The sequence below is a fragment of the Barbus barbus genome (genome assembly GCF_936440315.1).
Source record: "Barbus barbus genome assembly, chromosome: 3".
Classification (NCBI taxonomy): domain Eukaryota; kingdom Metazoa; phylum Chordata; class Actinopteri; order Cypriniformes; family Cyprinidae; genus Barbus; species Barbus barbus.
The window spans coordinates 21976849-22033330 of NC_136731.1; the positions used below are offsets into that span (position 1 = coordinate 21976849).

The window sequence follows — 56482 nt, forward strand, 5'->3', positions numbered from 1 at the left end:
TCGTGGTATTGAGGGTGGAGAGAGAGTTGGTTATTCACTCCCCCACCTACAATCCCTGCCGGACATGAGACTCGAACCCACAACCTTCGGGTTACAAGTCCAACTCTCTATCCACTAGGCCACGACTGCTACAAGTCCAACTCTCTATCCACTAGTCCAACTCTCTATCCACTAGGCCACGACTTATAAACAGATATGCTATAGCATAATATTTGCTAGCAGACAATTCAGATAATTAAGGAAAGATACCATAATCACAGATGTATAAATATTAACAAAAGTACTTAAAGTAGACTGTATAAACATCATTTTTCGAAATAATAAATCTTTAAAATATTGAAAATGTTTGTAAAACAGAACAATGACCAATTATAACCACATGTGAACATATTTCACACAAAAATGTAAATTCTGTTACTAACCCTCATGTCGCTCCAAACCCATAAGACCCTTTAGTGCAGAACACAAATGAAGATATTTTTAACAGATGCCTTGTACGCAAAAAACAGCAACAACAAAAATATTATGTTTTTATTCACAAATTATGTATATCCAATGCATTTTCACAAAAGCAGCATGAGATGAACAGTTCTCACGCCAACACAACACTGATGCATCTTGGTTAACTTAAAATGTTACAGTTGTTAATAAAAGTATTTTAAAAGTATAAAAAATGTTATATTATTTATGTTTTTGACGTGCGTTTATCATAACAGGAAATGGGCGTCGAATACGTGCGTTTGGAGTCGGACAAAACGCACGTTCTGAACGTGTAAACAGGTAAACCAAACAGGCAGAGCAAATTAACGTCTTTTGAAGTATCCACACAGGCGAAAACAACGTGCTCTTTCTGTAGTGTTCTCAAAATGGCACGTCAAAAGCATGTGCTTACTTCATTGCCCGATTCAGTCATGTGTCCGCTATATCCTCCTGAGACCCCCCCCCCCCCCCCCCCCCCCCCCAAAAAAAAGCTTTGTGAATTTAGCATTTTTTCATGTCACTACATTATTTAGAGCATTAGAAAAAAATGAAAAATTTACATTTTTGAAAAAATATATTTTATTCATATTTTGTTTCTATGTCCTCTGGACACTAGGACTTTTCCTAAAAATAAAATGGAATGAATAGTCATCAAAAAGGCAAAAACAATGGGATTTTTTTTAAAATCACCAATACATTTTTAGGTTTCAGGATTTTTTTTCTTCTAAACTTTGTTTAAGGATGATTCTCAACTATGTTCTAAAATATATAACAAAATTATTTGATATACCATTTTGTTTTATGCAATATGTCTGTACAAATTTCCATAAACTGGTTTTCCCTTTAAACACAGAGTATCTTTACACTGTATCTAATTTGCATATGAATGTGTTGCTGTTGGGACAGCATGTTGAAAAAAGAATTGTCATAATGGGAGTAATAATTGGCCAGATGTTCATAACAATATATAATATTTCATAAGAAAATTGATAAATATATTATATTTATTTTTCTATTCAATTGTTATGTCTCCCAAATGGTCTCAGGAGGATATAGCGGACACATGACAGAATGGGGCAATGAAGTAAGCACATGCTTTTGACGTGCCATTTTGAGAACACTACAGAAAGAGCACGTTGTTTTCGCCTGTGTAGATACTTCAAAAGACTTTAATTTGCTCTGCCTGTTTGGTTTACCTGTTTACACGTTCAGAACGTGCGTTTGTCCGACTCCAAACGCACACACGCCCATTTCCTGTTATGATAAACGCACAATCAAAAACGCGCGTTTTTGGTGACTCCAAAGCCCGCGTTTTATAGGAAATCACACGTCGATGACGCGCGTTTTGATACACAAAACCGCGCGTCGCGTTCGCCATAATCCCAAAGCGCGCGATAAGAATGCGCGTTTTCATAGCAAACTCGCGTCCAGTACGCGTGGTTTGCTGTCAAATCGCACGCTTTTGACGTGTCAGTGTGCAATCAGACGCCCGAGCAGGCGTTTATGAGCACTTTGGCTTTCCATATATGAGCACTTTGGCTTTCCATACCTTCGCGCCAGGCGCGAGTCAAACGAGCGTGTAGAAGTTACAGTGCTAGTCGCGCGCGCTCTTCAAATACACGCACAAAGGTGCCGGCGCGCGCTGTAGTCTGTATCATTTCATATCAAATAGCGAAAGAAACTGCGTGCATGCAATGTCCTAGTTATGCCGTCAGTTAAGGCATGCAGTTACCAAAAAGGCGATTAAAGCTGCCTTAAAACTGAGTGCATGCATGCAAAATGTTAATGCGTCACACTTAAGAACATGTCTGAAGGGCACAAGTAGCTAAATATGTAATTTATTATAATGGTTTCATGTGGAGATTGTTTTAAGTTCACTTAAATTAGAAGTTAAGTCTTATAAATTTTAAAATTGATAGCTCTCAATTATACTGTAATGCTGAATGGCTACAGTCAATGGTTAAATATTAAGGGGAAAAAACAATTTCATAGAGACATCAGTAGTATTGATATCGTATTGATATCAGTGATGCTGGCCTTCAATCATAAAAAAGATGCCATTAAAAAATATTAAAAATATACTGTCTTTATGTTGTTTGTACATAGTACATTTGAAGATTGAATGTGAAATGATTGCAATATAAAGGTATATTTAAAAACTTTAATGTTAGATGGGATTAATCGTGATTTATTTTAGAAAAATGTGCGATTAATTAGTTATTTTTTTTTATCGATTGACAGCACTATATATATTTAAACTTATTTGAATGTCTTATCATTATGAAATGTGCTGGGGTCACCAGGACATACAGGCTAATAAAATTAGTGCTTTTTGGGAAGAACATCTCACTGGACCTGCCAGAGTTTGCAAGGTTGAGAGCACTGTACCAGAATAAACTGATCAGACCAGCTAGTCAAACACACTGCTGACACATTACAAAAGTGAGCTACCGCTTTCTCGCTTGGTAATGATTTTGATTACGGCAGGCTGCATTGACTAGCTGACACATTGTTTCTGTGTTTAATAATGGATCATAACATTCCCCTTTTAATGTCGACTGCTATTCTAGACTAGTTCTACTACAGTAAAATGTGTTGCCAGACAGCCTTTTGAGTAATTTTTAACACTACATTCATTTATGTGTAAAAATTATATACATGATATTTTCTCTTTCTTTTGTGTAGGAGTACTTACCATATCTACAAATGGCAGCAAAAGTGAGCAGGATACCAGGAATGTCCAGTAATAAAGCCGCTGTCATCAGCACCTCCACTGTGGCGGGATCCATGACCATAATGCCTTCCATATACAACCAATTCCCAACGCTGCCATATGGAGTGAGCAAGGTACGCCACTGTAATGCTAAGGCACTGGATAAACCCTAACTCAATTCAATGCCTGTTAAAACAGTATTGATGGCACGATGAGCTGATGTATAACTCAAACGTAATGTTTACCTATCAGGCAGGTTTTAACATGCTGATTGTGTTAGCTGCTGAAGAGTTTAAGGCAGATGAGATCCTCTGCATGGCCCTTCACCCAGGATGGGTGAAAACTGAACTGGGTGGAGATAAGGTGAATGTTGATTTTTTTAAGTCACGCTCTGTTGCACCATGTGTTTTCAATTTCCACCATTTTCAAAGCATAGTTCTTTCCTTGTCAAACATTCCTTCTTTAGACCATGGCTTTCATTGCTTCTTTATGAAGTTTTAGTCATATCGTTGTGACTATGTCAGTTGGTCATGATATTAAACATTTTTTTTTATTCAAAACAGATTGCATGTAATCATGAAATGAGTAAGTTACTGGCCAAAATGGGCAGAAATTGTTACAACCTGAGTATATTTTGATCTTACCTCAGGCTTCATGCATTAAAAATAAATGTATATACATGCACACACACACACATATATATATATATATATATATATATATGTGTGTGTGTGTGTGTGTGTGTGTGTCTGTGTGTGTGTGTGACCCTGGACCACAAAACTTATGTCACTGGGGTATATTTGTAGCAATAGCCAAAAATACATTTGGTCAATTTTTCTTTTATGCCAAAAATCATTAGGATATTAAGTAAAGATCATTTTCAATGACAATATTTAGTGAATTTCCTACCGTAAATGTATCAAAACGTAATTTTTGATCAGTAATATGCATAGCTAAGAACTTCATTTGGACAACTTTAAAGCCGATTTTCTCAATATATATATCTTTTTTTTTACACCCTCAGATTCCAGATTTTCAAATAGATGTATCCAAATATTGTCCTGTCCTAACAAACCATACATCAATGGAAAGCTTATTTATTCAGCTTTCAGATGAAGTAGAAATCTTATGACTGACAGTATTTTCAAGCTTGCAGTCATCCCTGTTGCTTGTGCACATTTTCCTACCCAAATTCTTCCTTCCAGTCAACTTTGCATATAATATGCTTTGATACAGCACTCTGTAAACAGCCACACCGTTCAGTAATGACCCTCTGTGACTTACCCTCTTTGGAGGGCGTCAATGTTCGTCTTCTGGATCATTGCCAAGTCAGCAGTCTTCTCCATTATTGTGGTTTCAAAGAACAAGAGATACCTGGTATTTATACTGTAGGGATGGTCATTAATTGAAACTCAAATGTAAATATTCTAATAGTTTGAGGTACTGATTTTTGACTTTCATGAGCTGTAAGCTCGAATCATCAAAATTTAAACAAAAAAACTTTTGAAATGTTTTATTTTACATGTAATGAATCTAAAATATATGAAAGTTTCCCTTTTTGAAATAACAAGAAAAAATAAACTTTTTCACAATATTCTAATTTATTGAGATGCACCTGTAATCTTTACTTGGCACCAACCAATCATGGCTTTAGAATAGGCCTATAAATTAGTCAAAGGTCAATTTATAGGTTTTGAACAATGGCTGCAAAAAATGCAAACAGAGTAAGGGGTGTTGGAGGGAGAGCCAGAGGACAAGGCAGAGTTCGAGGAGATCAAAACGGAGCAAGGGGAGGAAGAGGATGAGTTGGATGGGGAAGGTGACGAAGAACAGGAACAAGAAGAGTGGTCTCTGATGAGATTAGGGCTACTGTAATTGATCATGTGATCAACCACGGTTTAATGATGAGAGAGGCTGGACAAACAGTCCAGCCTAATTAGAGTCGGGTATAGTTCAAACCTTTAGAAATGAGAACAGGTACAATCTACTATAATGTAGACGTGTTCTAATGTACCCATAATAGCTATTTCAGCATAGCATAAGGTATACTATAAAACATATATTTTAGCATTTATTTACTGCAGTGCATTGCATGATTGGTCACAGTCTGGTGGGTTATTATACTGCACAACAGTACATCTGACTGTAAGAAGACATTCTGACTATATTGTATAAAATAGTATATTACACTGCAATTTGTTACAGTTTCACCTTTTTCAAAATTATGATTGGTTTCTGTCCATCTACAGATGGTTGATGTATTTCTTTTCTTTCGTACTGTGTGTAATACTGTATTCACAACCACAAATGCTTAAAGTAATATATATATATATACAAATAAATAAAATAAATAAATAGTTTGGTTTCAATCTTGCTTTTGTGATTACCGTGAACTTTGCAACATCTCTCTGCCAATTATTTTTAATCTTGTACAGAAATAGGAGCTCATGAAAGAAGAGCTTTAGGTTTTGAATTACTGTGTGTATATGACATATCCAAAAATATATTAAGGCTAAAGTGTTTGCAACGTAAGACAGATGTTTGCTTTTGAGATGTGTTTGTGATCTTTTGAATGAAGTGTGTCATTTTGCAAGAGATGTGAGGCAGTTTGCATTTTGTGTGTGTAATTCTTGGATTTGTGTGTTAAGTTTTGAAAAAAAAGAGGTAAAGTTTAGAAAATGTGTGTAAGCAGTTGAAAAAAAAACTGTAAATAAAACCCATCTATTGTGCAGTATGTATAACAAGTAACAGGCACATCGTAGAGATAAGCAGAAGCTAGGCAGAACAAAAATACAAATAGGTGAAAGGTGCACTCTAAAAAATCCTGGGTTATTTTTTCTACCCAAATGCTGGGTTAAGCCATTTGGGTATTTTTGGGGGGTTATTTTCTCAGTCCTGGGTAGTTTTGGGGTAGTTCTTTGTAACCCAACCGCTGGGTTATTTTCTGGGTCATTTTTACTGAGAGTTGAATCAATACACCCCCTCCCCCACCCAGACGCATCAACCCAGCTTCTTGGGTCAAATCAACTCAGTAGGCTCAGCGCAGCGCGGGCTGACTGAATTCGAGGTGGATGCCACACACACACACTGTAATATTTGGAGAAATAAGGTTCGTATCAATATATTTATACATATAACATGTATTTTTTAACCTATTTATACACATAACATAATACTGAGGGCTATAAAAAGACAAATGTGCGATAACAGTCAAGTTTACATGGCATTAAATGCGCCGCCAGCTTCGTTCGTTTTGCTTTGCTGGTTTATAATGCCCGCTGGTCTGATAGTAAATACATTTTCAAATTTATGCAACGAGATGTAATGTAAACTTGCATTCCTTGCCTTTTCAGATTATTAAAATGAGATTTCTGTCCATTACAGCTAAATATTTGGTAATACATTTCTGAAAACCACCTTTTGTACACGTCCAGTCAAACTTGCCCATCCTCCATCGTACTGCAGTGCTGCTGAGTCAAAACAACCCAATTTTTGGGTCATCTGTCGCGGGCTTTTTGGATCGTCAGCAGGAGGACTTCTAGACGGCACTTTTTCAAACACTGTCTTCAGCGTTTTTTCTGGTGAAATTAAGGTTTGTATTTGTCTTCGTATTATTTAATCGTTTCCGACTGGTAAAATGTGCCGTTCTGTATCTAAAATATCACTTATATGATGGATCATAATCACCTAAAGCCGAGGTACTAGCTTAGCCCATCGGCATTTTTTTTGTGGCCCGCGTCATGGTTGTACAATCGTTTGTTCTGATTATTCACTATTTTTGTCTTTTCTTGTTCATTGTCCAAGCTCGGAGACAAAAAAGGGCCTAGCATCAGCCTTGGTGCAAGCATTCCCCTGTCTGCACTATAAAACTGCCAATGGTTATGTAAGTAGTAAGATTTGTTGCTATGTAAATAGTACATGTTACTGTGTACGTGTCATAGAGGGCATACAGAATTGTTTAAATTGCTGAATTTTTTAAATATATAAGTGACAATGTGTAGAGGAATGTATAGAATTATTCACAATACCCACAATCCCGCACTGAAATTCAGGCCCTGTGTTCATGTGTATTGTATGTTCATACATTATTTATGTCTTTCCAGGACACATGGTATGCCCAATGCCGAAATAATAGACCAGCCACTGGGTTCATTGAAGAGAGACTGAGGAACATACGAAAGTGACTGAGGCGCTTGAGAAGACCACAAGGAGAGAAAGAAGATGCACCATGCAGGACAGTCGTGCCAGGTAATGGGTAGACTCGATTCTTAAAGGAGTAGTTCATGCAAAAAAATCCCTGCAATCTCAAAGTCCAATGATTTTAAGATGTCAAGACAAAGGGACTTTTTGTTGTTTATAATGCAGAAAAAAGAAGCATCCTCTCGTTTTCAAATGCATTTTTTTCAGCAAATTTCTTAACATGTAAATATTTGTGTGTGTATATATATATATATATATATATATATATATATATATATATATATACGCGATACAACAACCGAGACAAAACCCTGACAAAATTTGGCAGACATTTAATGAACAGAAGTGAAAAAGAGGGTGCAGTCAGTATGTGGTGTGCCCAGCTTAAGTGGTACAGTTCATCTCTTTTTCAAGGAATAAAGCAGATTTGCCATTTCTTTCTGAGATATTACTCAACAATTCCACTATTTAATGTAAAACTATGCACGCTGCGTTTATATTCTGCGTTCATCTGCTTGCCTGTACAATGTATGCATCATCACTAAGGTGTTTACTGAATTTTGCCTTTTAATATCAGCGTTTTACTACTTAATGCAAACCACGTAAAAATAACTGGCGCACAATGGAGCATAGCGTTCCTATAAGGGTGTGATGTCACGTGAAAACTATCAATTGGAGTGAAGAGATCGATATAATATGATTGTGCATTGCACAATGTTAGAGCTGTTATGTAAATATGTCGCAAGCAGCATTTATCCAAACAATGACACAGACACCACAAATATGCAAATAAGAACATTAACTCATGGTTTACAAATGTACAGTGTAAAACGTCAGTTTATGAATAACCAGGATTAATTGTTGACCCTGAATAAATTATGAGTAATGGGAAATGTTAAGCATTATAATTCAGGAATCATTTTGCATGGAGTTTAGAAACATCCAGGATTAACTGGTTAAAGTGTTGAAAAGCTCTTTAACTTATCCTTTTATATGTTGGATTTTTCTGTAAGCCTCTATTTGATTAACAGCATTATTTCTTTGTCCAGCAGAATCAACCATATCTGAAGAGAGAGCTGAGGAAATTAAACAATGGCTGAGAAACAACACACAGCCCATCAGCCAGCTGGAACGGTACATGCGAGAAACTGCGTTGTACAGGGCGCAGTGGATAAGGGCAAACAACTCAAAAAATATGTTTGAGGTCCTCAATGAGTTTCCTCGGCTAACTACCCCAGGAATGGTATGTTAACATACTGTCTTTAGCATATGGTAACATGAGTTATATTTTTTCTTTTTTAAGAAAAGTTTTTGTTGTTGTTGTTATTTTTGCTTGTAGATTGCACAAGACTTTCACATACTACACCAGGATGCAGCTTCAAAACTGTTTGAAAAATGGCTCCCTTGGTATACTGACAGGATCTTGCATTTTGCAGAGCGAGAAGCAAAGCTTCCATGTTCAGTTGAAGAGATGACAGAAGGTTAAAGTTTCTCCACCATTTTGATATTACGGGCCAGATTTACTAAAAGCTTGCACCAGATTACTGTCAGAATTTACTAAAGATATGCAGTGAAGAATTAGTGAAAAAAAATTCGGGCCATTATTTTTGCGGCCAAGGCTAACATTATTGCATATGCATTTGTGGTAGTTTATAGGTCTTAACCCATTTTTGTGCTTGGTAATAATTGCTGCTGGGAGGAGCAACATTTTCTCCAATCATCTTCAATTATTTGAAATACCTTTATCTGAACATATCGCTTGTCAAACCACATTGTTTTTAATTTCTGCTGCTCTTGGTTATATTGGTCATTATGTGTCTATGTTCTTTAATTTGCACATAGTTAGTAGATCAACAGCAGAACTTTACACTTCAGTCTATGCTTTTATAGGATTTTGGTCTCATGCTAATTTTCTCTGTTTAGTAAATCTGGCCCTATATTATATATTAGTTATTATTAAATGACAGCTCGCTACTGTTTTTAGTAGTGTTGATATATGGAAAATTGTTTTCCTACAGATGCAAAGGGAAATCTTGCACTAAAGCTGCTACCTGTTTTGCTTCCACCTCCACTCTACAAAATTGGCAGAAAAACTGTCCGGCCCAGCGTTGATGAAAGGAAAAAAGCTTTCATCGACATTCAGCCTGTAAGTACGACTACACTACCATTTAAAAGTTTGGGATTATATTATTTTAAAAAACTTGCTATGTGTACTGCGTTAAGATAACTGAGACTTGTTATAGCACTTGCGCATTGCTCTTTTGTTAATTTTGATTGCTTCCATTGTCCTCATTTGTAAGTCGCTTTGGATAAAAACATCTGCTAAATGACTAAATGTAATGTAATGTAAATGGATAACCCTGCCCATGAACAGCTTATAATAAGAAATCTGGTAACACTTTACAATAAGGTCTCATTTGTTAATATTAATGTGTTAACTAACATAAACTAACAATGAGCAATACATTTGTTAAAGTATTTATTTAATTTTTGTTACTGTTAGTTTGAAAAAAAGCAACAGTCATTCATATTTTCACAGTGCATTAACCAATGTTAACAAATACAATGTGATTTCAACAGTAAATGTAGAAATTAAGATTATTAAATTCTGTAGAAGTATTGTTCATGCTTAGTTCATTTTAACTAATAAAACGTTATTGTAAAGTGTTACCGAAACTCTTTTGACTTGCTTTGTATGCCTGTCAGTGGCTCTGTCAAAGTGGGCCATAATAACTTTCAGGTATTTTGCCTCATCCAAAGCTCTGGCCCTTGATTGAATAAACATTTTGGATTAACTACCCAACCCACCACCCATACCCACACCCCGATACCCCCATTCTTTTTCACCTTAATTCATTTGCATTATCTGTCCTTTAGGTTGGAACAAATATGGTGGAGTACCTCCAGCAGGCTGAAGCATCAAGACCTTACCCTTATGTCCTGTCACTTGAAAATGGACTCATTGACTCTCAGGCATTTGTCATCCTTGCAGGAAAAGCTTTGGAGCAAAGCACTCTCATTGGGGCAGTAGATGCATGCTTCAAATCATTTTATGTTTTCGATGTAACCTGTCCAAAACAGTGTTTCTATTGTTGGGAGTTTATTCAAAATATTTTTCAGTTGGAGGGAAGTGAATCCCCAACAGTGAAATTTTTACACTCGGCACTACATTCTTGCAAGTAGACGATAAGAAGTTCTTTGAACAAGTAGTGGTTCAAGTATATGAGGTAGCAATTTATTTTTCATTTTATTTGCAGTTAAGTTTTTATATATATTTATTTATTTTTTTGCTTGAGGAAGAGTAGTACAGCACATACTGATGATTATCAATATTTTTGTGAAAACGTTTTACTGGAAAAATTCTGTATTTCATTGTTTTATTTTTGTGTTCATACTGTAGGCTAAAAACAACAGGTTCGTAGACTAAAAACAATACTGCTTTGTAACAAACAGTTGTTGAGGTATTTCATAGTTTTTAACTTCATGTGCATATGGATTCATGTGCAAACTGTTTTACTAAACCTTGAGGTTTTTTGTAGATCATGAATTTTTAAAAATGTTAAAACATTTACAGTTTTTCAACTACAGAGGCAAACCATAAAAATGAAATAAATTGTTTTTGAATGCTGTTTATAAATGGAATTTTATTGTTTTACTTTTGTATGATATCTTGAATTTTTGGTTGAGTAAAGTGTATTTACAAAGTGTAATGTGGTGAAAAATATTAATGAAAAAATAAAGCTTATACAATGTTGACCTGTTTGTTTATCATGTGGTATATTTAATTTTAAAATATGATTTTAAAAGGAATACAAATAAATTACCTTTCAAAATATAACCCATTTATGAAATCAAATTAACCCATCATTTTAGTAAAAAATAACCAAGTTTTGGGTAGAAAAACAACCCATTTGCTGGGTTAAAATTAATAACCCAACTTCTTGGGTTAGTTTAACCCCATATGGGTTCTGTCCTATATTTACCCAGCAGTTGGGTTAGAAACAACCCAATTTGGGTTGTTTTTAACCCAGTGTTTTTTAGAGTGTGAGAATAGGCCACAGAGTGATAATCAACCATCACAGAATATAGCACTCATTATACATATATATATATATATATATATATATATATGACTGCAGAATGCCACAAATAATTACGGCGGATCCAGGAGGGAGAACATCATGGTGTACTTCCAAGGGAGGGAAGGTGGGCAAAGGCCATAGCAAGGCAGTCCATGGCAGAGCCAATGGAATCGAAAGACCAAGGCGGAGGTGGCACTAGTCCCCCACTAGCAGATGTACATGGGTTATACACTCAGAGCCGATCCTCCCTATACGCAGAATACGCAAGCTGAGTTTCGTTTTTGATTTTGGCCAGCGGTTACGAAAACATGAATGATCATTGCTTTTAATGCAGTGCGCTGTCACGCTCTCAACGTGAAATCAGCCAAATTATGTAACGTGAATGTTGTACAGTCTCTTGCTCTTATTTTTTTTTAAAAATGCCCAAAAATCCCAGCATGCATTGCAGCATGAATAAATTACGCAGCTGAAAGTTCTTACTATTTTCTTTATTTGGTTTTATTTTGGTTGTGACTTTTCAGTACTGTTTTGTGATGTTCAGAGTTTTTTATTTGTTATAAAAAAAAAATCATATTTGATTGTCACCAGTTTGGAGATTCATACGCTGATTGTTGATGTCTGTGTGTGTTTAGTTCTGCCGTAGCTCAATACATTTATTTGTGCAAATTGTGTTTAGAACCGTTTTACAACATTTGACTGCTGTAGTATCGGCGGTGCAATTTAAGCGTATTAACATATCACAAATTTAATAACAGATTAAACATTGGATAAGATCAGTGAAATAGACTAGATCATGATGGTTTTGACATCATAAACATCAGTCTTATCTGATCATAGATTATTTTGGCTTTTCTTGCTTTAAAAACTGTACTTAATAAACACAGTTAATTAAAACAACCAAATAAAAACTAACTTTAAAAAGTCAAGGTTCAAGAGCCCAAATAAAGCGACCACTCATCGCCAATATGGTGACTTCAAATGAAAGCACAACACCTACAAGAGCTTTTGTACACATATGACAGAAATAAAGTCAAAGTGATTTGTAATAAGAAGCTGGTGATGCTGTTTGTGGAGTTGTTTAATCACTCTCTTCTGAGATCTTGAGAGATTTAATGTGTTGATTTAATCTTTGGCTTTGGCTGTAAGTTTAGTTTCTCTGCTCTTGTTTCTCTTTCCTTCGGTGACTCTACTTGTTAACAGCAGGTGTTCATCACTAAAGCTCAATCCTCATTTAATTAGTCACTTCATTCTCTCATTAACTTCAGCGTTACTTCAACACTCTGTAGTGTGGACATATAAGTGCTCTTTAAAACTGAGGATTTTGCTGTGGGATTAAAGGGGTTAAATGTGTGAGATTAAAAAAAAAATACACAAACGTAATTTTAACAGAAATACACCATAAATAAAAAAAAAAAAACAGTAGATTACTGGCAACCACAGCTGCCGGTATTTCACCGTAAAATCAAGAAAATAAACAGCAAAATACTGTAAAAGCTAACAGTCAACTTCCTGTTGTGTTTTGTGGGTCACCATTGCGCTGGAGAGTAGAGTCTGTGTTTAAGTCAAGGACGAACAGAGAAACACTGATGTTATGCTGCATGTTGCTTTATTTAAAGGCAATAACTGTATAGTTACTGATGCAGTTACTGTATAGTTACTGATGCAGTGAAAATCACTTCGCAAATTTTAATCACACGTGTGCTGCTGTTATCTGCCAGAGATTTTAGTTGAACTGATGCTTTTAATGACTTTGCATAAATCGGTAGGGTTTTCTTCATGTGCTTAAGCAAAATAGTTCTCAATACCCTTATGCTCACTTTACTTAAACATTACAAATATTAGTTTATAAACAAATGGCAGTTGGACAATTTAAGTGCAGTCGGTTTCTGCAAATAAAATGAGTTAACTGAAAAGTTTGTATATTAATATTGTATCAGTTAATGAAATATGGGTTTTCACTGTAAATTTAAACAGTTCTGTAAATCCTAAAATGTTGCTACCGTATTTTTCACGGTAAAATTCTGGCAACCACAGATGTTGGTATTTTACCGTAAATTTAACAGATTTATTTTTACAGTGTAGGCCATGACAATTTTTTTTTAGATTTTTTAGGCTTTTAAGGCGGGAGCTCTCTTGCTATGCTGTATAAAGCCTAATCCTTTTCTAATCAAAGTTTTGATTTTTATGCTGTTAATAGGAAATGCCACATGATGCAAAAATGCGATTCACTCACAAAACTGCAAGGATTGACAACCAGCTGAACACCTCTGGTGTGACTTTAAATGCAGACCTTGAGCCAAAAACTCGTCACCAAACACCAATGACTTGTACATAAGGGTACTGTCATTTTAGATACGTCCAAAACTGTTGCAACAGAGATGGAAATACAATTTTTAAATACATGAATTATATTTCCATCTTTGTTGCCACAGTTTTGTTAGTGGCTCTTTCTGTTCTAAAGAAGGGGGTGTCCCAACACTTTTGTCCTTATAGTGTCTATACAAGTCATTGGTGTTTTACATCTGACCCCTTCCTCCTGAGGATCCTGTTCAGACTGAAGTAGCTCTTTGCCTGCAGAAATCTCAGAGGGTTAACCAATGGTTCTCCTCTTGCATCATAGCACAACGATATTATATGTTTCTGCTTAATTTTGCAGAGAACATAATTACCTTTAAAGCCATAGCCGAACTGTTGTGCGTCTCCGAGCAACACAGTGGTGTTTAGTTTCTGAATGAATCTGTGTTTTGAACGAATCGTGTGAATCGATGATTCAAAGACCTTTCATAAAAAGAGCCATTTACTTCATTCCTGAATGAATCAGCCGTTCAATGAATGACTCATAAAGACATTTACGCCACCTGCTGGCAGATTGTTTATGATTTAGTATCATTTAATTAATTTTTTTTATAATAATAACAAAACATTAAAGGGATAGTTCACCCCCAAAAAATTAATTGTGTCATCATTTACTTAAACGTGAATTACTTACTTTCTTTTGTGGAACAAAATAGGTAGATTGTTGGTAACCCATAGTTTATGTTAGGCCGTTGTACCCTAAATGTGTATATGCAATAAATTTTATGTTGAATCAAATAGAATATTTCTAAAGCTACAATTTGTCTACTTACTTTCTCATTTGACACATAAATAGCTGTTAAATAATCTCTTGTGGGAATTTTCACAGTCAAATTAATTTTGCGATTAATTAGATTAATTAATCATGTAATTAATTAATATTTTAATTGACTGACAGCCCTAATATATATATATATATATATATATATATATATAATATTATTAAATTTAAATTATAAACAACACCACATTGTTGATTTAATACTCACCTTAAGTTTTAAACATGAAACACATATGCCACCCTCACAGGTGAAGAGATTCCATTAATCTCACTGCACGCTTCTTGCAAAAAGATACTCCTGTAAGACAGATACAACAAAAGAACATGAAATCTTATAGTCAAACCACTCTACTGATAGCTAATAGACGGTATGGTTAATTTGATAACTATTTTAATTATAAAGGTTTCAAAAGGGGGTTTTCGGAGCAATACCACAGAAGAACCCAAAGAAACATTCAGTGAACAGTTTAACAGTTAAAATAACGTAATAAAAGGTTCTTTGGACAAAGCTAAAAAACATTTTGTGGAATGGAAAGGTTCAGAGGATTTGAAAGGTTTTTCATGAAACCACAGATGCAAATAAAGAACATTAATTTTAAAGAGTGAGTCTTAACAGGTAATTACTGGACAGCGGATGCAAAAGAATATTCCATGACAGACTATTTTAAAATGTACTTACCTACATATGGTTCTGTTTAAGTAAGTAAGAAAATAAATAAATAAAAAAATATATATTTTAAATGGAAAATGGACAAGTTGGACTGTTTGGTTTTGTCCCCGTGTTGGACACACTTGTCAGGTTCTTGCAAAGTGACAAATGGGTAGGCTGTGTTGGAGTCCAATGTTACTAGAGCTAAGTAGTGGAGAAAACAGGAAACAACAAATTAATATAACAAATGCATATTTACGTGCCAGTGTTAAAATAGTATGTCATTTTTTCAGTGTTAAGTGTTTTTTGGGGCTTTTATTTGGTCTATTTTTAAACATCCTGACACAGTAACAACATTGGCTTAACCAATAATGTTTTAGGAAGGGAATATGTGGTTGTTTGACCAATTGGAGAAGGTGGAAAGGTTTTGGAAAACTGTTTGAAAACGTTCAATTTTTGCAATTCCATTTGGCTACAAATGGGAATGTTCCTTTTGAACAACCTATAAATAAATATCTTGCTCAAAGTCACAGTGGCAACAATGGAGCTACTAATTAGCTCATCAATTTCTGCATCATACCTTCTAGATTTTGCTTTAGGACTATTGTTTTTGAGACCAGATCTTTAACCTCCACTTTCACTCCTGATAGCATTTATAATTTGGAATAATGCAGCTTTTGGAAAGCATCCAAGCAGTTTTATTACTAAAAGCAATCAGCACTGATAAGTTCACGCTGAGTCATTTTGAAATGTCATCCTGACTAATCATGGTTACACACACTAAAATGACCTGTGTAATATGGGGCATGGAGTTCACTCAGCTTCCAATATAAAACCCAAATAGAGTTGGTTTACAGAACCAAACCGATCATCTTTGAACATGGCGGCGTTAAAGGCATGCAGTGCTCTAGTGACAGGGGCCAACCGAGGCTTGGGTTTAGAAATGGTCAAGCAACTCCTGGAGGCTCGTTACTCAAACATTTTTGCTGCATGTCGTGACCCAGATGGACCAAATTCTGAGGTGAGTATTCAGGAGCTTAGGTTCGAAGGCAGCTCAATAAATCTGTTTTTTTATCACTCACATTCTATTTCTGATTCAGACACTGAAAGAACTGGCCAAAAAGCATCCAGGTGTTATCTCCCTTGTGCAGCTTGGTAAATGTGCATTTGTCTTTTGGACTATATTTGACATTGCAATAGACAGTTTTTTGGGGGTTGAAATAAACATATCACATTTTTCTTGCTACTATTAGATGTTGCTGATCCATGCAGTATCAAAGAGTCTGCCAAAAAAGTTGGTTCTCTGCTGGGGAAGAATGGTTTGAATCTGCTTGTGAATAATGCTGCAGTGTTGCCACAAAAAAACATGCTGACCACCACTGTTGAGGACATGCAATACACCTTCAACACCAACGTGATAGGACCTTTATTTGTCATTAGGGTAATGGAAATCGCTTTTGGAAGAAAGCTGAATCTAAAACGGGGCTTTATTTCTTGGAGCATCTGAAATCCTTGGTTTTTAATTACTTTAATCAGGAGTACCTGCCATATCTGCGTACAGCAGCTAAAGCCAGTGGTAAACCAGGGATGTCATGTGATAAAGCAGCTGTGATCAACATCTCCACAGATGCAGCATCTATGAGCATCATGCCAGCACTGAGAGAACCATTCCCACTCTTCCCATACAGCATTAGCAAGGTATTCAAAAATCCCAAGACTGATGGGCTTGATGTGGTTTGAAACTCAATTAAAATCAGATATTTGGAAATGTTTCAGTGTGAAAAGGTCAGATTGGATTTCAAATAGTTTAATGTGTCCCTGAATAGAAATAAGTAAAACTATTTGAAAATGTAGGCCCGGTTTCACAGACGGGGCTTAGACTAAGGCAGGATTGGGCCATAGTTCAATTAGGACATTTAAGTATTTTTTATTAACATGCCTTTGAAAAAGCATAACTGGTGTGCATCTTGAGACAAAACAAAGGCACTGATATGTTTAAAGATCAGTCAGTGCAAGTTTATTTCAGTTGAAACAACTCAGAATTACATTTTAGTCTGGGACTGGTCTTAAACCTTGTCTGTGAAACCGGGGGGTAATGTCATAACGAGTATGCTAATGATGTGTGTCCAAATCATCTTTATACACTGACTGCTAAAGTTCTGACAAAAACCATTTTAACTGACTTGAAACTTTGTTATGCATCTGTTTTCCTTTCAGGCTGGTCTTAACATGTTGACCATATATACCGCAAGGGACTTGAAGGCAGATGAGATCCTCTGCATTTCCATTCACTCAGGATGGGTGAGAACGGACATGGGGGGAGACGAGGTAAATCTAGATTCAGCAAAAATCTCTTTTTGATAATATTACACTATTTTAAAGGGTCCTATTCTGCTTTTTCACTTTTTGAATTTTGGTCAGTGTGTATGTAGTGTGTATGTTTGGGCATAAAAAAGATCTACAAAGTTACAAATCTCAAAGTCCACTTCAAAGGGAGATATTTTGTTTTTTAAAAATCCCTTTTCAAGAACTACAACGAACAGCTCATTTGGACTACAGTGTTGTTTTCCGGTGTTAGTGATGTCACAAAGCGGTCTATTAGAATATCATTAAAATAATTCCCGCAATGAAATTCGAATGGTTGTGGGGTGGGGAGGCGCGTGCATTGACTTGGTTGAGTGCATCAGACAAGAAGACGACTAAGAAGAGCTGCTGTAGCCTCAAGTTTTCGCAAGTTATTACACATGCACCTGAATAATTATGTATGTAAATATGTATGTTATAATAATGAAAACGTTTTTATAAATTGCTGACAGTACAATACTGGACAGTGATGTAATCTGCAGAATTTACACTTCAATTATGAGACTACAGTGTTTTTCATACATTGATTTATTTGAGGTGGCCGCCACAAACAGATTTTCCAAAAGGATTTGACTTCTTTGAATAAACATGAGCACTGCACGTTTCAAAATCAAAACCGGTGCTGGTGTTTTTATATAACTGTATGTCTGAAGGAAACTGACTGTCTTCAGAAAATTTTGGATGTCATTTTGAATTTCATTTTGCATGTAGTGTCTGATAAAACAGCTTTTGTGAGCTGAGCACTGCTTTGTGTACAGCGTTACTGGGGAAACCTCAATCTCTCCCACTCAAACAGAGAATTAATTTGCATATATGCCGCCACAAATCGTGATTTAGTTAAAAAAAAACAACAACAACAATAACGTTACCACTTTAATATGTCTCGCAATATCCGTGCGTGATTCTCTTGTTCAATATTCTCGGGGTCTGAATCCGGCTCAAATTGATATGGCAATATTGATGCCATCCGGAACTTACTGTTTTGGCAAGGAGCGGGACAGTACTGAAACACCGTCTAAGCTGTTCGCCAATCACAACACACAGGGACAGCTAACCAATCACAACAAATGTAGTTTTTTTGGAAGGGGGGCCTTCATCACCCGGAACTAATCGAGCCGTTTGTGTCAGGCTGGGGAGAAAGGTATTGTAATAATGTAAATTATGTGAAAAATTGTGCATTTTTTGAACCACCATGAGAGCATGTTCTAGTACAGCCCCCAAAACAAAATCAAGACTATAAAAGAGCATAATAGGACCCCTTTAAATGCATCCCTGTTTGTCCACCAGGCGCCTATTGATGCCAGAGAAAGTGTGGAGGGAGTGATGCGTGTCATTGGCAGTCTTACTGAGAAGCAGCATGGTGGATTCTTAGACTACACTGGAAAAACAATGCCCTGGTAAACCAGAAAAAAAAATAAAAATCTTAAAAGAGGAACTTTATCAAAGGGCTGATTGAGATGACCTATTTTACCATAGTCATTAATGTTTGACATGTCCACCTTTTTCATTCTCTGTGTGTTCAATTCAATAAAACTAAACAAACAATACGTCAATATTGTGTCATTTATCTGAATGCATAAACTTTTTGTGCTGTTTAATTTGCCATTCTTCATTTAAAAAAGAAACACCATCACAACATATATTTAGTATTTAATGTTAAGTGCTTTCTGACAGTATTTCTACAGCAAGCAGGCAATATGGGATGGGACTTAAAGATACTTAATCATTCTTTTAACATTTTGATCAATAGCCTTAAATTTTATAAACTATTACATAGATTTACACTGAGTTTACTAACCTGCTACTTCTACTAGTCTTAGCATTGTGAAAAGATCAATAAATACAACTGGCTTTTCTGATCATTTGAAATTACACATCAGTGACATTTATATATATATGAGGTAAATGTAAATATTAATTCAATTATCCAAACATTTATTTTGGTAGACAACAAACTGGCCATAAAACTTAACATCATGTACTACCAATCAAAGGTCTGGACACACTTTACTGAGCTTCTTGTGGACTTTAACATCTGTTTATCTAAAGCCTTATGCTTAAACGCCTGAAATTAATTTTACATGCATAACAGACTTTTGCGCTTTAAATTTTGACAAGTCATGACTTATGGCTAAGAAACTTCCACTGTATTAAAAGATAAATAACTGTTGGTGGGGAAAAAGAGGCTAGCAGTTATTGGATGGACAGTTTGATACAGAGGTCTTCAGTTTTGAGAAATAATTGAATAATTAATCACAGTCAGTTTGCATTAAGACCATAAACAACATGGGCTGATAACTACTCTATAAAGAGTGTGCATGCTTATCTTTGCTTAGACTCAAAAAAGAATGGTAAAGAGTTCCTGGCCATTGAATAAATGCTGGTGAGAAAGCCAAGTCTTTTTGCCTGTAGCATTCAAAGGTAAAGGCCTTACACACTCTTAAATATAAAGGCTCCAAAATGCCAAAGAGGAACCATTTTTGCTTCCCCAATGATTCATTCAGAAGCCCATTCAGTGAACAGTTCTTAAAATAACTTACAAAAGGTTCTTTAGAAAAATCTAAGACCATATGTGGAATAGAAAGGTTTTTCATGGAACCACAGATGCAAATAAAGAACCTTAATTTTAACGAGTGAGTCTCAACAGGTAATTGCTGGACATCTAATGCAGAAGAAAATTCCATGACAGACAAATTTAAAATGTGCTTACCTACATACAGTTCTATTTATATATATATATATATATATATATATATATATATATATATTTGGAATCCATATGAATGGTGGTGACTTTCAATGAAGTTCAAATATTGGTCACACCTGGTCATCTTCAATTTAACTTATTTAATGATTTGATTTAATTCTAAAACCTGGAAAAATAATAATTTAGTAGATCAAAAGGTAAACGTTTCCAAATCTTTGACTGGTACTGTATAACTGAAGCAGAAATACAGATATAAAACTGGCATCACCAGGAGGCACTGTTCCATACTGCCACTCTCACAGGGCAGATCTTCAGCGGCCCTGGATTGTTCCCATTTATATTTGCCCCCGGACAGAAAAAAGGGAACATTGTTTCAGTAAAGTGGTCATTGAATGTGTAGATAGGCGTGACACCCACTGAATCAAAGAAGCTGACCTCTCCATTATTATAGTCGATCTTCACCCGAACCCTTTCCAGGTGGCCCTTCAGGTTGAGCGGTGTATGTGGGGTGGTCATGGCTGTGTACTTCCCATCAGAGAGAGCGATGGTCCAGAATCCTCCTTCGGGACAGCCTGAGATTTTGCCTTTCCTGGCTACTGAGGCTTTAACCACACCAATTACCCAGTCATTATTTTGGCCCACGTCCACCTCCCAGGAATGACATCCTGAGGTGAAACCCTTGGAGCCCAGTACAAAAACAAAGTGGTCGAAGCGCTCAGGGTTATCAGGCAGCTCTTTCATCGTCCCCGTGTTGGACACACTCGTCAGGTTCTTGCTAAGAGACAAACAGGGGTACGCTGTGTTGGGGTCCAATGCCACTGGAGCTAAGTGGTGGAGAAAGCCGGGAAAACATTTTTACAAATGTATATTTATATACCAGTGTTAAAATGTCAAATCTGTTTAATTTAAATGTAATTCAAGTGTATAATTTCTTCAGTGTTAAAAGTGTTTTTTGGGATTTTTTTTTTAAACATCTGACACAGTAACATTGGCTCAACCAATAGTGTTTTGCAATTGGAGAAGGTGGAAACGTTTTGAAACCTGTCTGAAAACAATCACTTTTTGCAATTCCATTGGCCACGTTAGTGAGAAAATTACACCCATTAAATAGTAATTACACACTTCAGCTTTAAGAAAGTAAGTGTAGTTGATAAATATAATTTAATTTAATAGATAATACATTTAATATAATTAAATACCTAATTTAATGAATCTTTATGAATTATCCATAAACATACAACATATGGGCTATTTCTAGAAACATTAAAAGATAGTCAGTATTCAGTTTTTGGAATGACACCTATGTATATTCATTATATAAATAATGAAATATATTAATATTTTGGAATATAAATATATTACTATAAACTACTATATTTTATAATTTTATCATCATTTTACAATATTTTTTAACATCATATCATTGTATGTATCATGCTGGCTGAAAACCATTTCCCAGAAAGCTCTAACTTTACTGAAAGTCTTCAAATTGGAGCCAAACAGCATGATGCCAATTTATAAAATAAAAAATATAAACAGAACACATTAGTGATACTCTGAAACCATTGATACTCTTTGAACCGCAGTTCAGTCATTTCTTTTTCCTGTCCTTCTAATTCAGCCTGTAAGACATTCTATTCAAATTCCAACTTCTGAATTTAAAGGTAACCTGTTCGGAAATTCTAAATGCTTCACAAACTCATCCAACTCTGTAGTAACTGAACACTCACTGTATTCCACCAGGCTCTGCATTTTTTCCCACACTCTGAACTTCAGCGAGGTCATGTGCTCCACAACGTCGATTAGAGAATTGGGGACATTTTCTGGTTCGTTAAATGTTATCTGAGCTCTGAAAGGACATTCATTCAGGTTAGTTGTGGCATTTATGCAAATAGATTAATCAAATACTTTCAAATGTGCAATGTACTATTACCTCTTTTTGACATTCTTGTAGTTCTGTGGGAAAAGAGTAAAATCAGTTACTTGTGCTAACAAGTATAAACTTGTATAAACTTGATTAGCTAACAATCCAAATACAGCAGGTTACCTGTAAAAAGAGGCTGTCCACATTAGCAATCTCATTTTCAATGGCCATGACAGCCTGAGAAAAGGTGAGTATATCACGAGCGATTATGTCAGTTTTTTTCTTCATCGTCTGTTTCTTGGTCTCTTCTTCTTCTGCCAGCACAGCAATTCTTGCAGCTTCTTCCTTCAGGAGAAATTGGCGAAGCTCTTCAAACTCCTCGCGAATTTGTTTCTCTGTCTGTTGTCTTTGGTTCTATGTGAACCCAACAAAAAGAAGATAATTAAGTGATTATCCCAGTTATCTGTTGATGGTTAGTGTGTCATGTGATGTTTGTTAGTGTGGATCTTGTTCTTTGTTGATACCTTGATGTGGACAGTTATGTCATCACATTCCTGTTTGGCCTCATAGAGGCGTCGAAGACTTTTCTTAAGTGGGATGACAATCTGCCGCATTTCCTCCTGGAGAAAAAAAGAAGTACATTTCAATCCAACAATGTCCAAAAACAACCCTCTAGGACAGTTTGTAAACCGTAAACAAGGATCCCACAACAAGACTTTAACCCTAAAACAGGTGACGTGTACCACGAGATACATACTCTTTAGTCTCTTGTAGGAGGCACGAGGAAGAATTTTTAATCCAATACTGTTATTATCATAGTTGAGCTTGTTTGGACTATGGGGGTCAGATCACTTGGTTCAAATTTTCTGTGCTTGTTTTGTCAGTTTGACCTAAAGCCAACATGTCCGCCCATGGGGATGGACATTCAGAAAATGTAGAAAGAAGGTTATATTAATCTTACTTTTTTCAGCAAAAAAATACAATACAACTATTAGTATTAATTGTGAATGTTGTCTTGAGATGTTGAAAAAGAAAATGAAGTCATACGTTGTTTGTGTTGTTTTTTATTGCATTAAATATGAAATATGCGTATCTCCTGAGATACGCTGCCTGGCTTCTTAGGATTATCATAAAGGACTATCCTCGGTATTGACAATGAATGGTGTCACAAGGTAAATTGTGCCTCCAGTTCTGGTTATTTCATTATTGTGAATTCTGGGGTGGTATGGTGTGTTTGGCGTTCCCCATTGCTGGTTATGGGGGGGTGGGAGGGGTGTAGAAAATACACAGAAGTCACAGAAAATACAAGGGGGAGCACCTTAAGTGGGGTGGGGGTTGGATGGGGATTATAAATCACATCAAGGAGAGCAGATCCCCCTCAGTAGAAATCGCATTCCAGGGCCCGGGGCCCTTAGGAAAGAGCCTTACAGGCTTTCCTGGCCTCTAGGCCCCCTGTTCACAGTCCCCTTTCTATTTATTTTGAGTTCAAAAATTGTACAAATGTTAATATTTGCATGTAAAATGTATAATATTACATTTAGTTGTCTACATCTTTGAATTTTTAACTAGATTTTTCTCTTGGAGGGTTTCACACAGCTAATGGTAGAACAGGGGTGTCCAACCCTGCTCCTATAGGGCCACCATCCTGCAGCATTTAGCTTCAACCCTGATCAAACACATCTGACAGAAGTCTTCAGGATTACATAAAAATTATATTTTGTTACATAAATTACATTATATGATTGGATGGCACTAAACTGTGCAGGACAGTGGACCTCAAAGGGTTGGAATTACCCACCCCTGAAGATAAAGATCCGACAGTTAAAAAATGTGAAAATACAAAAAATGTCTATGCCTCAATTTTAGGACACTTAGACACGTCATACATGCAGCATATTTTGAATAATCCAAATTATTGGCTGTTTTTTATTCCCTAAACAGGCAACATGACCTGGGAGATACAACTCATAAAATCCAAAATATATCAAATATTACAAAAAATATTTTTAATATGTTTTACTTAAGTCCAGATGATATAAAAAGTGACATGAAATGATTTTTTGCTGATCATTTTCCACTCTCGCCTGTTTTAGGGTTAAAATAAACTATTAATTATAATATAGAAATTGCGATCAAAAAAATGAAGTTCTAACTCTAGGAAAACACATATTCAATATAACGTCATTACTTTTGAAAAGTGTATTGACTTGGCCTGAGTTTATAAAATTTCCCAGATATTATCAAGTTTTCCATGACCATGAAAATATATATTTTTCAAGAACACCCGCCAGATTCCACAATTTTAATTTAGTAATAGTAACTAACCAACTTTATGTCTTTTTGATTTGGCAAGGTAATCTGTATTATATCATTAAAATATGTAATTATTGAATATACTGTCTATAATGTATAATAATATATTCAATATAGTAATCAAACTGTATGTATACATTCTGGCAGCATTTATTGTTTGACCTTTAGTTTATGCGTATTAAATATTTACAATTAAAAAATAACTTACGAAATATCTATTGCATCACAGTAATAAGAATTGAGAATAATGACAAATACAATAAAAATATCTGGATGCATTATGGTAATAAGGATTGTTGAGGGTTAATATGCATCATAAATGATTTCAAAATAAAAACGACCAAAAGCCTTATTATTTAGCCTTAGTATGTTGGCTCATTTGTGTTAAAATAAGGCTTACTTGGAAAATAATTTCTTAAAAGTAAGAAATATTCTTAGAAGCATATCATCACCTTGAGATCATTTGCTGCCTCCTCCAAAGGACACACAATGTGGCCTTGATGTTTTTTGGACGTTTGACAAACACAGCAGAGAACCTCTTCATCATATTGGCAGAACAATTTGAGTCCCTCTCTGTGAGTGGCACAGAGAGCCTCTGGTTTAGGCGTCCCGTTGGCTGAATATGAGCCCGCTCTCGCAGACGTTTGTCCTTTCTGCTCCTGTGCGATGGCATCACAAACGTTCTTCAGAGCCAGACTCACGGTGGGCTCCGTCAGAGAACACTTCCTCCTGCACACGGGACATTCCCTCTTGGCCGACTTCTTGTTCCAGAAGGCCTGAAGGCAGAGGCGGCAGAAACTGTGGCTGCACTTCAGGACCACGGGATCGGTGAAGATCTCGCAGCAGACCGGACAAGAGAGCTCATCCTCTAAGGGCGACTGCGTGTGGGACGACAAAGCTCTCGGACGCAGAACTGGGGCGTTTTTAGGGCTCGGAAGGGTGTTTGCTCTTCCAGGTTGAGAGGAAGCCCTCGGTCGCAAGGGCATAGCTGTTTGGTGTTGCTGGAGTGGAGTCCACTTGCTTTTGAAACCAAAAACGTGACGAGCCCAAGCTGCACCTGCAGTGTTTCATCCAGATCACAAGCCTTCCACAAGCACCCTCACGTTCCAAAAACAAGACTGTCCTTCACCAATAATGACCTTTTATAGAGCTGTGACTATCCTTAACTTGAAACACCATCACAAAATTCTCAGAAGTCTGTCTTTTGACCACACCTCGTCCACTGGAGCACTGGGTTTTTATTTACGTCACTCTAATATGAAGTCTTAGTTCATTACTGGATCAACCTGAGCTTGAGGGGAAAACAAACCGCCATTGATCCGTGAAATGTTTGGTGTAAGCATTATTGTTTTGGGAACTCAGAGGCAACGTGAGGGGTTGCAAGAAAGCAAATGCTGCATGGAGCAAAGTAACTTAACGGAAAACTCCACATATAGCCACATGTGTGGAAAACATGGCAAAAATGTGTTTCTAACAGGATAACCTACAACTACTATACCAAATCATTCTTAAGTCGTATTTTCAGTGCAGGTCACTCGTTCCCTTTTATGTTCACAATGGTAATGCAAAAGTAAAGAATGGAAATATGCCCTTGGTGAGGTTGTTCATTCAAGGAGAACGAACCCATTGTTTCAATGAACAACCTTAAGAAGGAAACACCTACTGCTTTCCAGAACATAAAAACAAAGCCACAACTCATTTGATTTATTTTAATATTGTTGAGACCTACCAAATAATAATTTGGTGCAGTAACATCTGTCAATGAAAAAAACAACAACAACAACAGATATAACAGACATATCATGATTATTGCCATTTGAAGGTAGTCTGAGACAGTGTAACATGAGTCCATCAAAACCATTACAGCATCAATGTAAACTATTCATTCTAAATATGTTCAAAAAGCATCGAAAGAAAAAGTGTCCAAAGTAAATCAACGACAAGAGAGCGGTTTAAGCTACACTTATAGCTTTACATTATGTAAAAAGTTACACCAAAACATTTAATTGCATTTTTTTTTTTCTTTTAAGCTTTTTAATCTGGGTCCTTTAAAGATTAACCTACATCTTTAATAAGACAAGACGCCTGGCTAAATAATAAAAAAGAAATATAAAGTTTAAAGTTTTAACCATCACATGATCAGTACTTTACATTTCAAACATACTCTGACTTTACAGATGTGAAATACTACAGTGTTGAACTGCTTGGTTAAAAGAGTAATAATCAGCTCTGAGTTCCACTAACTCATCATGTGCTCAGTGTAAGACGCCTGTGTTTGGTCAGATTTGCAGTAATATTGTCAGTATCTTGGAAATGCTCACTGGACTGGCTGTAGTGAAGTTTCCGTAAACACATCAACACTATATACACTCAAACCATTACCATACAATCAATGGCATCTAATGCCTATACCATCAGTGCTTTAACATTCACTTGTAAGTAGGACTGGGCGAGATATATATATAATATATATATATATTTTTTTTGTTTTACATGTTTGTATATTTATACACATAACATGGATTTTCAAATCTATTTCACTCCAATAATGGTTTGTTTGAAACTATCCTATCACCCAGCCCAACTTTTAAGCCCTTCATTCTTCCTCCACTTCTCCTTTAAAGAATAAATACTGTAACAGGTGAAACACTATCTGTAATACATCATGATATTTCTTAATACTGATTTTACTGATAAAAAAGACAAAGATTTCCTTATGTTTGGCATTAGGCGGTAGTTTACCACACTACTAAAATGAAAATGGATGATTTCTTTCACTCTTTTAAAATAAGAGCTAAGCCACAGAACTGGAAATGTAAAGCACTAGAGGTCATTTAGAAACGGTTTTTCATTGCAACAGCTTCAAAACCACTTGAAATCCTTTGTATAATAGAGAACAAGAGTACATAAGACAGCACATGCTTTAGGGAATCATTATAGTGTTGATAAGACAAATGGTCCATGATTCTGCCATGGGACGGGTCAAATCCACACCGCAGGGGTCACTACAGTGCAAACCAGCATTGCCTTGATCTCTGCACTGGGTGTTCTGTGCCTTACCGTGCAATTTATACAGCATCGGGCAACACAGCGCAAGTGAAAGTCACAGTATGTAACAGAGTAACCTCACAGGGGTACCAAACGCGGGCCCCTGGAGTAAACACCTTGCAAATTCAATGAGTCTCAGCATATTTTGCTTAATATCCTACTAAATAAGACATTTCATATAAGTGATTAGGCTCAATCTATTCAAATCTGAATACAATTTTAAAATGCATTCAATGTAGTGTCTTCATAACATTTGCATCTTAAAAAAAAAAAAAAGGAGTTAGAGGCCTACATATAAGTGTTTCCAGCGTTTTTAAAAAGCAACCCAGCATATGCTCCCAAAATCAACAAAAATAAAACTCAATAGTGTTCCTAAAGCAGTGTTTTCTGGAATTACACCCGACCGACCTTTGCATCGCCTATGGCACCCCACACATCAAACACAAACTCATCTGGAAATGCGAAATCACCCAGAGTCTCATCCAAAGCTTCGGCAAACTCATCCGGGTTCTTTTTGTCTTTGCCGAGCTCCACCATCGTGGCAGCTGTAAATGAGTGTGGAGGAGTTAGAAACACCACTTAAAAAACAACTGTACAAAATCTGCAATATGCAGGGAAACATACCAAGTTCACTGTCTCTAATGCCCATGTAACTCTCCAATAGATCATCGACTTTCTCGATAGCTTTTTCTTCAAATGCTGACGGCTGCAACACAAACAAAGAATTAAAATATTAAAGATTACCTTGCTCAGCTTAAAATTATGATTAATTCATTGTGCTATTGTGGTTGGTTGTCTGTCTGTGATGTTTTTCTACAATGTTGTTGCAAATTTTGCTGATTACTTTTCCTCATATTAATCACAAACAATCCGATTATATTGTTATATGTGACAATATGCTGAATTGCGAAATATGTATTGAAGTGTGTATCATATTACATGACAGCTAGACCCTTCCAATCACACAAATGCAAATATGTATCCACTGCCTCATGATCTGAACTGATTCTGTGCATTTAACCCGACGGTCTTACCAGTTCCTCTACGGTGGCTGGTCCTTTAGACCTCAGGCGCAGAGTTCCTCTGCCTGTTCCTAACTGTGCAGAGCCCGACCTGCTTCCTGACCGCTGATTGATCATGTCTTTAAAAAAAGGTTAAAAAACCATCATATCAGATTCACTGTGGCTATCAATGTGAGCTACAGGATATTCAAAAACACTTACCAAATGCCTTCAAAGGTTCCACCAGCTTCAGGAAAAATGTTTTCCCTTTGGGCAGTTCCTTCAGCATCTTGGCAACCTCATAATGGCGGCAGCCAATGAGTATCTGCCCGTTGATCGACTCGATCATGTCACCCACATTGATGACCTGGATCTGATGAATAATACTTCCTTCTCTTATTCTCTGCAAAGGGAACAGATGATTTTCAGATGATCACAGCTTTGCAGCAGACTGGGCGGTATGACTGGTCAAGATGAGGATAAAGTTATTATTAAGAAGTGTTTGGTAGGTACAGCATGAAGTAAGGTGTATATACTCTTTACGGTTGTTGAGCAATGGTACAACTTGACTCATTATAGAAATCAACAGATGTGCAATCACAAGCATGCTTATATCAGCACATTTACAACAATTAAGAATAGGAAATTTTTTTTTTGTAATGTTAGTTTTAGTACTGTTAATCTTTTGTTTTTAAACCAAATATTACATAATGTGGGCCTTATAAATGAGATGAATGATCTTTTTTTTTAAGGGAAAATAAGAGTTTCTTATGGTCACCAAGGCTGCAATTATTTGGTCACAAATACAGTAAAAACAACATAATATTATAATTTCAAATTACTGTTTTTTACTGTAATATATTTTAAAATGTAATTTATTCCTGTGATGTTAAAGCTGAATTTTCAGCATCATTACTCCAGTCTTCAGCGTCACATGATCCTTCAGAAATCATTCTAATATGCTGCTCAGTAACATTTATTACTATTATTACCAATGTTGAAAACAGATGTGCTGCTTAATATTTTTGTGGAGACTGTGATTTTTTTTTCTTTGATGAACAGCAAGCTCAAGAACAACATTTATTCGAAATGATATTTTTTGTAACATTATAAATGTCTTTACTGTCACCTTTGAACAATTTAATGCATCCTTGCTGAATAATAGTATTAATTTCTTGTTTAAAAAAAAAATCTTTCTGACACTAAAATTTTAGACAGTATTGAAATATGTATTGAAAATGTACTCAAGCTGTAACATTAAAGATTGGTCATATAGCAAACAATTAGTCTTACCATCAAAATCATGAATGTAAATGCATCCTTAAAATCCCAGGTCATTCCTCTCACCTTAATGAAAGCATAGCCAGCTCCATTATCAGTGATGGTGAGCCCCAGTGCATCCTCTCCTTTAAAGACCTCCACCTCTTTTTTCTGGCCCTTCACATGAGCAAATATAAAGTCCTCCAGTCCGATCTGGCCACCCAAAAGTTTATCCATATCCACTTTGTGAGTATTCAGTGTGCAAAACATCACCTGGCATAAGGACATAAGCATTTAGCCAGTATAATCACTAAGGCCTGCATTTATAACACAAAGGGAAATGCCGCTCACCTCTGTTGGAGGAATCCCAAAGGCCTCTCCTATCTTGGCGTAGAGCTCGCGCACGTTGCTGAAGCCTTCGATGCGACCCGTGGGGCTGCCGTGAGCCAGCTGGGTGTGGAAGATCAGGCGAGGTCGCAGGCTGGTGGGTGGAGGGGGTAGGCCCTCATGGGCAGCTCCTTCGCCCAGGCTGACCCTGCCACCATCCAGGCCATCCAACCCTGGGACGCTCAGTCCAGCCCGGATGGGCTCAGCCTCCTCGTTCTCCACCAGTGGAGACGCCTTCTTTCTGCGTCCCAATCCAAGTGGCATTTTGGATGCTGCTGTCGTTTCTTGTACAGGCACAATGTTTTAATACAAGAGGGGTCTAAGCAGCACCTTTAATATTGTTCTTTATGTGCCCAAATACAAGTACAAAGTGTCTTCAACCCATTCAAAGGAAATCTCCAGACCTGTGATACAAATATGGACAAACAGGGGTAAAAAGAAAGATACATTTGTAGCAAATTTAATAGACAAGCAAAGAAGATACACAAATTTAAATTTACAAGGAATTTAATTTGAGGAATATTATAAATCATTATAAATAAAAGACTAGTTGCATACAACCAAAAACAAGAAACATCATTAAATAGTAAATATAAAAATGTTACTAAATTTAAAAAATAAATAAATAATAAAAAAAAAAAAAAAAAAAAATTATATATATATATATATATATATATATATATATATATATATATATATATATATATATATATATATATATATATAATTAAATTATAGATTATAATTATAATCTATCATTTCGCTAGCATTGAATTCTACATTTCCTGATACGTCCAGGTTTTCTATTACTATTTTTTTCATCATCACTTTTTTTTTTATAAGATTTATAATAAGAGTTAATGCATAAATGTAACTTCTATCATTGGATTCGAAATATCCTGATACTAGCATGTTTTCTACGACTGTGGTAAGACAGGGAGGGCTACACTGCATTCATATTTCCTACCTTTCAAGTAATACAAATTAAGTGCAAAATTGCATGAACTCTACATCGTCATTCATAAATTAATCCCAATTAACAAAGAGTAGGGAAATTATACATTTGTAACAGAATTAATATACAAAGTTGTTTAATTTAATTTGGTTAAAAACACCAAAAACAAGACAGTATTTGGGTCTGCCTTGTTTATTTCCAGTCATCCAGCAAGCAAACTCGAACAGCCACCTGACTGAAAATGATCAACTAAACTCAAAATTGACCACAGAAAAAGCACTTTCATGTGTTTAAGGTTCAGGATTAAAGCAGCCTGGCATGTTTCTATTCATAGACCAAAGCTAAAGTAACTAACAGTAATATGAGTTAGCATGTTAGCATCCTTTGGACATCACGACACTTACCAAACTAACACTGGCAGAGAGGAAACCATGAACCACTGGAACGTCGGGCTTATAATCTATTCATTATAAAAGATGATTGTTGAAGAGGGTTAAAGCGGGAGTTTAGGGAGTATGTCCTGGTGTGTGAGAGAAAGGCGGATTCCACATCTCTCAACACAACCTGCAGTCCTTCCTCTACTGAGAAGCCAAACAGCAGCGCAGCTCAAACCCTCGCGCACTGCTGCCACCTACAGGCGAGATGCGCTCAGAACATCAGCCAGCGAGGCTGTTCAAGAAGTTATCGCTGAAGCCCACAAGATCCAGGGGGCGTGGTTGGATCCACATCTAGGGGGTGGAGATGGGTGGGTTTAGGGATCAGGGGGGTAGGCTTAGGGGTGGAGATGGGTGGGTTTAGGGATCAGGGGGTGGAAAATTTAATTTAAATAAAAAAAAATGTTTTAATTTAATAATTAAAATTTTTGCCCTCACAGATTCCTATTCTCCTTATTTTTAACATATGAGCTGATGCAGTCATTTAACTTGAATGTGCGAGGCATCTATTGTAATTCGCTTCCAGTCATTTTAATGACAAAACTGCTTGTTATACTGCTTGACATTGCAAACAGGTATTTCTTATATTATTTTAATGTATTGTCAATTATAAACTCACTAGTTTGCAGCACAAGTAGTTTTATTGTACTCAAAGACCTTGTAGCTCCACCCCTTTTTTGCACTGCTCGTTGTCTTCTGTCTTTCATTTGTATTTCCACAGCGTTACCGTAAGTTTGTATGAAATTATTAATTACCACTCATTTAAAAATCTCCCCAGTCTACTGACGTTAATGACATTCGCTTCGAACATTACAATGTTCATGATAAATTTCGTTAGCTCTACATTTAGTTAACTAGCTTATTAATCTTCAACAGTGATGCTATAGAGCAGGCATCCTCAAATCTATGGAGAGAGAATTGTGTCTTTATTACATGCGCGAAAATAAATTATCCGAGAGAAAAAAAAAAGTTTGAGAGAAAAAGTTATCACACTGATAGCAAAAAAGCATTTCATGAGAGAAAAAAAAATATTTGAGAGAAAAGGTTTTCATACCAATAGCAAAAAATAATAATATTTGAGACTAAAAAAAGTTTTGAGAGAAAGTATTTTCTCATAGAACATAAAAAAATATACATTTGAATTTTTTTTCATTATTTCTGAGAAATAAAATCTCTCTCAAAATACTTTGAAAAAAACTCTCAAATATATATTTTTTGCTATCAGTGTGAAATCATTTTCTCAAAAAAAAAAAAAAAAAGTGTTTTTCTCAAAACGCTTTTCTTTGCTCTCGATGCAATTTCTTGCTCTCGTGTCAGATTTTGCTTTCACTGTGAGAATTGTGTCATGGGCGGGGCCACGTTCCTATTGGCCAGTCGGGTGAGCATCGTCTTGTCTTGGGAGTCGAACTGAATCATTACACCATTGCTCGGTTCACCTGCATGATACCGCCTCTGCCTTATGGCTAGTTTAGTTGAGCACGGACACTCCAATGTTTGGGTAAGATGATGACACACAGCTGGCTTAGCAAGTTCAGCATCACTGAAGAGTAAACATTAAAAAATAGCACTCATATTCAGGAATGGATGTGTATTATATTATTTGCTTGCTAATCGCTAGTAAAGCTAACCAGCCATCATGCTAGGTAAACTTGCAAACTCACCTGGTTTATATACTATTTTTAAATCAAATGCCAAATGAATGTTTTGATTTAGATAGTTTCACTGTAAGTGAAGTTTTCACTAGCTTCGTAACGTTAGTTCACTGACAACCGGGGCGATTTCCCCTTCATTATCACAGACGTATCGCCTGCGATAATTAATGCGATATGGCTCAGCTTGTCAGTGAACTTATGGTAGTAAATGCCGCTCCATCTGAAAGCAGGTGATGGCGATTTACTACTAATCAAGGAACCGGCTTTACTGACGAGATGAAAATAACAATGTCATCCGATATATCGCCCAGCCCTAGTTCATCATATACAACCTCCTGTACAGTTTTACTCCATGGACTCAGAATAAACTATTTTGTTTTAAGGTCAATATGATACATTTTCTGTTTGAACCTATAACTGAACTATAACCTAAAATGATTATTATTAGTGTGTTTAGCATCTGTATCTCTCACTATAGGTAGGCTATAGAGCAATATAACTCTAAAATATTTGCCTTAGACTATGCAATTTAAATGGAGGAAATACAGATAAGTTGACATGAAGGCTATGCATATGTGAAATATATGCTATAAATATAGCAGCATAAATTTAATTACCATGACAGTACAGGCACAAACATATTCGTGGGTTGCTAATGTAAGAGTTAGTCCTAGACCTGCAATTTATATCAATCACTGTCTAAAGTTAGATAGCTATAGGGTTGCCACCTTCCATTCATACTAACGTTAGTTGATAGTTGTACAGGAGGTTGTATATGATGAACAAACAGTTACTCTTCAGGTGCTTTGAGGCTAGCAAGTGCAAAGGTAGAAACTAGCTCACTACTCACTAAATTAGGCGTGAAACTATCTAAATCAAAACATTAATTTGGCATTTGATTTAAAAATAGTATATAAACCAGGTGAGTTTGCAAGTTTACCTAGCATGATGGCTGGTTAGCTTTACTAGCGATTAGCAAGCAAATAATATAATACACATTCATTCCTGAATATGAGTGCTATTTTTTAATGTTTAATCTTCAGTGATGCTGAACTTGCTAAGCCAGATGTGTGTCATCATCTTACCCAAACATTGGAGTGTCCGTGCTCAACTAAACTAGCCATAAGGCAGAGGCGGTATCATGCAGGTGAACCGAGCAATGGTGTAATGATTCAGTTCGACTCCCAAGACAAGACGATGCTCACCCGACTGGCCAATAGGAACGTGGCCCCGCCCATGACACAATTCTCACAGTGAAAGCAAAATCTGACACGAGAGCAAGAAATTGCATCGAGAGCAAAGAAAAGCGTTTTGAGAAAAACACTTTTTTTTTTTAGAGAAAATGATTTCACACTGATAGCAAAAAATATATATTTGAGAGTTTTTTCAAAATATTTTGAGAGAGATTTTATTTCTCAGAAATAATGAAAAAAAATTCAAATGTATATTTTTTTATGTTCTATGAGAAAATACTTTCTCTCAAAACTTTTTTTAGTCTCAAATATTATTATTTTTTGCTATTGGTATGAAAACCTTTTCTCTCAAATATTTTTTTTTCTCTCATAAAATGCTTTTTTGCTATCAGTGTGATAACTTTTTCTCTCAAACTTTTTTTTTTTCTCTCGGATAATTTATTTTCGCGCATGTAATAAAGACACAATTCTCTCTCCATACAAATCTGGCCAACTCCTGCAGAGTTTAGCTCTAACCCTAATCAAACACACCTGAGCATGCTAATCAGAGTCTTCAAGATCATTAGAAAATCACAGGTAGGTGAGTTTGATCTGGGTTGGAGCTAAACTCTGCAGCAGATTCGCCCTCCAGCGAAAGATTTGAGGAACCCTGCTATAGAGCTACCACAAAAATGGAAGTTCAAAATTCTAAAAACTAAAATTCTAAAGATGGCTGCGCACTTGTTTCTCTAGCTGCGTCCCAAATGACACACTATATACTTATGCACTCAACCATGTAGTGTATGAATTATATAAGGTTATTTTGTCATTAATAATCAGCATCTGATAGCCTCACCCCCTTCACGACTTAATTAAAACTGCAACAGTTGAGTGCACAAAGTGTTTAACATTCCACACAAAAGTTTTTTGGTTATTTAAGTGCATCATCTGGGTATTTAAACTTTAATTTTTTTGAATTTTCAGTGTAAACACACTACTCGCACTATTTATACCACAAAAAGTCATAGAATAGTGTAGCGTGTAACACGTGTCAGGTCTGATGTGTCACACTTGTATAGGGATCAATATGGGCCAACTGATCAGAAGGTACTGGAGAGGGAAGCAACACAGCGGGTAGGTGAAAACCAAGAGTTTGGTTTACTGGTTAGAATCTTGCATTCATTGAAGAATTTCTTAATTGCAATTTGTCTGGAGTATGTAAATCTCAATACTGTCATTTAACAACATACAATGTATGACAATGCTTATAATCAACTCTCTTTTTGAAATTTTAGGAAGTTGGACTCATCAACTCAAACAAATCAACTCAATTGAGAACAATCGTCATATACTTTGTACAAAAAATGAAATAATAAGATAAAACTTATTGGAAAACTCAACAGACTCTGTTTGTTTATAACCAAAAAAAAGTTAATGTCAGTTCAGAATCAAATGACTCAGATCAAAAGATTTGTTGACTCTTTAGAATCGTTCAGTTCAGAATCAATGTCTCTCCGTTCAAAGCTCAAGGAAAAATATGCAAAAACAAAGTCTCAGTCCTGTTTGTCCAAAAACAAAAAAGGAAAAGATTTTTCATACCAGTTTCGACGAACTCAAGATCAAAGTTCAACAATCAAATTGTCTCCGTGGGTGGCTCGCCTTTTACATATGCTCATATGCGTCTCACGTGTCCAGGATGGTGATCGCAATTTCTCAAAAGAAACACGAAAGAGAAGGAGAAAAAAACCCAGCCTTGCAAAACACAAGGCAGAACAATAATTAATCTTCCATCCAAACACTTTCATCAACAAATATCATGTATACACTTCAAACAACATATTAACTCAATAACTCGACACTATACACGACATTGTCACTCTTCATTGACTCGTTTGCATCTTCACATGTGGTTAGCTTTAGCCCAATGTGCAAATTAGCACTAGCTCACAGACTATGCATAAGCGGCCTATATAAACGCTAATATTACATTACTGATTTGCCACTGAGTCTTCAACAGTTTTCTTGTAAAATATCAAGTCAATATAAAAAAACAACTCACCAAGGCAAGAATTTCACAACTTATTCAATAAGAAGATAATTTGCGGTGCTTTGGTGCTCCGTGTATCTACATCGGCCTTTATTCTCGATTCTCTGCCTCATCGTCTTCTCACTTCGACATCAGCTCTTCTAAGTTCACTCAGAAATGTAATCTTTTGATTGCATTCAAGTTTCTTTTTCTCAATGTCTATTTTTTGATGCGGAGTATCTGGAAATCACTCGGTGTGCATATGCTTTGTCTGATTCGCTCGCTCTCTCTGTGTCTCTGACAGCGGCAGTGTCCCCGGCGCAGTCTCAGTGCGCTGCTACCATTGGCTCGTTGGGAGTGTCAATCAATGCAGCACGATCAAGGATTGGACGAAACACTTTCTCTTCTAAAGCACTCGTTTTTCTCTCTTATTCTCGTTTTCTTAATTTCCCCATCTTTTTACATAACTTTCAACTCTTTTACTGGCAGCCTGGATCACCCGGGTTACACTCTCCCCGCTTTGAGGATATGCAGGTCCCGCTGCATCCTTTAGGCTGCAAAGTCACTGCAGTAGGATTCTCACTACACATTTTCTGAGGGTCATCTCCAAGAGAAGAGGGCTCCCCCAATGACACAGTGAAAGCTGACTGAGCCCCTGCAGTAATGACTGCACAACCAGAGAAAGGGGATTACCCAACGTGGAGTACTGTAACCTTCTTGGTGGTTCACAATGCCTTTGTGAGCGTCTAGGAACATCTGCCAAACTCTGGCCAATCTCCATTAAGCTGTCTCGGGGACTCCTCAAATTAACAGATTCGTTCTGTGTCAAGCTATCATTCCTTTCATCCTCTCCATTTAAAGTCCCAGATGGGGGTTTATCAGACCTTTCGTCCTGCTGTCCATTCTGCACAGGCATGTCACTTAAGACATCAGATCTTGTAGAGTCTTTCAACCGTGATCTCCCCTCCTCAGGTTCATCACGCAGACATCCGTCTTCATCATCAGGTAGGTCAGGTAAGTTCCCTTGCGACTCCGCTGAGGTAGAAAGCCTGATGTCTGTACTAATTGCAGTTCTCATTTCAGGAGAAACTTCTGACGTAACCCCAGTGTTTGACTGATCCTCAGGTCTATGGTTGGAAAGAATTCTGCTCTCAATGCTTGGTAAGTACCCAGGTACATAACTTGCAAAATCATCTTCAGATTCAGAATCCTGGAATTCACTTTCAGACTCTCTTGAACCACGGTTTGCTCGAGTTCTGGGCTTGCAGGGTCTCTTCTGTCTTACTGACTCAGTTCTGTCTTCCTCTTGCAGAAATCCACAGGGTAGTAGCAAATCGCGATGGAGTGTGCGGAGCGGCCCATCCTTGCCCTCAGGTTTAACAGTATAGACTGGTAAGTCGCCAGCTTTCTTGATCACGACGTAAACTTCTTTCTCCCACTTATCAGCCAACTTATTCTTTCCTCTTAGTCTGACATTCCTCACCAGAACACGATCGCCAACCTCAAGGAATGAAGCAACCACTCTCTCATCAAACCTCCGCTTATTGCGCACAGCTACTTTTGCAGCGTTCTCTCTTGCTACCCTGTAGCTCTCCTTCAGTCGATCCTTCAAATTCCTCACATAATTTGAGTGAGACTGGGGTGACTTATCAGCAGGTAATCCAAAGGCCAAATTGACTGGTAGTCGGGGTTGCCTCCCGAACATTAACTCGTATGGGGGAGATCCCAGTTGAGACATTACGAGTACAGTTGTACACGTGGACCAATGGCTTCACAAAACTCTTCCAGCAGGTCTTTCCCTTATCATCCAGGGTCCCCAACATCTGAAGCAGTGTCCTGTTGAAACGCTCCACAGGGTTGCCGCGAGGGTGATAAGGTGTCGTTCTCACTTTATGTATTCCTACTAAGGTGCACAGCTCCTTAATCAGTTTTGACTCAAAGTCGGGCCCCTGATCACTGTGGAGTTTCTCCGGGAATCTGTAATGGACTAGGAAGTTATCCCACAGGCATTTGGCCACGGTTTCAGCTTTCTGGTTTCTGGTGGGTATCGCTACAGCGTACCTGGTGAAATGATCGGTGATTACTAGAATATCTTTTGTACCACTCCGATCAGGTTCAAGTGACAGAAAGTCCATGCAGACTAACTCAAGAGGTCTGCTTGTTACTATATTCACCAGGGGTGCAGCTCGCTCAGGAGGAGTCTTCCGCCTCACACAGCGCTCACAGGTCTTTATTTTCTCTTCCACAGTCGTCGCCATCCTTGGCCAGTAGAATCGGGATCTAGTGAGGTCCAGGGTTCTCTCGATCCCTAGATGGCCCATGTCGTTGTGCAAGCTCGTTAGCACTATCTCTCGGAGATCCACGGGTAACGCCAACTGATAAAGCACACTTCCTCGGTCCTGCCTCCTCCTAAATAACATTCCGTTCTTGAACTCAAATCTGCTCCACTCTCTTAGCCATAAGGATACTTCCGCAGGTTCTACTTTTCCAACTGGTTTCTTACCAGACTCAAGATATTTGATAACTTCTTTGAGTTCTGGATCAGCTCTTTGGTGTTCCTTCAGCTCCTCTTCAGACATTCGGGGAAGAACTGGAAGACCATGGGCATCCTCTTGCTGGAACTCTTGGGGTATTGCACCAACGCCGAGCGACAACGACTCAAACACAGTAGGTTGGGAGTACGACATGTCAGGATCAGTACAGCTCTGATACACTTGGTGTCTTTCGCAGAGAGCTTTCACCGCTGCTGGCAGTATCGTTGGTTGATCTGATTCTGCTAAATGGTGAAGAGTGAATTGCTTGATCCTTTCACACTCTTTTTGAGAGACAAATTCATCCAGAGGCCTGTCATGAGGACGTCTCGAGAGTGCATCTGCATCCAGGTTTCGCTTGCCTGCACGATACTGAATCTTGAAGTTAAACGTCGACAGGCTGGACAGCCACCTATAGCTGGTCGCGTCGAGCTTCGCAGATGTCAGAATATAGGTGAGCGGGTTGCTGTCCGTTATCACAGTGAACTCTCCTCCATTCAGATAGTCACTGAATTTGGTCGTAACTGCCCACTTGAGCGCGAGGAACTCTAATTTATGTGCTGGATATCTCGTTTCACTCTTGGTTAAGCCTCTGCTGGCGAAGGCAATTACTCTCATTCGACCTTCTTGTTCTTGATAAAGGACAGCCCCAAGTCCAGTGGTGCTCACATCCGTAGTCAGCACATAGGGAAGGCTGGGATCTGCAAATCTGAGGACTGGGGCTGAAGTCAACTTCTCCATGATAGTGTTGAAGGCCCTTTGGCATTCCTGAGTCCATCGATCTCCGAATTGCTCTTTAGGATCTCGGTACTGTGTACTTTCCTTCGGTCTTCGTCTCTGGTTTTTCTGCAGAGGGGGGTAACCAACAGTAAGGTCGTTGAGAGGTCTTGTTATCTTGGAAAGGTCTTGGACGAACCATCTGTAGTATCCAGCGAATCCGAGAAAAGACTTTAGCTCTTTAAGGTTCCTAGGCCTTGGCCAGGTCTTGAGGGCTTCGATTTTGGATGGATCCGTTCCAACACCATTCTCAGACACTATGTGGCCCAGATATCGGACTGATGTTTGGAAAAACTTGGACTTTTTAGAAGAAAGCTTCAGTCCGTAATCTCTCAGCCGTTCTAGAACTTGAAGGAGTCTGGCTTCATGTTCTTCAAGAGTCTTAGAAAAGACTATAAGATCGTCAATGAAGACCAATACTACTCTTCTATTAAGATCCCCCATGCACCGCTCCATGAGCCGTTGAAATGTGCTTGGTGCATTTGTGATCCCTTGGGGCATTCGGTTGAACTCCCAGAATCCCAATGGGCATACGAACGCCGTTTTCTGTTTGTCAGCCTCTTCCATCTCAATTTGGTAGAAACCAGATTTCAAGTCAAGAACTGAAAACCACTTGGATCCAGTCAAAACAGAAAAGGCTTCTTCCAGATTCGGCAGAGCATACGCATCCTTTATGGTTTGGGAATTCAACTTTCTGAAATCGATACACAAGCGCACATCATTGTTTTTCTTCCTCACGACTACTATGGGGGAAGCGAATGGGGATTCAGATTGTCTTGTGACACCGGCATCGATGAGCTCTTTGAGGTGTCTTCTTACTGCATCCACATCTTGGGGGTGGATAGATCTAGCACGCTGCTTGAAGGGGGTCTTGTCATTAAGATTGATATGGTGTTTCACCTTATCAGTATGGCCGTAATCTAACTCGTGCAGTGCAAAAACATTTGGCATGGAGTTCACTAGATCCGTTATCCGCTCCTTCCATTCACATGACAAGGGAGAGTCACCGAAGTCAGGAACAATGACTTGTGAAGGATTCGCTGCTTTGCACTCAGGGATACTCATGGGCTGTCTTCCTTCAATCACATTCTGGACGGCATGTACTTCGGCCAGTACTGCTCTTGGAGGGATTATTAAATCAGTCTGCGTCTCGTTCTTCAGCACTACTGGTATCTGGACATTGCGCTTCGGCGGTAAGGAGTGCAGACTATTAGCCACTAGCAGTCCGCCAGGCAAGAAGGATGATGTTGATGGTTCCACTGTCACCCAAGTCTCCGACAGCGGCCCAATGATGTTGACACAGCCGTCGAGAACTACGGTGCTTCCGGCTGTTATGACTTCAGGCGTACCTCCCTTTACTTTTACTTGGCCCAAGACTCTCGCACTCGCTCATAGTCATCTTGCTTCGAGGACTCTTATGACAGCTCGATACCCATGGTAATATGACTTAACTTGGGGCATGGTCGCTTGCGCATGATCAGCATACAGGACGTCCAATGTGTTGGTGCCAATGAGGATTTGAGGTGTATACGTCAGATCTGGAACCACTAGGGCCAATGTTGGAACTTCAGCTTCAATTCCTAGGAATTCCTGAGGAAACTTCAGAGTCAATTCAACATATCCTAGATAGGGAACGGCCTGTCCATTTGCTCCTTCAACTCCTAACAGGTGGTTCAACGGTTGCATGGGATGCTGTGATAGGTGACTTTTATAGAAAGACAGGGGAATTGTCGTTACCTGAGATCCTGTGTCCAACAAGCAGTTCACTTTCTTCCCTTCGACTTTAATTTGTGCAGTGCATTTCATTCCTACCAGTCCAGCTGGTAACTTGAAGGAGCTTCTGGTGTCGGCCTGCTTGTCAAACACTCGTCGATGCTTAGGGCATTGTTCGATTTTCTCAGTCCCTGTTAGCCCTGCGACAGAGACTGACTTTAATTTAAAGACTCTGTGGCAAGTCCTTGTTGGAGATCCCACTCTGCCTGCCTTTCTCTCAGCCTCCTTCTCTTTTCTTCAACTCTAGATGGATTTGGGGGACTTTCGCAGTTGATGGCTAGGTGGCCGTCATCCCCACAACGGAAACAATACCATGGCCGAGGCCGATTGGTTCTAATCTCAGTGTGCTTTGGTCTTGCATGTCTGTCTTTGCTGTTTTCCCCGGCGCCAGGTTTACTCAGGTTCTCTCTCTGACTGAGGGATCTTTCAGACTGGTATCTCTGTGCTCCAGAAGCAGCAACTTGGACTTTAAGCACCGCTATCTGTTCCTTCAGTTCCTGAAGATCACTCATCCCTGCTTGCTCTCTCACTTCCTGATGAGTAGCTGTTTTAATGGCTGCAACTTGGCTTTGGAGAGCTGCAATCTCTTTCTTCAGAATGCCTACTTCAACCATTTCAGGGGGTTGCACTTTACTCTTCTGCTTAGAGGCTTTCGGCTTGGGAGCAGCAAGAGCTGGGAAATCAGTGTCTTCCTCCGATGTGCTGCAATAAGCAGACTGTTGGTGTGCTGCTGTACGCAGTTTAAGGGGAACTGATGGGTGCTTACTCATACTCAGATGCTTCCTCATTCTCTCCTCCTTTGATGTTTGCTTATCTTCTGCTGTACGGATGAGTATAGCTAATTCAGCAAAAGGAGGTGGGTCTGCTTTTCTCTTTTCGAGCTGCAGATCAGCTATCAGGGCATTGTCCCAGCAGCCACGGCAGAACTGCCTCAACAGACAACAGTCTCGTTCACTCTCTGCAACTCCGCTCCGTCTGATGGCAGCACTCAGAATTACATGCAATCTGTGGAGGTAGGCGGACGACCTTTCGCCAGGATTCTGCAGGGTGCTTATAAACTTTGCTAATAATTCATCTCCGTCCTCCACCGACCCATAGACGGACTCCAGCAGCCTAAGACACTCTGACGACGGAGCGTTCGGGTTCACATGCTTGATTATGTCTGAAGCAGGCGGTAACAAGCAGTCCAGAATTTTCCGCGTCTTGTGCGACTCAAGAAGGGATGGATCATTCAGTAAGTAGTCAACACTTGCCCTCCAGGTGTCGAAGTCAGGCTCGTTGTTTGGATGAGGGCTCCTCCCAGAGAAAGCTTTCAGGCGGAATGAAGCACTGTGTGGGGACACGGGATCACTCGTTCTCATAATGTGTTCCATCACTATTCTCTGGATGCCTGAAGGGTTCATAGCAGACATGGGAAGCTTCACTGATATTGTCTCAGCAGAGTTGGCATCTGCATCATTCGAAAAGTGAGGTGACACTGCGCCTATGTTCACCGTGACTGGGTTTTCAGGCTCTATTCTCAGTTCAGAGGGTGACTTGAATCCTTCCAACCATGAAGGAGTGCTAGTTGCACTTGTCAAGGGGCTTGTCTCTGGAGGGCCTTGCTCTTTCCCAGGTCCTGCTCTACGTGATGCATCAGCTTGAGCTTTCACTCCACTAACCTTCATCAATTCTCGTTGGAGAACATCTTGTAGGGTTTCCCCATTGGTGCTTGCTATTGCTTGTAGTTTCTCCAAGCACTCAGCGGTGGCGCTACTAGTGGCGGGGGTGTAAACCGTACCCAGAGCGCGCACATGGAACACAGTGTCTGCATCAGTAGGGCTCACTAAGGTTAGTGGCAGCTGGGGCTCAAGATCGCACATGGCTGAACTGTGCGTGAACTCCACTACTGCATTACGATGAAAGTCAGATTGTGGATCGTCAATCAGTAGATTGCGTCGTATGGAGCCAAATCTCAAGAGGCATGTTTCTAGTGCTTGATCTGATTCAGTCAAGAGTTATGCCACTAACGATTACTGCATTTTGCACATTAACGCCTTCCCGTTCCACAACATCCATTTCTGTCAGATTCACTGTACGTACTCGTATTGATGATTATTCACCTCAGTCGCTGCAGCGTCCTGTCTCCTGGCTGGCTCGCCAAAGTGTAGCGTGTAAGTCGTCGTGACGTATTGTCAAGTATGGTGACCCATACTCGAAATTGGTGCTCTGCGTTTAACCCATCCAAGTGCGCACACACACAGCAGTGAGTAGTGAACAAATGCACACAAATGCACACACACACACACCGTGAACACACACCCGGGCAGCCATTTATGCTGCGGCGCCCGGGGAGCAGTTGGGGGTTCGGTGCCTTGCTCAAGGGCACCTCAGTCGTGGTATTGAGGGTGGAGAGAGCGCTGGACATTCACTCCCCCCACCTACAATCCCTGCCGGCCGGGGACTCGAACCCGCAACCTTTCGATTACGAGTCCAATTCTCTAACCATTAGGCCACGACTTCCCCGTAACACGTGTCAGGTCTGATGTGTCACACTTGTATAGGGATCAATATGGGCCAACTGATCAGAAGGTAAGGAGCGGCTACTGGAGAGAGGGAAGCAACACAGCGGGTAGGTGAAAACCAAGAGTTTGGTTTACTGGTTAGAATCTTGCATTCATTGAAGAATTTCTTAATTGCAATTTGTCTGGAGTATGTAAATCTCAACACTGTCATTTAACAACATACAATGTATGACAATGCTTATAATCAACTCTCTTTTTGAAATTTTAGGAAGTTGGACTCATCAACTCAAACAAATCAACTCAATTGAGAACAATCGTCATATACTTTGTACAAAAAATGAAATAATAAAATAAAACTTATTGGAAAACTCAAGACTGTGTTTGTTTATAACCAAAAAAAACTGAAGGAAACAATAAACAATGTTTTCAAAACAAAATATCACAACTCAATTCAAATCACTCTTTCCCTTCACAATATAGCACAGTCTTTCAGCCAAATGAATCAAATATACAAGATTCACTGGATTGATTCAGTTAATGTCAGTTCAGAATCAAATGACTCAGATCAAAAGATTTGTTGACTCTTTAGAATCGTTCAGTTCAGAATCAATGTCTCTCCGTTCAAAGCTCAAGGAAAAATATGCAAAAACAAAGTCTCAGTCCTGTTTGTCCAAAAACAAAAAAGGAAAAGATTTCTCATACCAGTTTCGACGAACTCAAGATCAAAGTTCAACAATCAAATTGTCTCCGTGGGTGGCTCGCCTTTTACATACGCTCATATGCGTCTCACGTGTCCAGGATGGTGATCGCAATTTCTCAAAAGAAACACGAAAGAGAAGGAGAAAAAAACCCAGCCTTGCAAAACACAAGGCAGAACAAAAATTAATCTTCCATCCAAACACTTTCATCAACAAATATCATGTATACACTTCAAACAACATATTAACTCAATAACTCGACACTTATACACGACATTGTCACTCTTCATCGACTCGTTTGCATCTTCACGTGGTTAGCTTTAGCCCAACGTGCAAATTAGCACTAGCTCACAGACTATGCATAAGCGGCCTATATAAACGCTAATATTACATTACTGATTTGCCACTGAGTCTTCAACAGTTTTCTTGTAAAATATCAAGTCAATATAAAAAAACAACTCACCAAGGCAAGAATTTCACAACTTATTCAATAAGAAGATAATTTGCGGTGCTTTGGTGCTCCGTGTATCTACATCGGCCTTTATTCTCGATTCTCTGCCTCGTCGTCTTCTCACTTCGACATCAGCTCTTCTAAGTTCACTCAGAAATGTAATCTTTTGATTGCATTCAAGTTTCTTTTTCTCAATGTCTATTTTTTGATGCGGAGTATCTGGAAATCACTCGGTGTGCATATGCTTTGTCTGATTCGCTCGCTCTCTCTGTGTCTCTGACAGCGGCAGTGTCGCCGGCGCAGTCTCAGTGCGCTGCTACCATTGGCTCGTTGGAGTGTCAATCAATGCAGCACGATCAAGGATTGGACGAAACACTTTCTCTTCTAAAGCACTCGTTTTTCTCTCTTATTCACGTTTTCTTAATTTTCCCATCTTTTTACATAACTTTCAAGTCTTTTACTGGTAGCCTGGATCACCCGGGTTACAATAGTGCACAAGTACGCGATTTGGGACGCACCGTCTGACTCATAAGGTATATTCTAAGCAGAAACCTTCCTGTCTCTCTCTTGAATCCAACACAGAAGTGACTTTAACTGCAATTTATCAACTGACTGCTAAAGACAGGCTCCAAAAGGGAACCAATCCTATAAACCTCCATGTTAAAATGCCCAACTTTACAGGAGAAAAAATAAATAAATAAGTTCATAGCCTGGTACAAAAAGTGGTTTTGGTCGTGGCCGCTTGAGTGACAGGTGGATTGCCCACTTGTTGAGCTAGGCAGGCATGGCTTTAGCAACCAGGCACCTCAGCTCCAACCATGCCCCACCTCTTTGCCCATTCTCGATCATCCAGGAGTGAGGCACTGCCAAGATGGTGACAGCCTGCTCTGCCCACTTTGGGTTTCAAAAATGCTCTTCAGAAACTTACGGGTGACGTCACAGACACTATGTCTATGTTTTACACAGTCTATAGTCTATTCATCTAGTTATTTACTAGCACCTAATGAATCGGAAAACTCGCACAGTCATAGAAAATAGCTTACTTGAACATTGAAAAATGAGGTGGATTGGAATGACTCCATTTCCCCAGTGAAATTTTATCAAGCAATGGTAAATGTAACCACACTGTAACATGCTCTGGAAGCACTGTGATAATGCTCAAAAGCCTTTGTGAATTTCCTGGGCTCACTCTATGCAAAGAAACTCAGCTCACAGCAGCCCCATCATTGGGATTTCACACACCCACAATCACATGCACACTTCTACAATTTGAGATGCTCAGAAATGTATAAAACCCTATTGTTCACCATTGATATTACTAAGTACAAAGTTGACTGTTCAGAGACTAAAATTGGAATATTATTTTAATTAAAGAAAATATAAACAGATTCAAAGGGAAAGGAACCTGAAGAAGCAAACAGGAGGATGACAGAGCCTTTACTTGGAGGTACTGCAAAACAATATATTACTTCTGAAAGGTTTCACAGTGTGTTGTAAAAGTGCATTGCGATATAAGTAAGGGGGTATAAATAATCTTTTGGGAGCTTATACACTTTTGTGTATTTACCCTGGATAATTTCAGGTGCAATAATATCTAGAAAATCAGAAGGACTCAATCATAGGATCTGTGTGTTGAGAGTCTGTCCTCCAGTGCTTGCAATGCTCAAGGTGGTAGGATCTGAACCAGAGATTCACGGGCACTCGGTCCCAACTTGTCCGGAAATTTCACTGAGAAATCAAGCACCATGTCTCCTCTCTTTTCAGGACATTTGGACAGTGGCAGTCCTTCTCCCGCTATCCTCTTCTTCATACCGGGTTTGATGACATCACTTAATGTCACTGTGACAGTTCTACCGTCCAAGGTGGGAGCGCTGATGGTGCAGCCGCATAGAGCCTGAGTAAGTGAAGGTTAAGAGAGAATAACAAGATTAACAAGATTTCCTTATTTAACCCCAAGGCTACAAGAATAACCAAAATAATACCAAAATCACTATATGCCATACTGCCATTATTAAATCACAAATCGCCTGTTTCAAAGCGAATTGCGACACTGTGTTCGTTTACACGAGAGCAGCTCATGCTCCCGTGTTTTCTGCATCTCAGAGCTAGTTTCACAGTAAATGCCACTCCACTCAAACTCACCCCTGCATCTGCTCTGAGTTAGGGTCACGTATAACATGCAATTGGGAATGCAAGATGCATCAACCGTCTTCCCAAATTTGTAAAGATAAGCACTTACTGTCTGTTTTCAACTAAAGAGAAAGTGGTTAACCAATTATTTTAAAATTAAGAACTTTTAAAATGACTAGTGCGGTCAAACAATTAATAATTTTTGTTTACATAATATATGTATGTGTGCTGTGTATATTTATTATGTATATATAAATACACGCACATGCATGTATATATTTCAGAAAAATAGGTTGTTTATATTAAATATATTTATTTATAATATAAATTATATGTATATAAATATATACATGTAAATATTTTCAAAATATATTCTGTGTGTGTGTATTTATATATACATAATAAATATACACAGAACACACATATATTATGCAAACAAAAACGTTTATTTTGGATGCGATTAAATGCAAATAATCGTTTGACAGCACTAAAAATGACAGTTATAAATATTATCATTTTAATTCTACAGTTGTACTGTAAAATAAAACTTTTTTTCTGCCCAATAATATGCTCATTTTTATTATATTTTATGATATATTATAATAGTAATATTAGATTGTTTATTATTATTATTTAATAATAATGTTATTATTATTATTATATAGTTATATGCACAGTAAACCTGGAGTTAAAAAAATAAAAATAAATAAATGCAACTAAATACCACCCCCCACCCCCAAATCGCGCAGCCCTAATTTTACCTTTGTATTCTCATCTTACTTTACTTGCATAAAAATATACTTTAATTATGAGAAGAATTCTAGGAACACATTTTCAAAATTACCCTTTGCTGTACTCATCAAACAGTTTTCAAAAGCTTAACAAAAGTTCACTGGTGTACATTACTGGATGTTAAGCAACTTTATCTCAGCAGCAGACACTAGACACTCACCTCTCGGAGGGATATCCTTGCAGGGTAGATGATGTCAGAGCCGTCTCTCCTAAAAAGCGGGTGAACCTTGTCCTTAACCACAAACACTATGTCGGCAGGGATGTTGGTTGGCGTCTCGTCTCCCTCTTTGGGAAAGGTAATCGTGGTCCCCTCCTTCCAGCCACGTTTGATGTCCACGGTGAGGATCTTGTCTTCGGTGCGCATGGTGCAGCCATTCGGGTTCAGCCTCTTGCGAGAGATCTTCATCTTTTTCGTGCAACCAGAAAACACTTCTTCCAGACTCACCTTGAGCTTGTGCACTACTGGGGGGTCTTTCCTCTTTTCTCGGCCCCCGTGCACACCGCCTACCCGAGACTTGAAAGATCTGGGAAATCCGCCCATTCCTCCCATTCCGAAGGCCGCAAAGGGGTCGTCGATGTCCATGTCATCATCTGCGCCCCCTGCAGATGTAAAAAACTGATCGAATGGGCTACGGCCACCAAAGAACTCTGCAAACATAGCGTGAGGATCGCCGTGAAAAGTATAGCTAGGGCCATTGCAGCCACCTCCGGCGTGTCCCTTGAGCCCTGCGGGAGAAAGAAATGATGTTTAGGAAAAGATCAACATTTGGGAAAATATAAGAAAGATCAGAACCAGCTCACAGGAATGACCCAGTCACATAGTACAGTTTGAATTCTTAATCTGGAGATCAGAGGGGGTTTCATAAAGTCCCTTGTCGATTCCACCCTACACGGTCCTGTGTTTGCAGCATTCAGAGAAAACTCAAACGGTCACCAAAGATCATCAGGCTTCACTCAAACAGAGACGCTAAAGCTTTACTGCTACTGTGGGAGCTCACTTAATCCACACACGCCTCATTTACGGCCCTGATATACTTCAAGCGAAATCCAAAAGCAAATGGGTGTGATGTCATTTAAAAAAAAAAATGTGTCCAAAATGGTGTTTGTTTGGAGTGGTGGTTTGTAGGGCTGCACGATTAATCGAAATAAATCACGATCTCGATTCATACATAAATGCGATCTCATTTCTAAATGACGGCGATTCACTTCCGTGTATTTCCCTGCATTCAGATCATGCTGCATTCACGCGTTATTGGTCACTCACACAATAACAAAACACTATTAATTCGCCAATCAATCATAAATCTCTATCACTTTTCTCCTCTCCCTCATTGGCCACGTTCCGCTGTCACTCACGTGACGTGTAACAAGGTGGCAGACCTAAGCGGAGTCAATAGGCGCGTTCGCAGAATGATCACCGTATGACATCAAAGTACCACGAGAGCGATAAGAAAGCAGTCGGATCCTATGCATTCAAATCGCTCTTGCGGTACTTTGATGTCATACGGTGATCATTCTGCGCAGCGCTGCTTCAACGGGGCGTCAGCATCAATGCTTGACGGAGGGCGTGTCTGAAGCTTGGTGCTGACCAGAACCGCTGAGAAACAGAGTTGCGACACGCTTTGATCTCGCCGCCGCGCGGTTACGTGCTTCATGGAGCTCGCAATAGTTCCAATCAACTCCGTCAGACAACAACAGCGGGTATACTTGCAGCATTTTCCGGCAAATATTAACACAAAACGTCCATTGATTAATTCGTTTAATACACTGATAATAGCATTTTGTCTGTGGCGTTTAATAGAAATAATATTAATGGCTTTTTCTTGTTTAACTATGGAGTAAAAACATAGTACAATGCAACACACAGGATAATGCGGTTACATTTCTTTGTATGCAAAGCATAAATAGTGTAAACTGCTTAATAAAGATTGTAGACTTGAGGCATGACTTTGTGTGTTTTTGTGTTACACTTATTCATGTGGATGTGCAGACCAATGATGAAATAAATTATGCTTATTTAAAGAGTATAAGAAATCTAATTAGTATGTAAAATGTGTTATTGTATTAATATATATTTCTTCATCTATGGTCATCTATTATTCACATTTTAATACAATATTATGTTAAAATATAAGATACAATATGCATACACAAGTGAATATCAATGAATGCTAGAAAAATGGTAGAAATTATTTTAGCCATTTTCAAAAATGTTTTTTTCACCACCATCTGACCAATTAATACTAGCACTTACCTATTCTATTTATTTATTTATTTATTTATTTTTTTTAAATCATTGCTATGTGAACTGTGCTAGACTGAGACTTGTCACAGCACTTGTATTTTGTTGCTCTTTCGTTGGTCTGTTTGCTTCTACATTGCAAGTCGCTTTGGATAAAAACGTCTGCTAAATGACTAAACGTAAATGAAAAAAATTTAAATTTAAGTTTTGCAAATACTTCAAAATATAAAAGGCAACCAACTGTATTCATCAAAATATTTTATTATATAATATATACACGTTATCTAACTGCAAATATAGCATATACTGCCTATTGTCTAAAAATAAACATTAACTATAACGCGTTTCATAAAATACAACTACTGGTCAGATTTCCGAGAGGTAAACTAATGGGTTAAAATGGCAAAAAATGCTGTAATTTCCTCAACTTTCTGGCGACTGTGCTTGAGAAGCACTGAAATGAATGGGCTTCAATGCTGAAACTATCGGTTGTTTGGAACTATTGGCTGCTCCATGACACGCTTTACTTCCGCATTCCTAAGTTCCTATGGAAGCCTATGGGAGTGTCGCAACTCTGTTTCTCAACGGCTCTGGTGCTGACGTGCCGTCATAGTGATAACAGCCAATCACATACTTTTCTGGTGCTGCATGAACGGGATTGGCTAGCGTCTGCACTAGGGTATTTGCATAAGGCGATCTGATTGGCTGACGCCTGCGTTGGCGCTTGAAAAGTTTTCAACTTCTGCTGTGTGCAATGCCAGTGAGGCAACGCTTGACGTCACTCCATTCAAAGTAAACGAGAGGCGTTGACGCCGACGCCCCGTGTGAATGTGAATATTTGTATTTATTATTGTTAATGTTCTCTTATGTTCAACAACTTAAAGCTTTAAAATTATTAACTTTAAGGGGTCTAAAATAAAGAAGAGAGACAATTTTTTGTTACTCCAGCACGTTATTATACTGAATGCCCTGTTTTTTTTTGTTTTTTTTTTGTACTTGAGTGCAATACATTTTGGTTGAAAAAATGAGAATCGTGTAAGAGAATCGTGATCTCAATTCCCATGGAGAAAAATCGTGATTCACATTTTAGCAAGAATCGTGCAGCCCTAGTGGTTTGAAACAACTTGCCAAAGCTAACTCTCTGGAAAACATTGCACCTTCTGGAAAACACCATTGGCATGCGGCAATTATAAAATAAGTGGGTGTTGTTAATCTTTTCAGTTTCTTTTAATAAACAATGGAGCCAGACTGAGACCTACATATATTTGGAAATAAACCATACAGGTCCTTAAAATTAAGATGCCAAATGTTAATAACCAGTAGGCCATTTAAAATTCAATTGCCTTGAGCTACAGGCAAACTTTGGGGTAAAATTTGAAAAGTGCTTTTCCCATTTTTTTTTTTTGTTGTTGTTGGTTTTTTTCCACGATTGGAATGTAATGTAACAAAAAAGTCAATCAACAGATTTAACTAATAAAATCCATCTTTCTAAAATAATTTTCCTTTCCTGCAATTTGGCTCAAAATCTCATTTTGACTCCCCTCTACAAAATAGTTTAGCTATCATCAGTGGCATTTCATATTTTTGGCGTATTTTGGCATTTGGACTACAGCGTTGTTTTCCTGTATTTGTGATATCACAAAAATAAATCCCGCCTATGGAAATTCGAATGGTTGGTGGGTGGGGAGTACGCTTGGTTGAGCACTGCACGTTTCAAAATCAAAACCCGGTGCGGGTGTTTTTATATCACTGTATTTCTGAAGGAAACCGACTGTCTTCAGAAAAATTGGATATCATTTTCATTTCATCTTGCATGTAATGTCTGATAATGCAGCTTTTGTGAGTGGAGCTCTGCTTTGTGTACAGTGTTAGCAGGGAAACCTTGAGTTCTCCTGCTCCAACAGCGCCTCCTGCTGCCAGAGAATGAATATATATGTCGCCACAAATATTGTAAGTCTGTGGGACTATGGTATAAATAAATTCAACCGTATAAGAGTTTCACTGCAATTCATGTTATAATGTTAGAACTAAAGAACAATAAACATTATACACATCACCGTTGAACTTATCTGTACATAGTAAATGCAGTTATTTTTAAGCTGTTTTTGACATCCTATCTAAAACGAGATTTAGCCAAAAAATAAAAATTATATTTTTATATATATAAATAATATCTTTAATATGTCTTGCAATATCCGTGCATTCAAAGGCATTCAAAATGCGATCCTCTTGTTCAATATTCTCAGGGTCTGAATTTAAATGGCAATACTGACAAACTTGCTGTTTTGGTAAGGGGTGGGGCAGTATTGAAACACCGTCTAAGCTGTTTGCCAATCACAACACACTGGGACGGCTAACCAATCACAACACATTTAGTTTTTCGGAAGGCGGGCCTTCATCAAACCCAGAACTAATCGAGTGGTTTGTGTCAGGCTGGGGAGAAAGGTATAGTAATAATGTAAATTATGTGAAAAATTATGCGCTTTTCGAACCACCATGAGAGCATGTTCTAGTACAGCCCCCAAAACAAAATCAAGACTTTGTAAAAGAGTATAATAGGACCCCTTTAACACTGAATGACCCGGCTGCTCTTTTCTGCTGTCATTTTTGTTGTGTATTTGTACAGTGTGCATAATGTAAATATCATTAGCGGCATAGTACACACATACTGTACTTTACGCACATAACTGCATGCAAATTAATTTCTTTGCACTCATTTTATTTTATTTTTTGCACTTACCTTTGAGTGAAGAACAATAAAAAAATTGGGGCCTTTAGAGCACCACCAAAAAGCAGAAACACATACCTGGGCACATGACACGTCTCTTATTATTAAATAATAATAATAATAATAATATCTACAATCTACACTTTTAATAAACTATATACAATTTGACTTGTTTCCTTTTCAATTTGATTAATTTCCACAACATTTTTTCCACAGCTTAATTAATAGCATATCTCTGTGTGTATCTATATTTACAAAAAGTACTAAAAGGTGTACAATGGTACCACCACAGCACATTTTAAGGGCTCTCTCTCTCTCTCTATAGCAGGACAATGACAGCTCTTACCATCCTCTCCACGTCTGTCATAGATGTCTTTCTTCTTGGCATCGCTCAGGACATCGTAAGCTTCGGCGATCTCTTTGAATTTATCTTCTGCTCCGGCTGATTTGTTTTTGTCGGGATGAAATCTTAAAGCTTGTTTTCTGTAGGCTTTCTTGATCTCCTCATCTGAGGCGCCCTTCTCTATCCCCAGGACCCTGTAATAATCTTTACCCATCACAGCACTCGAATAAAACCCCGCTGTTATTCAACTGCTTGTTTCCATATGTCTTTATCCTCCAAACTGAACGATTTGACTAATTTTAAACGACCCTCCTATCCTGTCGAACATGAAGCGCGCGGATGGAGTTTATCAAACTGTTTTTAAGTTATTTATCCAAATCCTCACATATCGCCCACTGCCGCGTCCCTGCAATATGCGATCATTTTCCCAAGCCTCTTCTAACTTTAATCGATGTAAAACTTTAATATCTCACAGAGTTCCCGGCGAAAACTACTGTAATGTAGTTATCAACGTCGCCGAGAGTCCGCAGAAAGTCCGAGAAAAATGACTTGCTCGGCGGCGCTCGGCGCAGATGTGACTGAATGAGCGCCTCCTGCGGCGAGGAGTGTGCACTGCATCATATTTGCATACTATCCGTCCTTTTCAAGATTCAAGAGATTCAAAAGTTTTATTTGTCACATACACAATTATACAGAGTATAACCAGCAGTGAAATGTAGGTCAGGTCCGCTCCAAGGACAATGCAATTATAAAGTATACAAATATTAAGAGAAGAAAAGTAGAAAACAAATAAAAAAAAAATAAAATAAAAAAAAAGAATAAAATAAAAAGATAGATAAAAAATATAAATATAAATGTGCAGGTCAGTATGTTGTTGACTTAAATAGTACTAAGAGGAATGTGCAAAAATAATGTGCAAAAAAGTTGTACAGGGTATATAATAGCAGCAATATGAGGTAGAGAAAAATTATGAATAGCTTATTGATATGGTGATATTTACATGGAGTCAAGTGATGTTATGACACAGAGTTAGAGTTTAGGAGCCTGATGGCCTGGGGGAAGAAGCTCCTCCTAAGTCTCTCAGTTTTTGCCATCAGGCTACGGAAGCGCTTACCAGATGGAAGCAAAGTGAATAGACGGTTACCAGGGTGATTTGAGTCCTTGATTATTTTGACAGCTCTATTTTTGCAGCGTTTGAGGTAGATGTCCTGCAGAGAGGGGAGAGCAGACCCTGAGATGCGCTCAGCTAAGCGCACAACTCTCTGTAGTGCTTTGCAGTCCTGATTGGAGCTGTTTCCATACCACACTGAGATGCACTGAGTCAATACACTTTCTATGGTCCCTGAATAGAAAGTTTTCAGGATTGCTGGTGAGACCCTGAATTTCCTCAGCTGTCGCAGATGGTACAGTCTTTGCCTGGCTTTCTTTACCTGTGTTTGGATGTGTGTAGTCCAAGTCAGGTTCTCGGAGATGTTTACACCGAGGTACTTGAAGCTGCTCACCCTCTCCACAGGGGTCCCACTGATCATAAGAGGAGTGTAGGGCTGCTGCTGTCTCTTCCTGAAGTCCATGATCAGCTCTTTAGTTTTGCTCACATTCAGAGAGAGACAGTTGTCCTGGCACCATGATGTGAGTCTCTCTACCTCGTCCAAGTATGCGGTCTCATCGTTGTTGGAGATGAGGCCCAGAACCACAGTATCATCAGCGAATTTGACAATAGATGTGGAGCTGTGAGAGGACACGCAGTCATGCGTGTAGAGAGAGTAGAGCAGGGGACTCAGGACACAGCCCTGTGGGGCTCCTATGTTCAGAGTGATGGAACTTTCACCACTTGAGGTCTGCCGGTGAGGAAGTCTTGAATCCAGTCACAGAGTGAGGAGTTTAGGCCGAGGTCTGTGAGTTTAGATGCCAGCTTGATGGGGACTATAGTGTTGAAAGCTGAGCTATAGTCAATGAATAGCAGCCTTACATAATTTCCATTGTTGCTATCCAAGTGTGTGAGGGAAGAGTGGAGAACGTGAGAAATGGCATCGTCCGTGGATCTGTTTGGGCGATAGGCAAACTGAAGAGGGTCCAGAGTATCAGGGATGGAGGAGCAAATGTGGCTCTTTACAAGTCTCTCAAAAACCTTCATGACTATAGATGTGAGGGCAACTGGGCAATAGTCATTCAGGCAAGAGGGTTTATTGTTCTTTGGCACAGGGATAATGATGGATTTTTTGAATGAGGTGGGAACCACGGCGGTAGCAAGGGACTCATTAAAGATAGAAGTGAGCAAACCAGCGAGCTGATCGGCGCAGGACCTCAGAACACGGCCGGTTATCCCATCAGGTCCGGCTGCTTTCCTGACGTTCACTTTCTTTAGCGCCCTCCGAACCTCATCCTCCGACACGGTGATTACAGGATCATCGCTGCTCTGCCTGTTGCTTCCAGACGCGCTGGTCGGCAGAAACGCGCCGCCGCCGTTGCCATCGAAGCGGCCGTAGAAGATGTTTAACTCGTCGGCCAGCAACGGATCTGCTCTCACCTCCGCGGAGGATTTGTTTCCGAAGTCACAGATGGTCCTCAGTCCCTGCCACATCCGTCGAGAGTCGTTGAGCTGGAAATGAGACTCAATTCTCTCTCTGTATCTGTGTTTGGCGGCTCTTACTGCGCATCGGAGAGCATAGCACGATGCTTTGTACTCGCTCGTATTCCCAGACAGAAGAGCCTCATTGTAAGCGGCGGTGCGTGTGTTAACCGCGGCACGGATTGATCTGTCCACCCACGGTTTCTGATTGGAGAATGTCCTTATCGTTATTGTTTCTGTAGCTTGCTCGGTTAGCGTGTTTACGAAGCTTAATGCTACATCCGTGAAGTCGCTGACGTCAGAAGAACTCGCCCGGAACATGTCCCAGTCGACGTCATCAAGCGCCGCCTGCAGCATAGTCTCTGAGTGGGAGGACCAGCGCGTCACTACTCTCTGCACCGGAGGTTCCTGAACGAGCCTTTGTTTGTATCTCGGTGTTAGAAAGATGGCGGCATGGTCCGATTTGCCAAAAGCCGGTAGTGAGCGGGCTTTGTAGGCATC

The 56482-nt window shown here is 38.6% G+C and overlaps 5 protein-coding genes across 8 annotated transcripts; 2 read left to right on the forward strand and 3 right to left on the reverse strand.

Annotated features, from left to right (window-relative positions):
* Positions 1 to 6213: 6213 nt before the first annotated feature.
* Positions 6214 to 11147, forward strand: LOC306845552 (uncharacterized protein). 3 transcript variants are annotated; one of them, XM_079378422.1, is made up of 8 exons: positions 6214 to 6302; positions 6628 to 6785; positions 6998 to 7076; positions 7297 to 7441; positions 8443 to 8636; positions 8733 to 8874; positions 9412 to 9539; positions 10271 to 11147. In XM_079378422.1, the coding sequence occupies exons 5-8, from the start codon at positions 8532 to 8534 to the stop codon at positions 10574 to 10576; spliced, it is 681 nt and encodes a 226-aa protein (XP_079234548.1). In that variant the 5' UTR covers positions 6214 to 6302; positions 6628 to 6785; positions 6998 to 7076; positions 7297 to 7441; positions 8443 to 8531; the 3' UTR covers positions 10577 to 11147. The 3 variants fall into 3 exon arrangements, with proteins under 3 accessions (XP_079234548.1, XP_079234549.1, XP_079234550.1); XM_079378424.1 differs by having other exon boundaries at positions 6233 to 6302; positions 6578 to 6785; positions 8446 to 8636; XM_079378423.1 differs by having other exon boundaries at positions 6232 to 6302; positions 6578 to 7076; positions 8446 to 8636.
* A 4993-nt stretch (positions 11148 to 16140) lies between these two features.
* LOC306845532 (C-signal-like) lies at positions 16141 to 19025 on the forward strand (the record flags this gene model as incomplete). The annotated part of the gene is made up of 6 exons (XM_079378402.1): positions 16141 to 16281; positions 16361 to 16415; positions 16514 to 16701; positions 16797 to 16958; positions 17478 to 17588; positions 18912 to 19025. 6 exons carry the CDS (start codon positions 16141 to 16143, stop codon positions 19023 to 19025), a joined length of 771 nt encoding a protein of 256 aa, XP_079234528.1.
* A 1570-nt stretch (positions 19026 to 20595) lies between these two features.
* On the reverse strand, positions 20596 to 25494 carry LOC306849765 (E3 ubiquitin-protein ligase TRIM39-like; the record flags this gene model as incomplete). The annotated part of the gene is made up of 6 exons (XM_079385059.1): positions 20596 to 21155; positions 22062 to 22180; positions 22265 to 22287; positions 22379 to 22609; positions 22720 to 22815; positions 24961 to 25494. 6 exons carry the CDS (start codon positions 25492 to 25494, stop codon positions 20596 to 20598), a joined length of 1563 nt encoding a protein of 520 aa, XP_079241185.1.
* Positions 25495 to 26999: 1505 nt separating this feature from the next.
* LOC306847083 (PDZ domain-containing protein GIPC1-like) lies at positions 27000 to 31739 on the reverse strand. The gene is made up of 7 exons (XM_079380839.1): positions 31564 to 31739; positions 30169 to 30608; positions 29905 to 30090; positions 28780 to 28960; positions 28591 to 28697; positions 28181 to 28262; positions 27000 to 28101 (listed from the first exon to the last, which is right to left on the reverse strand). The coding sequence occupies exons 2-7, from the start codon at positions 30466 to 30468 to the stop codon at positions 27950 to 27952; spliced, it is 1008 nt and encodes a 335-aa protein (XP_079236965.1). The 5' UTR covers positions 30469 to 30608; positions 31564 to 31739; the 3' UTR covers positions 27000 to 27949.
* Positions 31740 to 44137: 12398 nt separating this feature from the next.
* LOC306846476 (dnaJ homolog subfamily B member 1-like) lies at positions 44138 to 53967 on the reverse strand. Of its 2 annotated transcripts, XR_013782074.1 has the most exons (4): positions 53416 to 53967; positions 48260 to 48825; positions 45190 to 47071; positions 44138 to 44883 (listed from the first exon to the last, which is right to left on the reverse strand). XR_013782074.1 is itself a non-coding variant. In XM_079379898.1 (3 exons), the coding sequence occupies exons 1-3, from the start codon at positions 53624 to 53626 to the stop codon at positions 46841 to 46843; spliced, it is 1008 nt and encodes a 335-aa protein (XP_079236024.1). In that variant the 5' UTR covers positions 53627 to 53967; the 3' UTR covers positions 44138 to 46840. The 2 variants fall into 2 exon arrangements, 1 of the variants encoding a protein (XP_079236024.1); XM_079379898.1 differs by having other exon boundaries at positions 44138 to 47071.
* Between the last annotated feature and the right edge of the window lie 2515 nt (positions 53968 to 56482).

Bases quoted from the DNA above. Each gene is read 5' to 3' on its own strand.
- LOC306845552 (XM_079378422.1), top strand. From the start codon at position 8,532: ATGCGAGAAACTGCGTTGTACAGGGCGCAGTGGATAAGGGCAAACAAC. The intron at 8,637-8,732 runs GTATGTTAACAT...TTTTGCTTGTAG, and splicing joins GGCTAACTACCCCAGGAATG to ATTGCACAAGACTTTCACAT. The intron at 8,875-9,411 runs GTTAAAGTTTCT...GTTTTCCTACAG, and splicing joins AGTTGAAGAGATGACAGAAG to ATGCAAAGGGAAATCTTGCA.
- LOC306847083 (XM_079380839.1), bottom strand. From the start codon at position 30,468: ATGCCACTTGGATTGGGACGCAGAAAGAAGGCGTCTCCACTGGTGGAG. The intron at 28,698-28,779 runs GTAAGTGTTTTT...CTTTTTTTAAAG, and splicing joins GGAACCTTTGAAGGCATTTG to ACATGATCAATCAGCGGTCA. The intron at 28,102-28,180 runs GTATGTTTCCCT...ACTCATTTACAG, and splicing joins CATTAGAGACAGTGAACTTG to CTGCCACGATGGTGGAGCTC.
- LOC306846476 (XM_079379898.1), bottom strand. From the start codon at position 53,626: ATGGGTAAAGATTATTACAGGGTCCTGGGGATAGAGAAGGGCGCCTCA. The intron at 48,826-53,415 runs GTAAGAGCTGTC...TTTCTCCCGCAG, and splicing joins TGACAGACGTGGAGAGGATG to GGCTCAAGGGACACGCCGGA. The intron at 47,072-48,259 runs GTGAGTGTCTAG...TCACTTACTCAG, and splicing joins CAAGGATATCCCTCCGAGAG to GCTCTATGCGGCTGCACCAT.